At 32.0% G+C, this 60,948-nt stretch overlaps 3 protein-coding genes across 4 annotated transcripts; all 3 read right to left on the bottom strand.

The window, feature by feature from the left end:
* Positions 1-4,998: 4,998 nt before the first annotated feature.
* Positions 4,999-14,446, bottom strand: LOC129807453 (mitochondrial cardiolipin hydrolase). Its single transcript, XM_055856739.1, has 4 exons — positions 13,891-14,446; positions 13,599-13,819; positions 13,391-13,510; positions 4,999-6,901 (listed from the first exon to the last, which is right to left on the bottom strand). The coding sequence occupies exons 1-3, from the start codon at positions 14,300-14,302 to the stop codon at positions 13,397-13,399; spliced, it is 747 nt and encodes a 248-aa protein (XP_055712714.1). The 5' UTR covers positions 14,303-14,446; the 3' UTR covers positions 4,999-6,901; positions 13,391-13,396.
* Positions 14,447-14,812: 366 nt separating this feature from the next.
* On the bottom strand, positions 14,813-15,485 carry LOC129807456 (ragulator complex protein LAMTOR3 homolog). The gene is made up of 3 exons (XM_055856743.1): positions 15,333-15,485; positions 15,076-15,265; positions 14,813-15,003 (listed from the first exon to the last, which is right to left on the bottom strand). Exons 1-3 carry the CDS (start codon positions 15,374-15,376, stop codon positions 14,866-14,868), a joined length of 372 nt encoding a protein of 123 aa, XP_055712718.1. The 5' UTR covers positions 15,377-15,485; the 3' UTR covers positions 14,813-14,865.
* A 5,232-nt stretch (positions 15,486-20,717) lies between these two features.
* LOC129807451 (NF-kappa-B inhibitor cactus) lies at positions 20,718-56,417 on the bottom strand. Of its 2 annotated transcripts, XM_055856738.1 has the most exons (8): positions 55,938-56,417; positions 48,219-48,718; positions 47,020-47,197; positions 39,905-40,121; positions 25,377-25,465; positions 22,487-22,645; positions 22,312-22,404; positions 20,718-21,667 (listed from the first exon to the last, which is right to left on the bottom strand). In XM_055856738.1, the coding sequence occupies exons 2-8, from the start codon at positions 48,608-48,610 to the stop codon at positions 21,596-21,598; spliced, it is 1,200 nt and encodes a 399-aa protein (XP_055712713.1). In that variant the 5' UTR covers positions 48,611-48,718; positions 55,938-56,417; the 3' UTR covers positions 20,718-21,595. The 2 variants fall into 2 exon arrangements, with proteins under 2 accessions (XP_055712713.1, XP_055712712.1); XM_055856737.1 differs by lacking the exon at positions 55,938-56,417 and having other exon boundaries at positions 48,219-49,316.
* Positions 56,418-60,948: the final 4,531 nt, after the last annotated feature.

Genomic DNA, 60,948 nt, shown 5'->3' with positions numbered 1-60,948 from the left:
TAAAATAAAAAACTTAGAACAGTTTCTCTAAAGGCCTTTACACACTAGGAGCAATTTATTTACAAAAATGTTTTTTTTTTAAAGAAAATTCCCCTTCCCCTATCCTTGTCAGATTTTTTTTTAAAAAAAAGGTAATTTTTAACGAAAACTGCTTCTAGTGTGCAGACAGCATAAGGTAAGAAAAAGATAATCATGACGTCAGTTTTTCGACACTAAATTGACGTTCATTTTGATTACTATTAAACTATTAAAATTTTAGTCATTCTGCTTAGACGACTTTTGCATGACTTCATGTCCCAACACCAAGTCATGAAATGCTACTACGGCAGGTTTGACAATCGTTTTCGAAGATTCTAAAGCAGATTCTTTAACAGCAATTACTAAAACCATGAAACGTTCGCCGTGTGATATAACCCTTTAAGGACGATTGGAACACCGGTGTCCCATAAAGAAAATAATTTTTCCTGACTACCTAAAGTTATTTTTTTCTCATGTCTGTACATAATTGTAAAGTAGAAGGTTGAAGGAATCTAGAATATTTTTTGCAAGTCTTTAGCTATTTGCTTTGTAGTAAATATTTAAGCTCAAAAAATGGCGAATTTTTAAATTCTCAAATTCACAATTGATTTTATTTATTTTTTATACTTCCAATTTTATTTAACAAAACCCTTTTGGCAATAAAAACTACAATACTCATACGTATTATTTTTCATTAAAGCGAAAAATATTATTCATTGGTATTGTCAGAAAAATTACTTAAATTTTTGGGCTATTTTTATCCCTATCGTTCATAGAAGCTCAAAATACACCGAATCAGACTCTGTTGGACTTTCCAAGATTAGATGTATGACTTATCATTGATTATGTTTCTCAGTTTAATTTTAATTGTTGATTTTCAGTCCATAAAAAGTGTCTCATCGTTAAAGGGATAAGCATTTGAGATGTAAATCCTCTCTAAATCTTAATTGTCATAACGATTAATTTTGATATGATGCTTTTACTTCAGAATTTAGTAAATATTTAGTTAAAAACTTAGGGTGGTATTCTAATGAAAGATAAACATGCTTTTTTTTAGCTCTTTACTGTTCTCAAGTACTTTTACGTAGTTAACTTTTCTTTTTGTTGGATCCTGTCACGACTGTTTGGTGGTTTTAGAACACGGAGAAGACTGATAAAAAAAACAGTCGTGACAGGAAGCAACCAAAAGAAAAGTCAATAAAGCTGTAGCATTTGAGAACTGTCATGAGCTAAAAAAAATGTTTAATTTTCATTGGAATAGCACCATACTAGGGGGAAGTGGGGCCCTTTTGAAAGTGAGGCACTTTTGAAAGTGGGGCATCTTTGAAATTGGGATTTGTGACCTATTTTTTTTTAAATAAAATTGAGCGTAATCGTGATATAATTTGGCTGCACAAATAGATCGAGAAGCTAAATTACATTATGATATAGCTCATTTTCACTTAAACATATGTAGGTGAAAAATTCCAATTTGAAAGGTGCCCCACTTCCCCTTACTCCTGTTTGAGTCATCATTATTATTAGAATTTTAAAGAATGAAAAAAAAATATAGCTGACTCACTTGAAATTTTATCTACGAAATAATCAACTCTGATTTTCGGTAGGACACAACAGGAGGAGAAGATTTAGATTTTTTTTTACATTCAATTAGAGTGAATATAGAATTCATTTTAAGACTTTTCTATAGATTTTTTTTGTATTGTTCATCTGTGTCTCTGTCCTTTTCTTCGTGGACATTTGTGGGGTTGAAACGAAAGGACAATGAACAAGACAATTTTCTTTAAGACGCCATAGATGATTAGAATATATTGAAATGAATTTAATTTTATACGTTTAAAAAAAATAGGAGTAAAATGAATGCAAATAGTCTGAGGAAGAGTGTTTGTAAAATTCTTCCTTTTATCTTATTTTTTTTATGCTGTTTCCATATCTCCTTGGCTCGTCACTGTGTGTCCGTTTTCACAAAACCTCAAATACAAATTCCTCGAAATGTTTGAAGAGGATGCAAACTCTTGGGATTCATCATTTATGATTTCAACTTTGCAAATATTTGACGAATTAGATGTGCGGTGCAGAGAACATATTAAATGTATCTTAAACTTTTAGTGCAGCCCTTAATTGGAAATTAAAGGATATTCAAGTGATTAATCACTCTTGCATCCTGTGCTGCAATTTGTCATTAGAAATTGCTTGTGGACTATAACAACAAAATAAATCTGAGAAATTATCTGTGAAGAAAGGAAAGTTTAAGCGTTTAAGGGGTATTATAAGGGGTATTTTTTTTCTTTCCTCTTAAATTCCTCATTCCATCTTAAGCATTTACCAAAATATCCATGATCCATAAAACAAACACAATTTAGAAGGCACAACAAAGGCTGGAGATAAATGAAGTTTTGCCTTCTTTCCTCTATCTTTATCCCTCTGTCTAGGTGGAATGGAAAATTTGTCTTAGACTTTTCAGCATGCGAAATTCCATATAGATATCCTTGTAGAATATCCTACAAGTGGTTGTCTGTCTGCAACCTTCAAAATCCCATCCCTATTCGAGCAATATTCCTTCGAGGAATTTTTCATCCCTTTTCAATTACCATCATATGTTTCTTGTTTTTTTTTTCTTCTTCAGCCAAAAAAAAATCAACATAAAACTATCTAATCCTTTTTTCCGTCTCACGTTCAACCACAAAACAAACCCCCCGGAAGATGAGATGACGATTCCTTCCCCCTTTTTTTCCCTTTGAAAATCTCACAATGAATCAACCTTTAACGAAAATTTCTTATGTTGCCTGTGAAATCAATTTAATTTGGACCCAGGAAAAATGCTCACACCACATTTCAGAGCAAATTTAATGCAATTTATTAAATTGCATACACGGTGAAATTGATAAATTATCCTACATTTCTTTTCCTGTCTTCCGACATTATAGGGGCCAAGAATTTGTTGAGGATCATCTTTGACGGATTTTTATCCCTTCGGGAAATATGTGTCGCGTCCTCTACAAACTCTCCTGCTCACACATTTAAGAGGCATCTCTTCTCATTCCCAGAAGGTCCAACAACAACAACAACAACTAAATCCCGTAACGAAGATCTCCCGAGGAGAAGAGACAGAATACCCAGCAGGACCCTCTAAATCACACACAATTGAATTCTTCATCCATTGACAGTAAAAAAAAAAAAAAAGTGGAGAGAGAATTTCTTCCAGCACGTGCGATTTCTTTCCGCACAAGAAGATCATTTTCGTCTTTTGTCGATCGCCCCTTCTTTTGGTGAATGATCATCGAGATATAAGAAGGCAAAAAAAATATATACGAAAGATGATTTAAGGAGAGATTTCTGACCATGTAATTTGCCTCTCACGCTCCCTCTCCTAATATCTTTCCTTTCACTTTCACCCCAAATTGTCTGTGACACTCTCACCCAAAAATAAAATGTAGATCAAACTCAAGGAAATTTTGTCCTGCGTGAGAACTTCCCACGAAAAATCTATCGAACTGAGTCTCTTTTAAAAATCTAAATAGTATTTTTAAACCTAAATTGATCTTATTGTCTGAAAAATAAAAATATGAATTAGAGGAGTTTGGATAGATAACTATCGCAATATGGACTATATTCAAACTCGGCTAATCTAAAAAAAAGTTTTTGTCAAATTAACAAGAAAAGTTTGTCAAAAAATACAGAATATGGAAAAATTTTGTCAAATCGACGGCCAACTGAATCTTATTAAAAGTTTGTCAAAAGGATGCTTTTCCATATAAAATGTAAGAAAAAGTTTAGTCAAATTGATAAATAGGGGAAAGGCTCATAATTTTGAGCAGTTTCTTATTTTGGACACTTTGAGGATAAAATGGACACTAAAATTAAATTGATTAAAATTATGGATTTTTATGCCAATATTTGGTGAATAATGAATTCTATCTAAATATTTGTTCTTTTTGGAAGATTTTAACACTAAATACGTTAAATTTTGAATATGATTTGAGGTGAAATTGCTTTGTTGAAAATTCAGTGTGAGTAATTGCTTACGAGAAATATGACAGAAATTTGTGTTTACTTTAGTATTATTTACCTGTGGTGAAGTACTAACGATGTTTCTTCGCTTTTTTTGAGTGATATTATTGAATATTCATTGAATATTGTGTTGATTCACGTTACTGATGATTTGTACATTTGACCTGAAGTGAAATTGGCCTTGTGAATTAGACTTTTCGTGAAAAATAGGACATTTTTTAAGACATTTACCAGTGAAGTGATACTCCTTATTTTGGACAGGTGTTTTTCTCACGAAATTTCATGAAGTTTTAGCTTTTGTGATGACTAGGTTGGATAATGCCTGGAGAATCAAAGGAGCATCATCTCTACGAACGAGATGTAGCGAGAAATGCCTTGAAAGGCTCCCGGAAAGGCCAGGGAATGAGCGAATCCGCACGTACTTGAAAATACCGAAGTCAACTCACTTTAATGAATGATATGGAAAGTTTCCGGGCTTCTTGTGACATTCTACGTTTCCCTTACATGAACAGGAAGAGGACTTGGTAAGATTGGTTCATGAAATGAAGAACAATGGGCATCCTATTGAGGCGGATTAGCTGTCCAAATTTACAGCCAAGATGTCCAGAATAAGAGTCAAATTCACCTCTACATATCAATTCATTTTTAAACGTATTAAAACTAATTTTAGTAAAAATAAGACGATAAATTGCTTGCTAAGTTTCTAAACAACCCTTCTGAAAAGTGAGACTTCCACTTTAAACTTGGAGCATCGATGCTTGTAAGCAAACTGTCCTAAATTATGAACCTTTACCCTAATATCCTTTTGGCAAAATTTTAACAAGATCCATTTGTTCTCATAACAATTTTGTTTCAGAGTAGATTTTATTGGGTATTGAGTGTTTGTAAATACATATCGTACATACATATGAGGTCGGTTGTGAAGTCGGCGGTAGCCGCAGATGAAAAAGGAAAAAAATATTATTATTATTATTTTTCTTTTTTTTTTTTATTAGGGGTTCATCAATAAGATGATTGCCCCAATTATTATTTTTCCATTACATATTATCGCAATTTTTTTTTTTTCGAGTTATTATTTTCGAGAGAGCCAATAACAATGAAAATTCACTGACACTGGTGACATTTTCTTCCGCTTGAGGTCATTGTTTTATGCCGCGACTGGCGCTGACTACTGTTCTCAACTTTCAATTTTCAAGTTTTAAATCGAAAAGTTCAGGCAAATTGAATAAAAATTCTCGAAAATTTTCCTACATTTTGTAGAATAAATATCCTAAGTTTAATTAGGTAAGCATTTAAAAAATAAGATTCACTTTAAATATTGTTAACTCAACATATATGTGGCGCATGTCAAGACTATCATGATTAAATAGAGTCGAATATTTTACAGATGATAACAAACATTATTCCCTTTATCTGTGAAAATTGAAATTTCTCAAAAAATCTTTTCAAGAAATTAGTCAAAATGCTTAATTTAAATTCAATATTGTATATTGAAAAAAAAAAGGTGGCAAAGCTTTCCAGGCTCCTACAAGAGAGAAAGAGAGAAAGATCCTACAAAATAATTTTAAGAGTAATAAAATTGATTTTAGGACAAAAATTATTTATCGGTTCATAACCGGTTCACAACTAATTTGAACGGATTTATAAAACATTACTCAAAATAACTTAGGACTAATATAATTGAATTTCGAATAAAAATTACTTATCGGTTATAAACCGGTTCATTAGCGGTTCAAAACCAATTGGAACCGGTTCACTTTTGTCAGAAATTCCAAAACCATTCCAATGAGCCCAAAAGTCAAAATTCACATCCCTCTCTTTCTTGTCTATCCTACTTTTTTCTTCTTCTCTTGAACATCACATCAAATTTAATTTAATTCAGTTCAATTTTAAATCGGAAAGAATGAGATAAACTTATGCAAATAGTTTGAGAGAGAAAGGGACGCAAATTTTGATTTCATGAAATTATACCGAACTAAAAGGTGTGACAAAGTCATTACTTCTTAAAATGCATCTCTTGGGTCCCTTGTGGGAAAAATAGAGAATTTTAAACAATTTCTAGGTTAAAATTTTAGACTTCTTTTTCAGTGCAGGTGAAATATAAAAAGGGAAAAATGGCAGTGAAAGGGATGGAATGAAATTCAAGATATTATTTTATTTCATATATTAAACATATTTCAATTTTGTTTTGTCATATTGGTCAATCCAATAACTTTATGCTTTTCAAATATATTTACACAATTCAGAATTAAGAAGCCAATAAAGAATTAACAGAAAAGAAATTAATTAAGAGAATGATATGAATTTTATGATGTTGCAAAGTTGTATGTGAAAGCAGTTTCGCTAACCTTTTTTTTTGCAAACAGCATTCATTGCTTTATTGCGCTCAATATAAAGTAAATCATTAAAATTTTATATTCTTGACTTCTTTTTTTCTTTACAATTTTGGGAAAAAAATAGCACCAAAATTTTATATTTCAATTTACAGTACCATCCAATTTTTGATAAACATTTCATCTCTTTTTTTTGTCTCTCTATTAAATGTGTCCATTTGATGAGATGTAATATCCTATTGAGTTGACAATGATATACAAAAAAAATAAGCAATAAATTGTCAGGGTAGCTTAATTTTGTAATATAAAGAGCTTAATACTTTTTTAATCACTTGTCGACACACAATATATAAATTCTGTCTATTACAAGTTTGGAGAAAAAAACCCCAAAAAGGTTAAAACTTTGCGCAAACAATTCAATAATTTGTGTGAAATGGTGAGAATATTTTGTATACAATTCAATTACTCTTTGCATTAAATCTATGTGACAATAATCCATAAATCTGAAGAAGTCTGCACGATGCTTTCCCCATGGAAAAATCCTGTTGGAAAAAACTAAGTATAATATTTTGGTAATTGAAGTGTTTAACTCAATATAATGAGTAAGGAGTCTTATTGGGTCTTAAGATGCCTAGAAAATTCCTTAATGGGAAATAATAAGTAAGGTTATGTTGCAAAATAAGGTTTTTGCTTTCGGACCGATGGCTTCGGCACACTTTTTAGATCAGAAAAGCTCCATGATATAAAAATTTATATCTCTTTGATTTTGTTGAACTTGAATTTGTTGTGATGCTCAAAAGAAGAAGAATGAGAAAGACTGAGATAGACAATGTGGAAGTTTGAGAAAGAAAGGGATGTGAATTTTGATATTATCAAGTTTGCTGGATCTAAAATATCTGCGAAAACCATAAAATTTAAAATTTGTTATGGTTTTAGAAGTAATGATGACTTATTTACAAAATTCAAAATATCTTTGCATGTATCAGCTAACTGTTCTAACTGCACCATGTACACAACGTGTCCTAACTGCACAAATTTTTAATTATTATTCTTTCAATATTTGTAATTTAAAATATCGCATTATGGATTTATTTCACATTAAAAAAAACAATTTTTTTTCAAAAGTAGTCACTTGGCATAGTTGCTGATACAAAGTTTAGAAGCTTATCAAAATGATATTTCTGTTTTGAAGAAAATTGAGATATCAATAAAAAACTTCGTCACGCTATTAGGTTAGATTCTTAACAATCTCACCTACTATAATCCTAAGAAAATTTCATGTCGTCCGATCGACCTCAAATTTGGCCAAAATGTGTTTCGCCACTTCCTGATTCCGAATATATATGTGGCTATATAACGTTCCCGGCCGGCCGGCCGCTCTTTGGAGCTTAATAGCTCCTAAACTAAAAAAGATATCGACTTGCGGTTTTCGGCAAAGGTTATATATCGGGTGAAAATTGCAACTTGGTGCATAGACCCCCCACCCCCCACCGCTCCTTCCGCCATTTTGAAGACCACCCTTTTTTTGTTTTCTCAATAGCTCCGCCCCTATGGCATTCAGCGGACTCAAATTTTAGTATGTTATAGCTGGGCCTTAGAGCTTTCCATCAATACTAAACTTAAGGTCCCCCGACCCCCCTGACCCGAGCTATAAGGGTCCAAAAACAATTTCTTAAAATGGCCATAACTCCGGTTCTAATTGTCAGAATTTAAAAAGTGAGGGCTTTTTGGAAAGCTCTCGTGAAATGCCACTTCCCCTTCTAACATCGCAAGTTCATAAAACCACCGCTAGGGGCGCTATTATTAAAAAGAAAATTTTTAAATCTTAAAAGTTAAATAACTCAAAAATTCCTTATGCGATCGGGCTGAAATTTTAGTATGTTGTAGCCGTTGATTATACCTATCAAACAAAAAAAACCTTAAGTCGATCCATAACCCCTGACCCGAGCTATAAGGGGTCAAAGTTCGAACATTGACCGGCCTCTATCTCCGGTTCTAATTAACATAGCGACCTAAATTTTACCTTTTTGGTTTCGTCTCGATGAGCACTTTCAGATGGAAGTTCAAAAAGTCACCACAGGTGGCGCTGTGATAGCGTCAAAATTCATCGAAATTCAAAGTCACTTTTCTCAAAAACGGCATTGTGCAAGTTAATGAAATTTTAGTATGTTGTAGTCCAGTCTAGGACGTTTCCAAAATGGTGCGTAAGCGCGCTGTGCTTAAAACAGAACCGGAGATATGAGGGGTCAAAGTTCACAAAATTCAAAAAATCATATCTCCGGTTCTATGTGACCGATTTTGATGAGTGAGGGCTTAAACGAAAGATCTCACCAAATGCTACAACTTTCTAGAATATTTGAACTTCGTGGGACCAACACCAGGGGCGCCACAGTCGAAAAACCAATTCCAATATCACATAACCTCAATTATCTCGACTGTCGCTTAACCGATTTTGATGATTACTTTGAAATAATTGTAGAGCACATTTGTCTCTACATTTCGTCCATACATCATTTTCCACTCAGACTATGCTATCACTCCGATTTTTCCGTTTAAGTGTGAAAAAATTGATTTTTCCAATAATAACGCTTTGAAATCACTCAGATGCCAATTTGACTGCCTCTACTCCACAAAGACACTTAAAATAGGGGTTTAAATGGAAAGTCCCGCAAAATACAACAATTCTTTGATATAGTTGAAGTTCAACAAATGACTACTTGGGGCACTCTGGATGAAAAAACGAGTTAAGAAACAAAAAACCTCGCTTATCTTGGCTTCTGAGTAATCGATGAGTTCAAGTTCTACGGCAAAATTATAGAGAACATTCTGGTCTGCATTTCACCCATATATCACTTTTCTATCAGTTCATCCAAATCCTTGATATTTTGGTTTAAATACAAAATTTGTATAATTTCACGAATTTGATTCAAGATAACTGAATGGCGTCTCCCAACTTCAGCTCCAAATCGAATTTGCATGCACTCCGAGTTAGCTCACGTTAAGAATCTCACCTACATAAGCCGGTTAGGATTATCTGTCCCTTTTTAATTTTAAGGTTTTTCAAAATCATTTTGTGACAAAAAGTGAAGTTTTTTGCGAGGAGACCATAAGTAATGCCGCAATCCTAATAATTTATTTTACAGCTAACTTCACTCACAATATTCAAGGCAAAAAAAACTCTCAGAAGAAGCATATCTATTTACGAAAGGATAATTCGAAACAGCAATCTTTAATGGTTTGTTCCTGAAATAATATTTGCCTAATTGTCATAATCCTCCCAAGTGTGTCTTGGCTAAAATAAAACATTTCAACTCAAGAACTTTCTATTTTAATTTTAAATAATGTGAAGTTGATAGATGAAGACTTGGGCTTTTTGAATAGATAATTTTTTGAAAAGAAAAAAATTATAAACAATTTTTTTTTTGTAAAATGTTTATCTAACAAGGATGGTAATGTATTTTAAAAGGGAGAGAAAATGAGATACTGTTCGAAATCTGTCATACCTCAAAACACACATTTTCACTTATTTAAGCAACTCTTTCGTTTTTTTTTTTTAACATTCATTGGCAAGTTCATATTTCAACAAGTACAAACGGTGTTTGTCCTGGAGCACAAACGGTTAGAGATATTGACTTTCGGTCTTCGGTAACCCCCCAGCAGAGAATGTTTTAAAGACGTTTTCTTCCTTCTTCGCACATCCCCTTCTACCCCTTCAAAACAATGTTTTTTTTTTGGTTTATTTCGAAAACGTCTCCTATTATTTTTTTCATCTTAGAATATGTTTTGGACATAGTCAAGATAAATATTTCTTCCATAGACACCTATGATCGCAAAACATTTCGATATCGAACTTTCGAAGGTCAAATTGGCAGGCCTATTTCTCAAACGCAATTTTGGATTTTTTCTGAAATACATGGAAATTTCCAAATTGGCGGTATACGACTTAATCAATAAAGAATGTATCTTTTTCGAATATTTTTATTTGGCCGAAAGCTTACGGCACAGCTAGAGGCCAAACGGTGAGAGATATCGACTTACCCCTCTCAATAAGTCAAAATTATATAGAACAATCTTTATTCCTCTTTTTCCTCCCTTTCATGCAAAACCATATTTTTTTATTTATTTCGAAAACTTCCCCTGTTTGTTTTTTTTCTCTTTCAATATGTTTTATAGGTGATCAAGTGGTCAAGGTGAATATTTTGTCGTTAGGCACCTATGACCGAAAAACATATCGATATCAAATTTTAAAAGGTAAGAGTTCAGTCACTTTGGAGGGCGTATTTCCCAAACGATTTGCTTAAATCTGAAATTTTTTGAAAGATCTTGAAATTTCGAAACCGACTGCATCGGTCTGAGGGTAAGTGTGCCAAATTTCGACATAGTTGCGTGCAAGCGTCAAAGTCTCAAGTTTGAAATATAATATTTTAAATACAAATTGATTTTTTTTATTCTTTCTTCTGAAAGAGTGTTGCATGGAACCTTGTAAGGAGTTTACCGTCTTTATTTACTCTAAAATTATTCTTAATACATTTTAAAATGAATAAAAATATAGACATAGCTTTGGTACCCTATTTCGGCCACCTTCATTCTCATAGTTCCTTGCCCTTCGGGAATTTTTCCAATATCTTTTTCACGTCATCTCGTTTGTCGTAGCTACATTTTTTGTTATTCTTTTGCATTGTATAATCTCTAGAGTACGTAAAATCTAAAAGTTCATGGAAATTCTAGGAACAAAAAAGGTGGTCGAAATTACAAGCTGGCCGGAATTAGGCACACTTACCCTAATTGGCAATTCTTCGGCAAAGTACCCGTAAATAGTTTGCTTTTTCGAATTTACTTTTTATGTGTCTCTATGCTTGTTACTAATGCCGAAACATTTAAGAATGCATTGTTAAACGATTTTCTATTTCGAAATGGTTTTTTTTTTTAGGTGTGATTCCTTCATAATCACACGTGTTTTTAATTATTAATCAATTTAATTGGTAGCACACCGGTTAGGTACCTGAAAACCATGGAAAGAGATAATTCCCAGAGAGTTTTGCCATCTTTTTAATTAAATTCACTTATTTTGCAACACAAAACAGATATTTTTGAAAATCATAAATTACCAAAAGTTTTTCGAAAATTCGTGAGAAATTTGATGAGCCGAAAGATCAGGAGAAGCAAACAGAGGTAAAGCAATGTAGTTATGGATTGGCCATCTTAAGTGTGGTATTTCGAAAAGGAGATTTCGGTTCAAAATACCGAAAAAAATCCTTAAAATTCAAAAATATGTTTTTGTGAATGCCGATGTTGAATTTGAAAATAAACTGAAAAGGTAAGATGTGTTCTTAAATCAGTGATGTCATTACAAAATACTTTTATTCCTTCACTATCTTCAAAATTTTATCGAAAAATTCCACATCACTCTTTTTTTTTTTTAATTTAAATGACATAGAAAAAAGTTTTATTTTTATAGGCGATTGTAGAAGATGGCAGGGTGATTTTATTTCGGAAATGGAACGAACTAAATAAAAATTCTCGACTAGCTTCAATCCTGTTCATATCTACAAGTTCTTTTTTTTTTGCAAAATATAGCCTATTAAGAGTTCTACAACATAAATTATAAAGCAATTCAAAATATAAAGGAAATCATTTCAGACTTTTTATTTTAGCCAAGACACACTTGAGGGAATTTTAACTGATTTCAGGGAGATTTTAGCACAAAAACCAACCATTGAGTGAGATTTACCAATGCTCACTGATTGATAGCACAGTAGGGTACATCATTTCCAAATATCCTGATCTACATGAGCATTTATTGTTCTCAGAAATTTAAACAGAATTTAAATAGAAAAAAAAATCTATTTTTTCAATCTATCGTTTCAATTAATCCCAATTCTCTATGGATCAATTTTTAACGCGATTACCCCAAATGGATGAAAATTGCTTCTCTCCACTAAATCCCCAAATAAATTCTCTTCACACATTAATTCATTATATACTTTTATAGATGAATTTGAAATTATTAAGAAAATATTTTTCTTGTAGAATTTGTCCAAAAATTTGATGAATTTCTTGGAAAAGTTGTCAACAGTGAAAGGATCGTTCCTTTTTACTTTCTTCTTTCTCCATCCCAAAATTTTTGCAACAGAAATTCAATAATTTTTTTTCTGGTAAGAAATTGCATTGTTCAGTGTTGCATTTCTGTCTCTCCTTTTGTCCATCAGTCTTCCAGGATGGAGACATTTGGAAGGCGAAAGGTGACGCCAAAAGGAGGGTTAGAAAGAATCATCAAATGAGGGTTTATCTCATCGGGGAAGGGCGAGAAAATCATGAGAAAGAGAGAATATATTTCATGTAGAAATTGTACTTTTTGATCGATATTGCCAATATTTTATATAACCAAAAAATTTACAGACTTTATCCCTATTCCCGTTCATTTCCAAAGAAATAAATAATCACCACGATAAAGTATTATCCCATATACCGTATTAATTCCAATCCTATTGAAACTCTACTTTTATATTGTTGATTTGCTCATTTTTTTCACGCAATAAATTTAATTCTTTTCTGTGAAAAATATCACGTTTTTAATACCTTCCGTCTACAAATGCGAAGGAAAAGGGTTTACTACTTTCTTAATGGAAAAGTGGAGGAACGTGCATAGGGCTTACACAGTAACTCACATCCTCAATTGAGGATTAAAGTGATTTATGACTAAAAAATATGAATTAATAATGATCTTATTCCGTATAAATCTTTTTGAATATTCAAAATTAGCGCGAAAAACTGTTCTACATTGACATGTACAACCCCTAGTGGTAAACCCCAGAAACTCAGATGAAAAACCTACAATTGCAACTACAACACACCAGATGGCAGTTTGTGGGATATTTTTCCCATAAGCAGCGCCATCTGTATGCTCTGCTGAGTAAAATGCGAAAGTGAGGTTATAATGCAAAAATAGAAGAACAATGGAAAAAAATGGCCAATGGGAAAAACGTGTACGTTTGAAATTGGTCTCAAAATATGTTAAATTGCAGACTTACAGGTCTTCAAAGGCCATCAGCAGACAGATGGGTCCATATATTCTCGAATTCACTCTGAAATTCACGAATAAGAGCACTACTGGTTGTTATAATCACATTTTCAAAATTGGATGTCGATCCCTGCAATGAAACAGAAAATGGCACTAAAAATCAGGAAAATCCAAAAAATCCGGGGTAGTTTGGGGCTTTTGACATAGCAGACACTCACCCGCATGGTCCAGTTGAGAGATCCCGTGATGAGAATACCATTTTCTTCACATTCACGTGCACTTTCGCATTGGAACCACTTTGAAACACATTTCAATGCACTTCTAACACTTCCTCCAAACACTGTATCCATTTGCGGGGGATCCAATGGTGGTGCATCGATGAGGCAGAACTTGTGGTGCATTAAACCATCAGCACAGTTGAACAGGAGCACGGGAAAGTCTGCAATAATTCAGAGAAAAAAAAATGAATGATGCAACCACGTTTTGTACTCCCGGACAATGGGGACTTACATTTCATCATTACGCCAATCTGGGAACCTGTGGAATGGGCTAAGGAGTTGTCCGCAATTACACGCACCCGGACACCGCGATTACGGGCCCTTCCGAGAGCCTCCGCCACTTCCATGCACGTTATAACGTAAATGGCCAAATCAATGGAAAATTTCGCTGTATCGATCCGCTTGGAGATTTCGTGGAAAATCTCCCCGTGACTGAGCCTCTTCGACCGCCGGCAGTTCCTCTCGCGACACTGGGGCCCACACTCGATTGGATTTACAAAGAACACCTGATGAGAACCTCCAGGATCCCTGGATATTGCCCGGAATTTCAGCCACTTGTGCACGAGCACAAAGCCTACTTGAGAAACAGCACAAATTCCCACGATCCCAGCCAACTTACACGCAAAATTACTCTCACCCCCCATTTTACACTTAATCACCCACCAATTGCCACTCACGACGATTTTCCAGAGCCCCGGATATCCTGGGAAAGAGCTCCTGAACTTTCAGCACGTGTCCAGGACGAGAGAAATTGAGACGTTTTGAGAATCACTTTGACTGATATCGAACTGCTGGCGGTTGAAAGACTGATGCGCCACCTCTCGGATTTTCTTCCAAGTTTGAATATGAATTTGAATGTAACGCCTTATATATTTTGTCTTTCATTTCTCCATTATTTTTTTTTCATAAAATTTATACAAAATAAACTCCTGTGAGTCATATTTTATTTTACTTTTATATTGATACTAATTGTTTTTTATTATGCTCTCAAAAAAATAAATTTATTCACAATTTTGGCTGTTTTGGCACATTTTCATTCGACAGTCAAATTCACTGTGCGGTGTGTGTCTCAGCTAGCTCGACTATCTCATGAAATTATCATCAAGATTTTTTTTCAATTTCTTTTATTTATTAAAATGAATTAAAATGTGATAAACAGTTTTAAAAACTTTATTTTTAATTGTATTTATTTACACTTAATTCCCAATCAAGATTCCGTAACAGCTTGCTTTATCTCATCCAAGTAGGCATCAATTTGATTTTCAATGGCCAGAATGTGGCCAACATTGCAGTTTTGATTTCCAATAAAGGTTACAATTAGAGGAAGTTTGTTCATCTGGACAATCTGCAAAGTGTACAAGAGAATACAATTAGCCCTCTCATGTAGAATAATACCTTTTACTGGCTCAGAAATTACCTGATAATTGGAGTACATGCAGATAATATTTTTGTTCTTTCCCAGTCCCAATTTGCTCGCCTGATCTGTGGCATTTGTGAAAGTGGAGAGGAATGGGGCTTTCAGGGCTGGTTCAGGCACCCGATCACCAGTTACAGTGACTAGAACTCCATCTCTATCGGTAATCGCGATACAATGCAATCCGGAGACTCTGGGTAATGTAAACAAAGGCAAAGAATTTGTTTTTCCTCCACTGTAGAATTGATTTTCCGACTCACTTGTGCAGGAGGCCCGTGAAAAACTTCTTTACATCATCAGTCATGGTTTAGTGATGGAAAATTAACTGGGAAATTGTGAAAAAATCACTTTCTCTGTCAATATTTTGGTTGTTCCCTTTTCACCACACTGAACTTTTTGCGAAATAACTTTTTACCTGCCTAAAACAGATGTCTTGGATAAACTTGGATAAAACAGTTCGAATTGAGTTAGAATCTTAACGGTTTTGAAAAACATTTCTATTCGTGTTTTTATCTAATTGCCATCTGTGGTGGAAAATGGTTTTTATATTGCCTTTATTTGTTTTAGAAAAAAAAAGCAACAAAAAAGGATTAGTTTTCCTTTAAAATTTTCTTTGGATGTTTCCTAACAAGGTAAACATGTTTTCTAAAGTGCTTATGAGAGTGAGCGAGATGACTAGATCTAGATCTCATTCCCTCTCACAAGACGCTCCGAAAACATGTTTACAAACTTAAGTCATTGTGCGCTGGGCATAAGGTTCGATGTAAATGATATTTCCGAAAAAATTCGTCAAAAAAAAAAACATTTTCAATAAGTACACAGTAAAAAAAATTACAACCACTACGATTGGTAATTTTTGCACGAGCGCTATGGTTGTAAATTTTGTGTATTGGAAATGTTGTGTATTGACAAAGTTGTGTATTTTCAATTTTATAAAATGGCTTCCTGTCTATAATTTTGATTGTAGAGCAATTTTGTTCGGTTTATTTGTATTATCTGTGATATGTCTCGGTATTAAACTAAGAATAAAAAGAAAAAAAGAATAAAAAAAGGAAAAAAAATAAGAGAGAGTCTGAGACTTGAACCCATAATCTTTGCGTTGATGGTCTCGTGTTTTCTGCCTGCGCTACCGACTTGCTTACTTCTCTTCAGCAAATGGCCAAGAGTTGTATCGTCAATTTTTCTAATTTACATGATGCTTCCTCTGTTTTCTGTTATTACATAATTATTCCTAATTTTTCACGACTGAGGCACATTTTAAGAATCCAATGAATGATTCCAGAAGACAATTAGGCAGTTAAAAATGCAAAATCTATCTGAAATCTTAGAAAAATTGCAATAGTAAACAATGGAATTTTGACAGTTCTCACACAAATTTTCCAATACACAAATTTCCTTACACAATACATAATTTTACTAGCATTATGTTAGTATCGTACCACCAATATGATAGTAATTTTAGAATTTACAACCATATTGCTTGTGAATTTACACAACTTTTCAAATACACAACTTTATTTCTCACACAATTTTTTACTGTGTAGACTTTTCATGTCACTTATGTGTTCCGAAAATATAAATTAAAAACAATTTAATTTTAATGAGCCTGCTGAGATAGATTTTACAAGTAGAATGCTTGCTATAGACCAAGAAGTCTTTTCTTTGACTCTTTGACTCTTCATTGAAAGTTCAGTAAAAGTTGCTCAAATGAACAAAAATTATTTGGAGTATTCGGGAAAAGTTTCCATATCAATCTGCTAATTTTGATTTTTTAGTAGCCGTAGAAAGCTTTAAGAAATCCCTAAAACCTGCTATACGACGTTGTCATTATAGCTTATTTTATTAAACCTTCCTTGATGCCTCCGACACGCCTTTTACATCCGGAAAATTTCATGAAATTAAAAAAAAATATGCCTTTTTTTTCAAAAGTTTTGCGGCTATATACACTCAGTCCCGGCATTAAGTCTTTCGGGATTTATGCACCTGACGGAATTATGCACTTACAATTATGCAAGTTTGCCTACAATTGGGAGTCAATTTATGAACTCATTTTTGGAACACGCCTGAATGTATACTATTTTGTGGCGCGGGAAATTCGAAAACATTATGTTTTTTTTTCAAAATAAAACTTTAATTTCTTTTATTAAGGTAAATTTTTTAAATATTCTAACCATTTATTGAAGAACTCTAGCCAAAAAGCACTGTTTGTTTATGCATTTCTATTAAACAGTTGAATCTTTTTGTTTAACTTCTTTTACTCCGCGCGAAATTCGTTCTACGGTCGATTCATAAGAAATCGCCTGCGGCTATGCAAATTTTCTCGATGCGCAATGCCATTTCGCGCGTTTTTTCGGTCCTGAAAATGTGCATAATCCCGGGACTGAGTGTATTGCATTCTTTCTCAAACTAAATTGACTTAAATTGAATTGGTTATGATATTCAAAAGAAGAAGAAGAGTACTAAATAATGAAACAGGCATATGCAAAATATTTGAGAAAGAAAGGGATGAGAATTTCGATTTCATGATTTTTTTCCAAAAGCTGTGCTGGAGGTATAAGGGAAGAGCAACAGCGATCGGCAGTGTTCCTCGGATCGTCAAGTTATTGTCATATTATTTCACCAATTAAAACGAACATTTAAAAATTATTAGCTACTTTTTACCATTTAATTCTCACAAGAATACAGTGCATTAGTGGAAATTTAATTTATAAAACCAATTTTCCCTGAGACACTTGATTAAATTCCTCACGATCCGAGGTACAGAATACACAGTACCAATTACATCTATTTTTTAATATTTTATGGTAAAATTTTAAAGTTCAAACGCACAGATATAGTTAAATGGATCACTAATATACCGATTAGCATACACAAAAATACCAAATAGTATTTTGAGGCTCATATTTTCAACTAAATATCGAGTAATGTCTCTTAACATTCCGATCCGGGGTACTCTTCCAAAATTTTTTTCAAAAACCCGTTTTAAATATTTAAATACCATAAATATAGGGTAAATATCTTAAATTTCGGCCAGCTTGCAATTTCGACCACTTCTTTTTTTCCTCAAATTCCATGAATTTTTAGTTCTTGCATACTCTAGCTCTAGAATGCAAAAAAATAAAAAAAGGAACTGACAATGTCACTTCGACGAACGAGATAATGTCAACAAGATTTTCGAAGAATTCCGAAAGGGCAAGGAACTATGAGAATCAAGGTGGTCGAAATATTACCCAAAGCTATGTCTTTATTTTTATTAGCTGATATTCTTTACAATCTCAGCTTTTGTAGTCACAGGTTAAATTCGACCTCGTCATATCGGGCCTAAATTTTGGATTTAAACGTTTTTACACTCATAGATCACGAATATCATACGCGCCAAAAATCGATTTTCATGGACGCCCGTCCCCGTCCGTCCCGCCCAGAATACAAACGCTGGAGAGCTTCTAGAGCAGAAGCGTGCAAGAATCTCGTTGAAACCGATTAAACAAGGGGGAGATATTAGTCGAAAAATCGTGTACACCACTTCCAACACTTCCTAATTTTGTATGGAAAACGTCAAAGACTCCCACACTCCCGGAAGTACCATAGGTGATTTCCAGCACTTCCTGCACTTCTAAGCACTTCCAAGCACTTCTAGCGTGTGAATTTAAAAAAAAACGGCTAAAATCTAATTTGAATATCCTTCAACGGTTGAATTATTATTTTTCGCTTTTTTGGATATTGTATTTGCATTTTAATGAAACTGAAAATAAAATCTATATTTTAATAATTTCTCTTAGAAGGCTGGTTTTTTATATTAATCTGCAAAACTTATACACGAGGAATTGCTGTGCAAGCGTCAGTGTTATAATAAATTTTTTTTCAAGAAGAACATTTTTATAACTTGGCAATGGAAAAATTAAAGACTTTTAAAGGTGCACTTAACTAATACCTTGTAAAAGTCCTTCAAGTAATATCGACTTATTTGAAGGATACTTGGAATTACAGATAATATACAGTAGACTCTCACTTATCCGTGAACTCTTTTTCCGGGTGACATAAAAAAATCCGTGAGACAGTTGCATTTTAAAAATTTTGCTGACATATTGTTTCCGTTTTGGGGTTTTTTGTTAATTGATTCAAAGTCAACTGCAATAGCTAAATTGTAACGAAAAAGATGCATTTTTCATAAATAATGAATATTGTAAATAAATTTATAACCATCAACTGAATATTTCCTCGGAGAAATTACAACACAAAATTAAGTTATAATAAATTTTAGTATTATTTACTCTATTTTATTATCATAACCGAACTTGCTAAATCTCAACAAACTTTTTCGATCAAAAAGACTTTATTTTCGAGCACTCCCACTTAAAATAAGACTTCCAAGCACTTAATTTCGAGCTGTACATCACTTCCGATCCTAATATTTCCCCCTTGATCAACATTTTTCACGTTAATTTTACACCTTTTCAGGGGTAAAATTAACATGAAAAAGGTAACTTTAACCTTTAATAACCTAAAAAGGGTAATACTTACACCGATTTCGGATCAATGCCCTAGGGTAAAATTAACATTTCTGGGATGTTGTTTAACTTTTTTGGATTTCTCTCAGTGATGTGTGTGTGTGTTATAGCAGCCCAATAGCATCTATAGGGTGGAATCACCAGTTCTCGCCAGTGCCCCACTTCTCGCCACTTACATTGAAATTGCTATTTTTCGCAATTTATGAAATAAATGAGTCGCAATTTTTTTGTATTGTTTCTGCTTCTACGCATAGAATCGAAAAATAATAATTATTCGTTTTGGATTCACGATTTTGATCACTTTTTAGAGCAATATTTTAAGCAAGTGCATCGAATCCAACATCTCTTACCAAATGTACTAAGTGTCGTCAAATTTTCATCAGGCCAAAAATACCTATTTGGGTAAATAATTTGTGTATTGAATATTTAATTGCACTTGTGCAATAAATAAAATTTGTATTTAGTCAATTAATATTTCATTTTATATTATTTTTGTATAAAAATGAGGCATGGCGAGAAGTGGTAATATTCTGGAATTGATTTTACCACCTGTCGCCATATCTTTTCAATAGGCGACGCTAACTTCACTTCGTACATTCTCAGTTGTCAAATCTGCATTGTTTACTTTCTGCAAAAGCCCCATAATTTGATTTCTCAAATAAAAGTGAAGAAAAATCATTTAAAGAGAGTAATAATAAAGTGATCACAAGGAAAGAGAAATGGTGAATGTATTCTTTTCATAGCATTGCCTAAAATAACCGAGTGTGGTTCTTTTCAAGTGGGTGGCGAGAAGTGGTTACAAATTTTACAAAACTGGCGAAAAGTGGTAAAAAGTGGCGACGAAATGGTTATTTTTGCATTATTAATAAAAATCAGTTTTTAAGTAGTCCAGCGTTATGTTCTAGGATTATTGTTTTCACGTATCTAGAGCCAATACATCTAAGTAACTTTGTGTCAAATTTGACTTATCTTGTAACAAGGATTCAAAAGTTATGATTAAGTGAATTTCATTTTTTCCTAAACGTGGCGATAGCCGGTTATTCCACCCTAAGGCATGTACAAAACCTGAGAAGTAAAGTTTGACCTCCCTGAAGGATAGCAATAGCTGTGCATTCAAAAGGTTGATTAAAACACTAATTTCAATAAGACAATTTTATTTATTTTCTTTAAACATCAACTAGCTTAGCATAAATAAATAATAATAATAAACATGTATATTCTGTTATCATTTTTTTTTCATTCTTTTGCTTTTCACTGTCTCATCATACCTCACAGAGAGGCATTTTGTTTCACACTTAATCCTAAAATGAAGGTTCTACAATCTTTTTTTTCTTCTTTTAATATTTCATTTCTAATTTTTATTTCATGATAAAACACCATCGTGTATGGCAAAATTGTACTTTATCCTTAAAATTTTCTTTTTACATTTTTTTTTTAAGTATTAACAGAGATGACATGAAATATGTTAAAATTCCTTTAATAATACTTTTCTTTCCAATTAGTTAGATTTCTATTTTCTTTTTTTTTTCTTAGAGGCTTGAAGACTTTTCCACATGTTGTTTTTTTTGAAAAGAAAGAGAGAAATTAACTAATTGAAATCAATTTTTTCTACATCATAGAAACATCTAAATAATTTGTGATCTTAAGGCACTTTCTTGGGATTCATGTAACATTGATTAACAATTATACTTCTCACTTGTATAGCAATTCCTATATTTTTTTTAGAGTCTAAGTCAAAGATTAAAACACAAATTACACGATTTTTTCACATTTATCAACAATTTTTCTTTATCTTCCTACATTCACAAATATTAATTAGACGATTTTTGAAAGAATTCTACGAAAATTCATTTTTTTCTGTGATTTTCTTTCCATTTTGGATGAAAAATTATATTTTGTGTTTTTTTCTTTCTCATTTATTGAGCCTTACTTGAGCAATATTTTCTTACTTCAGTTGTAATTATAAAGTTAAAGAACGAATGCTTTCTAAATGTGTTCTTCTCTCATGTGTTTCTCTATGCAACATTTATCGCTTTGGCCCCATTAAATTTCTGAAAGTATCCAGGTGATCCAAAAAGATCCACCATCTAGAAATAGTAGAAATACATGTTATCAGACAACATTCTCAAGACCACACCAAAGAAAAGAAAAAAAATAAGAAGCGCTGAAGAAAAAAAGAATATTGTGTCTTGTTTTTGTTTCTTATTTTGATTTCCGAAGAAGATAAAATTGTGTTCTAAAAATGCCCTTAAATGTGAGATTCAAGTAAAATTTTCTAAATAAAAAACATTTGATTTTTTTCTCTTTAATTGTTTTCCTACAAATTTCACAAAACTCATTTTCACAAACAATTTATAAGTAGAAATTTTATTTAATAACAGGTTAAAAATAGCATTTTTTTTCACAAGAATATTTCCACTTCTTATGCCTTTATTTATTTTTTTTTATCACGAAAATTAATAAATGTGGAAAAGCGATATTTTCCTCTTAATTTTGTTTTTTTTTTCTTTCTTTCAAATGAACAAAAAATATTCTTTCAATTCTATTAAAACATAGAAAATGTATGAATATTCATGTGAATGTGTAATTTTTTCCTCTGATTTTCAGAGAAAATAAAATATTATTTTTATAACATTTCTACTTAACTGACTTATTAAAAGATTAAAATGATTGTGTAATGTGTGATAGGGATAGAGCATGAGAAATTTAAATGTTGTGCTCAATCGCTAACCTGACTGTCATCGGAATCAGATTCTGTGTCATAATCACTCTCTGGCGGTGTCAATGGTTCAGCTCCTCCATGCGCTAAGTATCTCATTAAAATCTGTTTGGATAAAGTTGAAGATTAGATTTTGGATATCCCTTCCATATAAAAATCATCAATAAAATGTCAATTTGACATTTACCTGATTGCGATTTATGGCGGCAAATTGATATGCTGTCATTCCACCAAATGTGCACTTCTCCAGATTTATTTTAGGACACTCTGTCACCAAAAAGTTAACAAGCTGCTCATCTTCTTGACTCACGGCAATGTGAAGTGGAGTTTCACCACTCTTTCCCTCCTGCAAAAAAATACAGAAAAATCATCCTTGGTTAGACATTTTTGTCTCAATTGCCCAAAATTTTGCAAATCTTGGATAAACTTCTCCAATTTTGAGATAAAAATTTAACCCTTTAAGGACGATTGGAACACCGGTGTCCCATAAAGAAAATAATTTTTCCTGACTACCTAAAGTTATTTTTTTCTTATGTCTGTACATAATTTTAAAGTAGAAGGTTGAAGAAATCTAAAATATTATTTGCAAGTCTCTAGCTATTTGCTATGTAGTAAATATTTAAGCTTAAAAATGGCGAATTTTTAAATTCTCAAATTCACTTTACAGTTCTCAAATGCTTCTATATAAATAACTTTGCTTTGTATTGGTTCCAGTTATGCACAGCGCACAATAACTTTTGTTTGTAAACATGTTTTCAAAGTTTCCTATGCGAGTGAGTGAGATAACTAGATCTAGATATCTCACTCGCTCTTATTAAAATGTCAAAAACATGTTTACAAAACAAAAGTTATTGTGCGATGGGCATTACAACGATGATTAGGGTAAACAGTCGAGACAGGAATCAACACAAAGTAGATAAAGTAGAAGCACTTGAAAAGAGCAGTGCTAAAAAAATGTTTTTTAGCACTTTACTGTTCTCGAGTGTTTCTACATTATCTATTTTTCTTTGGATTCGTTTTAGTTCGAAAGGTTTAGTCAAGATAGGAACCCACAAAGAAAAGACGATAATGCAGAAGTACTTGGGAACAGTAAAGTGCCAAAAAACACGATAAGTTCTAATTGGAATAGAACTAAGATTTCTTATTCTCGGATAAAGATCGTTCAGCTTTAAAATGCCAATTCTTGTAAGCTCTTAAGTTAACACGCAACAAACTTCACAGTACTTCAATTTCAATTAAGAAAAATTTTTTATTATGGCTCCGTCACACCTTTTCGATCAGGAAAATTTCATAAAATCGAATTCGAATCCCTTTCTGTCCCACACGTTTTGTGTATGTCTATGTTATTTTTACGCACTCTTCTTCTTCTTTTAATCATCACTCCAAATTCAATGTAGTTCAATCGAATTTAGGGAGCGAAAAAATGAGTAAAGAATGTTAGAAAGAAAGAGATTCAAATTTCGACTTTATAAAATTTTCCTCATCTAAAAGGTGTGCCGGAGCCATTAAGCACAAAAAAGAAAATCTGAAATTCAATTTTGTTTGACGAGACATTTCTTGTTTTATGAACTGTAACAGTTCTAGAGAATGGTTGGTAATTTGCAGATCTTCATCGTATGGCCTCTTAAGAGAAATTTATGTCCTTATTGAAGAGTTTTTCCTATACAACTGTAGGGAATTTTCTTCAATATGGACATAAATTTCTCTAGTGTGCAGAGGCCATTACTGAATAGACTAAAAAGTTATTTGGACTCAACAAATAAAAAAACTAGCATGAAAACCAGAAAAAACAAAATCACTGATAGCATAGTGTTATCATAGTTAGGTTTAAGGTTAGGACAGTAGAATATTAAATTGATTTGTAATAGCATTTGAACACCATTTATATCAGGAAAATGACATGAAATCAACTTTTCTGTCTCTTTCTTTCTCGATTTTGATTTGAGTGCGAGTATCTATCTTACTCTTTCGTACTCGAATCAATATCGAATTTGTTGTAATGCTTACAAAAAGAAGAGTGCTTCTCTTTATATTTTGCAGGGGTGGATGACCCTTGACATCCACACAGCCTAAAAGGAGTGCGAAAGAGTGATATAGACATCTACAATACGTTTAAGGAAGAAAGAGAGGGAAATATCGATTTATGAAATTTCCCTAATCTAAAAGGTGTGCCGAAGACATAAACAAATCAAATAATTATTAAAATTAAGTAAAGAAAATTCCATTGATAATTCTTTTTTGAATTGTGGTTTTATTTTTTTTTTGTTTTATATTTTTTAAATGCTTTTAATAGACCATTGAATAATTTGAGGTTAGGGTAAGTGTGCCAAATTTCGGCATAGTTGCATGCAAGCGACAATGTCTAAAGTTGAAATGTAATATTTTTAATAAAAATTGAATATTTGTATTACTCTTTTATAAGGAGTGTTGCTTGGAACCTTGCAGACAGTTTATCATCTTTATTTTCTCTAAAATCATTCTTAATACATTTTCAAATGAATAAAAATGTAGACATAGCATTTGTGGCCTATTTCGGCCACCTTCATTCTCATAGTTCCTTACCCTTCTGGAATTCTTTCAATGTCTTTTTCAAATTATCTTGCTCGTCGAAGCGACATTTTTTGATATTTTTTGCATTGTACAATCTCAAGAGTATGCAAAAATTAAAAATTCATGGAAATTCTAGGAACAAAAAATATGGCCGAAATTGCAAGCTGTCCGGAATTTGGCACACTTACCCTATGCATGGCCTAACTTTAAGAAAATTAAACTACAAAAAAGCATTCCTGAATTAAATGCGATGTCATTTTTTTTTTAAATTCGAAAATGTGATTTTTACAGAATCCACAAATATTTTAACAAGTTAAAACTTTTTAAGTTTTGTTGAATAAAATTTGATTCGTTTTTAATCGATTTTATTATAAGGAAATCTTAGAAATTTTTTTTTGTGAATTAAAAAGTCTTTTACACCGCTCAAAAAAAATGTTTTTGATTTTCAATATTTGACTAAATATGAAAAGTAAGCCCATAGATTAAAATTTCAATTGATGACTTTAAAAAGAAAAAAAAGAACTTACCCCAGCATTTACATCAGCACCGCACCATACTAGATGCCGAAGAATGTCAACGTGCTTTCCTCGAGCGGCTAAATGAACACAATTTTCGCCTGAAAAGATAAAAGAATACCCAATGATGTTTAGTATACGAGAAAGACAAGATATCGCATTTACAAGTGCAGGAAGAATGATTATCAAACATTTCAAGTCCAGTAAATTTTTGCTACTTCCTCAAAACACGCATAATCTGCGACAATTCCAGATTATTATGAAAATTTCACCTTCAATTTGCAACACGTAAAATATATTTTATTGCAGAAGGTCCATCAAAAGTGACTAATGGACAGCCCATTAAATTCATTAAAGAATTATTCAGTCAAAGATAACAGAGGTAAATACCATGAGATTGAGCATTTGAGATACTAAGAATAACATCGCTGTGTGTAATCACTGAGAGAAATCCGATAAAGTTAAAATAACTTTCCGGAAATGTTTATTTTACCCTGCAGTGTTGATCCGAAATCGGTGTAAATATTATGCTTTTTAGGTGTATTAGGGGTTAAAGTTACCCTTTTCATATTAATTTTACCTTTAAAAGGGTGTAAAATTAACATTAAACAATGTTGATATATTTTTACACCTTAGAAGTGTTAAAGTTATGAGGAAAAAATGTTAATCGCACTCCCGTTTTTCTCTCAGTGATCAAATTTGAGTGACAGTTTGAGCGGCTTGATCATAAACATGCAACATATTAACATATTCTTTATCAATATTTTCACACCTTTACATTGTGTTTCAATATAAATATCGCAATGTTGGAAGAATCTCACCCTGAATATTTTCCACATCCATACACACTTTAACTTAATACTAGATGGGAATTTACGCTGTGATGTCAATCACGAAAAATTTATCTCAACACAATAGAATTTTATAGTGAATCTACATCTTTAGTTTGATCATCATATTGTGTCTACCTTTGGTGGGAACAGTAAAACAAAAAAATTAACAAAATAAAAAAAAATATTAACACGAGGAGACAAAGAGAGAATAATTTTGGCAATAAAAAAAGATGTCTCTCCAAGTTTCTCAAAGACAGAAAATCCCAAGAAAATCTAGCATCTTCCGAATTTAATTAACACCTGAATTATTTGATGGTGGGTGTGGAGATCACACACAAAAAAAGCCTCTTTTATGCGTCTTAACATTATATCGTTTTCCATTCATATATGTAAAATTCATTATCATACGGCAGAATGTTTAACATTTAAGTTAAAAACTATTGACGTGCAAACATGTTTTTCACTCGTCTTTCGTCCAATTCAGAAATTTCCAATTGCCATATACAAATTTTTGAACTTTTAAAAATATTAGTATAATGAGTATAATAATACAGTAGACTCTCTCTCAATCGGGAATATGGGGCAAAATGTCATCCGGTTTAGCGATAGAATTAAGCATCAAAGCCTTTGTAAATTCCACAAAAAGCGCTCAATTATAAAGAATCACGATAAAATAGGAAGAACTACAGCGAATTTGAGCGAATTAGCTTCATAATTAAACGTGAAAATTGTCAACAAAATTTGTTGCCCGATTGAAAAAGAGCCGATTGAGTGAGAGTCTACTGTTAAATACAATTTCTCATGGAGCAATTAGTAAAGGGGGGAGTTAACTGTCATATTCCTTGAATTACGCAGAACTCTCCGACAGCTGTCAAGTGTAAAAAGGATTTGAACTCAAGACACTCGGATCAGTCCAATTTTGAGTCTGACCAAGTGAAATTTTATTTATTAAACTGTTTTAATCAGATCTTCCATTTTTCTACGTAAAGCCCAAAATAGACACAGGGATCGACTTAGGGATCAGCCCGAAAAATGAGGATTGGTGTCGATACACTCACAGATCAGCCCATAGTTGTGAGGATCAGGCTGATCTTCTAAATCCGCGAGGTCTAGTGAAATTACGGGGATTGGGCGACATCAGCGCCCGTGTTGAAAATAAAAAGCTTCACTTTGGGTGTTTTTGGGTGCTTTTCGAAATATCAATTGGGTGAAAAAACATGTAGAGTAATGGTACGCAATGTAGCAAAATCTTAAAATGCATTAAGATTGGAGTAAAGAGAAGATCAGAGTGCTCCTTTCTGTACGAAAAGTCCATTGAGAATGTACTTAAGAAGCTTTTCAGCAATCAAAGTGTGGAGATTTAATAGAAATTTACGCTGTAAACACTAATCCTTGATCCAAAATCCTCAGTGTATGATAGTTTGGGCTGATCCTTTACCGCCAAATTTTACGAGCTGAGTATTCTCTAGGATCAGCCTGTGTCTATTTTCGGCATAAGGGTCTTGACAGACCTGAGGATTAGCCGAGAGACGGCTTAGCGTAATTATATTCGAAATAATGATTAAACTACATTTCCATAATTTTCCACTAAGTCGTCCCTCGGTTTAAGTCCTTAAGTGTGTCTAGGGCATAAGGATCTCGACCTCAACAGGAACAGACCTGAGGATTAGCTGAGAGACGGCTTAGCGTAATTATATTAGAAATAATGATTAAACTACATTTCCATAATTTTCCACTAAGTCGTCCCTCGGCTTATGTCTTAAGTGTGTCTAGGGCATAAGTGACCTACGTACATATGTACGGTCCGAAATAACCAATGAAGGGATTTTCCATCGTTTTCATCCCGGGGGTTGGAATTGATGCTAATTAAGACGGCGACGACCGCATAAAGGGTGGAATCACAAAACACAGATGACAATAAAATTTAATTCAAATGAAAAGTAAAAACGTGTAGGGTAAGTGTACCAAATTTCGGCATAGTTGCATGAAAGTGCCAAAATCTTATGTTTGAAATGTAATATTTTTAATACAAATTGAATTTATTTGTTACTTTTTTTTTATAAGGAGTGTTCCTTGGAACCTTGTAGGTAGCCTATCGTCTTTGTTTTCTCTAAATTCACTCTTAATACATTCTAAAATGCATAAAAATGTAGACATTACATTTGTGGCCTATTTTGGCCACCTTCATTTTCACAGTTCCTTGCCCTTATGGAATTCTTCTAATGTCTTTTTTAGATCATCTGCTTCATCAAAGCGAAATTTTTTGTTATTTTTTTCTTTGTATTATTTCTAGAGTATGCAAAAACTAAAAATTCAATGAAATTCGAGGAACAAAAAATGTGGCCGAAATTACAAGCTGGGAGGAGTTTGGCACACTTACCCTATAGGAAGGACTAAATAATAATAAATTGAATGTCTTTTCTCAATTAAACATCAACCCAATTAAAAACCACAGATTCTTTTATTCAGTTCCGCAAACATCGTACCGAGACACACTTCAGACGATGAGTGATCAGGTGAAAAAAATGCATATAATCGCTAAATCTGAGATCATGATTGAGACTTTGGTCTTGTGTTTACTCATCATATCATGTGTAATAAAATACCACACTCATCTTTTGCATTATTCCTAGAAATTGATAAAGAATTCTGTGATCATACTCTCCTTGAATACGATCGTGATCTTCTTTCTCGGTTTGTTAGATTACAAATCGTCACCCATCGAGTGAAATTTGATATAAATATAATGCAAAAATTAAATAAACTCTCCCCAAACAAATATTTATGTATTTTAATAAATCCTAAACTGTGAAAACCACAGATCACGCAAGTTGTTTTTTTTTCAGAGTTATACGTCAGTGGAATGCCCTTCTACGTATCTTATTGAGTTTCAAATTGTGAACACAAACTATATAATATAAACACTGGAAATTTCTTCTGCTAAAATTGAAAGTTTATGGAAAATAATCCATAGTATAAAGATCACTTATTTTTTTCCATGTGATCATACCGTAGATGAAAAGTGATATATAATCAATTTGCTGATAATAGCAATTGATTTTTTATTTGCCTTGAATTGTATTTTATTGTCAATAGAGAATATTCTAATTGCATAATGATAGTTTTTTTTCCAGACATGGAATCTACAAGGAAGTCTTATCTTAATATCTTTCTATGTTTCTCAAATAATTTATTCAACTTCCCACAACTCGAGAAAAAAAGGGAATTATTAATATTGAAAATAAATGTTTTTTTTTTAAATGTGTGTATTTTTTTTATTTAATTATGTAAGAAAAGTCATTGCAACCTTATCCGCACACGAGATGAAAAAAACACAACAGGAGACTTTTTGCGTTATCAGTGTAGACAGAATTTTTTAATTGTTTTCTCAAGTGTGTGACAAAAGAGAAAAAAAAAAGTGAAACGATCTTTTAATAACCAATGACTTCATGCAAGGTCGTGACATTTTGGGAAATTTTGATTGGTGATAAAAAGAAGTTGATTATTTTTAGCAACATTCCGATAATTGAATAAAATTTATATTGAGAATGTGAGACATGAGTTGGATATTTTGGAGAATATAGCTTTTCGATTAGAGAATGAAATATTGATGAAATTCATCAATGATTCCTCTTATCAGCCAATCATACAATTGTAAATTGATTTCAGAGCATGAACATCATAAATTTTCCACACATTCTTTTTGTCACATACTTATAAGTCTGATATGGGGCGAAGTCACCCCTTTTGGCCACTTTTAGTACCACTTACTGCCATATGAACTATGGTGCTATTCTAATGAAAAATGAACATTTTTTTTAAATGCCTTTCTTCTCTAAACTGCTTCTGCATTATCGACTTTTTAGTGTTGGCTCCTGCCTTAACTGTTTTCCACAGTTTTGGCTGTGTCCTAAAGCCACCAAACAGTCGTGACAAAAACCAATAAAAGTCGATTATGTAGAAACAATTGAGAACAATTCCATTCTAAAAAAACATGTCTATATTTTATTGAAATAGCACCACTATTCCTTATTTCATTTAAGGATCGCATTAAAATTGAGACAATAATTTTGTAAAATTAATTATTTAGGCTATAATACCGTTATATTGAATGACCCAAAGACCAAATCACCCATGGAAACATATATTTTGTTTGAATGAATGAAAAAAATTCTATATCAATCTAATCATATCACTCTTCAAAATTTTTAAGAAGAGATTAATTTGTCGGAATTTTTTATACCTCCATCAAGTTTCAACTGGATATCAATTTGTCGTGATCATACAGTAACAATTCCCATTATCTCTTATCATTGTGCTAAATTGACATATGTTGGCGTGTGTGTGTGAAAAGAGAGAAAATCCGCTTTTGGAATTAACAATAAAAATTATGGATTTTCCAATTGCGTTTCATGCACCTAAAGCTCAATATTACTTGTGTTTTTCACCTCATTCTTCTCCCTAACAGACATTTCTCATTGACAATGATTTGTTAATTATTAGGTAAAACAATGTAATTGATCATCAATCATATGTAGAAGTGGAAGAAAAACAATTATATCTTTGAATTTTAGAGCATCTTACAACATCCTGTCTGGCGGAAAATTCTTCTTTATCCGTAGTTTAACAAAAAAATAAGAAAAGAGCGAAGAATCAGTTGTGTGAGGAATCAATTTAAATTGCAAAATAGCTTTAAAATAGAAAATTCCCGGGATTTTTGCAAAGTTGCTGGTGTATATAGTAACTCAAGTGATCCCCCCAAGAGATTTTTACCATTGACTCGGTCGAGAGATCACTCACCGCAACATCTTTCCGTTCCATGTTAAAAGAGGGCATCGAACAAGGCCATTTGGAGACCCCCTCTCTAATCATTATGTACAAATATCAAAAACAACATCCTCATGGGTGTCACAAAACATCCAAAATTCCCCATACACTCACAAAATATCAACGTCCCATTGAGAATCATAGTCTTAGAAATACTCAAAAAAAAAAGATAATCCAAATCAATTCTATTTTTGTTAAATATTTCTCAGGTGTTTTTTTTTTCTCTCTAGATTAATACATAATATAAAAAAAATCCTTATTTAAACTGGAAATGTTTATTATTTCACTGATAAATCACCCAATATTGAGCATTTTGATACGAAAAGATCGCCACGTTTTCCAATTCGTTTTTGCCACTCATTCTCCCATGTAGGGACAAGTGTATACTTTACACATCAACAAAATAGGAATTTCCCAATTATAATTAAAATTTACTATCGACAACGCATCAACCATACATTTTTTTTTCAGTGATATAAAACGATAAGTGTACCTTTGAAACCTGAAAAATATGATAAGATTCGACTCTAAATGTCCCCATTTCGTAATGGGAAAAGAAAGCAGAGAAGCACATAGAAATTCCAAATAACTTTTATCACTGAAGAGGGGTAACTCATAAATTGCCCTAATGAACATTTATCATTAATAAGGATTAAGCTTGTTTACGGTGGTTAATCTTTTTATTTCTTTTTTTTACTGCAAATATTATTCATTCACTACTCGTGAGTTTTACGCAAAAAGAGATTTTAGTTGTTAGGGACAACAAAATACGAAATAGAGATAAGAATTATCGAATAAACCCTCAAGAGATAAAATAAGTCATACTGAGAAATAGAGAAACTTAGGGTAAGTTTGCCAAATTTCGGCATAGTTGCATGCATGCGCCAAAGTCTCAAGTTTGAAATGTAATATTTTTAATACAAATTGATTTTTTTATTCTTTCTTCTGAAAGAGTGTTGCTTGGAACCTTGTAAAGAGTTTACCGTCTTTATTTGCTCTAAAATCATTCTTAATACATTTTAAAATGAATAAAAATATAGACAGAGCTTTGGTGCCCTATTTCGGCCACCTTCATTCTCATAGTTTCTTGCCCTCTGAGAATTCTTCCAATATCTTTTTCAGGTCATCTCGTTTGTCGAAGCTACATTTTTTGTTATTCTTTTGCATTGTATAATCTCTAGAGTACGTAAAATCTAAAAGTTCATGGAAATTCGAGGAACAAAAAAGGTGGTCGAAATTGCAAGCTGGCCGGAATTTGACACACTTACCCTAGTAAAAATTTGTGGTGAACAAAAACTCTTATGAAGGATGTTTATGCCAATAGTAGTTCAAAAGTTAGTTAGGAAACTTTTCAATTAAATGTTTTAGATGCATATATTGTAAGTTTTCTGAGGATTATAAAAAATAAATAAGAAATACAAAGATTATAAAGTTTTTAATAAGAAAAAATAGAACGACTGTAAGAAATTAAAAAAAAATTGCTTGCAATCAAACGAATTTTTCGAAAGAGAAGACTTGTAGAGATTTATAGAGCAACATTATCTAATATTCTTTTTCTTAAAGGCAAAATTAATTAATAAACATCAGTTTAAATCTTTTACATCTTACACAGAAAAAATACTTCGCCATATTGTTTGTAACGTTTGTAAATAGTTGTAAATTCCTACTGAGCACTTATGAAATGCTCGTACGTAAATCGTATAACTCACTAAAAAGGTCGTAAAAGTTTGTATTCTTTTTCACAAATATTGCTCGTAACATGATGACTTAACGAGCATTTTACAAACATATTTTCGAACATTTTTGTTTTTCTAACAAAACTTTAGGAACAAATGTCAAAATTTTACGAACATTTTTTGTGTGTTTACGAACATTTACGAACAAATGTTTGTAAAAGTACAAAAAATGTTCGTCAAATGATCATGTTACGAAAAATGTTTGTGAAAAAAGTACAAACTTTTACGAACATGTTTGTGGATTATACGATTCACGAGCATTTCGTAACTCCACCATAGGAATTCACAAACATTTACGAACATTTTTACAAAATATTTTTGTCTGTGATAGACAATCCCATTCTTATAAAAAAAATTATAATTTATGTCTGGAAATCTCATTTGGAAGAAAACTGAGTTCCTGTATAGAATGCTGTTCCTTGTGCCCGCATGTTAATAAAAATAATAATAATTTAAATAGCTCTGAACTTAATGATAGGTTTTCGATAGTGAATTTTTTTTTATAGAAGATATAAAACTTTACTATCTCACTTCTTCAATCTCTGTATTTTAATTAAGAAAACTACATAGAAATATTACATGTAAATCAGATTCATGACTTAATATTAATGGGTTAACGAGGGCGTTAAACGATACTTCAGAGCACACATTTTTTCTTCGTATTTCTCTCTATCTTCACAATTGATGAGATAAAGCTGTAAAGATTGAACCGTGATGGAAAAATCATAAATCGATTAATAATTCTCTGTTTTACAACCTCACGCTCAGAGATCAAAGAACTTTTTGTGCATGTGTTGTTCCCTTCTTTTCTTTTTTGCCTAAAATTTGCCCTCTCCAAGAAAATATGGGGAAATTTTACTTTAAAAAATATATATTAGTCACTTGAATTTTTCATCATAGAAATTTCCTGTACCGCCAAAAGTATATATTCTAATCCATCTCATCACGGCATTCTTTTGCGGTGATTTACTGTGAAATTCGCAGAATTAGTCCAAATTAGTGATCTATACAAAAAAAAAAAACCACAATTCCTTACCAATGTGTCGTTTATTCTATTAAGAATGAAAAAAAACTAATACACAATAAACAGATGGAATTTCCATTGGGTTTTTCTTGTCCCTCCATCTGCGTGTGACTCTTTTAGCATGAAAAACATTCAGTTTTCTTCTACATTTTCCCCCCATCACCACCAGTAATTTTCCTTTTTCCATAGAAAAATTAATTAAATCTAGAATTACGGGATTCAGAAGGAGATTTCAAAGATAATTGTATGATTTAATTAAAAGAATCATCTCAATGATCAAACAATTAGTTACTAAGGGGAATTAAAAGAAAAAAAAAACAACTTGTCGAGAAAATATTTAAAAAAATCCCATCTTGTTCATATATTTGACGAATTGTATAGCGTATTTTCCCTTATTACTTAAAACATTATAAAAACAAAAAGTTTGAAAAAAAGTAACAATTTGTATGTTTAATCAGTGGGTATGACTTTCTGGAAAAATTTTGAGACATCAAAAGACAGATATAAAAGTACACACAATTAATCTACATTTGGTAATTCCAAAATTAAATACGATAAAATCCAAAAGACCGGGATTTACCACATTTTTGCGGTACCATTACAACATTTTTATAACTCAACAAATTTAAACTCTCAATTGTTAAAAAAAAAGAAATTACAGTATATAACATATTTTCTATTACAGAGATTCTAAATTATTAGTTGAAAGATCTTTTATTAAATTTTATTCCTCAGTTAACACACCGATTTAGACACACAGACGTCTCAAAAAGACAAACATAAGTCACATCCAAAGAATTTCTATGTCATCAGCCCCAGTCACATGCTTTTGCCTTTCTCTTTTACATTTTTCTCTCACTCCTGTCTGTGTGAATTTTCTTCATTGTAATTTTGCTTTTGGTGAATTTCCATACACTCAGAAAAATTGTGGGTTAAAAGCAATTCGTTAGTCTAGTCACAAATCTTTATAATCTAAAAATATTTACCAGCATTCTCGTCAAGAAAGTCTGAGTTAATGACATATATAAATATTTTTAATCATTTCTATGAAAGTTAAAATATTTGCACTAATATTTTAGAGTAATTTCGAGCACTCACAGCCGATGTTTCCCCAAGAGAAAAACATTCGAAGATCAGTTTCGAAGTTATTTTACTTCAAATTTCGAAGTATGAATTTTTAGTATCGAAATTCGAATTTGTGTTTGAATTTACCGAATATCAACGATGTTTTGTGCAAATGGAAAACTATTTACTTTTAGCCGAGACACTTTTGAAGAATCAAATTGCAGCAGTGAGCATACCGATTTTTGTCATTCTATTGTTGAATAAATTTCGTTTACTAAACAACAAAATATATGGGTCACTCATTTTCACTCAATAAAAAACAGACATTAATCATAAAAAAGATATTATTTAACTGTTTCAGATATTTGTGGTTCGTGGATTTGCTAAGTCTTCAAAAACTTTCAATCTAGTTGAAATTTAACAAATATTGGCTTTAGTTGAAAATGCTTCTGAAACTTACAAGTACATTTTAATTAAAATAGCGTCAAAATATTTTTTTAACGGTACCTCATATTTGGGATAATAGTATATGGAACATTATTAGCTAAGGCACATATCAGCCAGCCGTAAAAATTGTCAAATTAACCTTCACTTTTCAGAAATGTTTGGGGTAAATTTTATCAAATTTAAATTGAAAAAAAAAAACTAATATAGGTTTTCATCAAGAATTTCTTGAGAACCCTTTATGGTACAGTCAAGAAAATTAGCTTTAATGGTGTGTGTCTTTGCTCACCATGTAAATTTTACTATACTGTTTATTCATTTTAACAAATTGGAATTTTTCTAGTCATTGATTTCAGTGTCACAGTGGATATGATTTATCGAAAATTTAAAAAATTTTGTCATGCTCAGCGGAAGATTTTCTTTAAGACAGAGGTTGGTAGATTTTCAGTTGTGTGAAATCTAATTATAATTCAGGAAATCAGAGAGGAATCACGAGACAAAGTACTTGGGAAAATTCTCACACATTTCTCTCAATGGAAAGTCTCTTTTCTAGCAGAAGATTCACCCAGACGACTCAAAGTCTCAAAATGTAGAAAATTGAGAGATTATTAATAGAATGCAGTGGCATTAAAAATAGAAAATTGCTCTTTTAGCATTTCCCTTCTGACTTCTTCGCACTAATTGGAAAATTCTTTATAAGGAATTCTTCATTGTTCCCTTTAATTCAATATTGCTTTGTGCTTTTATTAGCAAACTCAAGTAATATAAGTAAGACAATTAATCAATAAATTGTCGTCACTTTCGTTGAATATTAATCAATGACGTATAGAAAAAAAATGTTATCTTTGTGCTAAAAAACTTTGATGAATGTCAATTTCTTATTTTTTTCTTGTACAATTATTTTGATAATTTGCCAATTGACTCTCAATTGCAAATTGGAGAGACACTTTCTTTTTTATTTCACCTCAAATTTATAGTCTTTCTCTTTCATTTTATTTATTGCATCGCCACATAATTACTAAAGGAGACTCTTTTTATTTCATTCCGCAGCCACATAACATTTTCATGCTATTTTCAGACCATCATTGTGTTGTAAATTCCAACAGTTTTTACATGTTTCAGTGTGAGTATCCCACCGTCTCTTCTTACACATGCTTTTTCTTCAAAAGCTCTCTGCTGTTGCCATATACTCGTTAATATAAATGCCAGGCAAAATGCTGGGAAAACCCAAAAATTTTCTGTTTCGCCTCCAAACACTCACACTCAGATAAATGCAATTAAAAACATGCTCAAGAAAGAGAATGAATGACTTCTTTCATCTTTTTCCATCGCATTTAATATTAAAGTCTGTAAAATAGCAATTTAAATAGTGACTCCCTGCATCAACTTAATATAACCAATTCAGTATAGAATTTCCATATTTTCTAGGATGCTCATTATTATTATTTGCCCTCTTTCTGCGTGCTCTTGAATGATTTTTTGCATAGAGAACATAACATATTACAACTAACAATATCCACAAACATTTACAAGAAAATCTGAGATAAACAAAAAAAAAAAAACAAAAAGAACTAAGCATCAATGACACACTATTGCTATTTAAATTGTATTTTAAATGATGGGAAAATTCCAAAAATCAATCACCAACAGAGGCACCAATTTTTTTTTGGGAGGAATGACAGATGTTAAAAAAAATTCGCGAATCATACAGAGAATTACCGGAAGGACCTTGATAATTCATTTTATTATACAGACACGCACAGATAATTTACATAAAAATTTCGCCTCAAGCTCTGGATGCATGAAGAAATGGTTAAATTTGCTGTTTCATTTAAACAAAAAAAATTATCAAAAACTTTTTTTTTCTTTGCAATTTTCCCCAGTTCTTCAGCCTCGACATAGATTTCCCAAGAACAATGTGGCCCATTTTGTTGAAATTGTTTCACATTGACAAATAACTTTGGCCTTTAATGGTTGGTTACAAAAGAAAAAATCTCTTTATTTACTAAACTTGCAATTGGAGATTTTGTTTGAGATTAACCCTTAATTGCCTATCTTGTTCTTTTTTTTTTTAATTTTATTTTTCATGTTTGTCTCTCTTTTTTAGTATTTCTCAAATTATTTTGCTTATTTTTAGCAAAAAAATAAAATATTAACATGATGCTTTCTAATTTCAACCTATTTATAGTTTTTATTGTTGCCGATGGTGTCGCCACTAGCATTTAATTCTCGTAATTAACGTACAGAAAAACAGTAAACTTTTTCTTCATAATTTGGAATTTTTATGTAGCTTAAACAAATTAGGATACGATTATTTTCAAATTGAGCTAAGAGGTTTAATTAACAAAGCCCCAAAAAGAATATCAATTCTAGTCCTAATCTCTAAAAAAACTGTTTTTTTTAATGTTAAATTTCCAGTGATTAATTTAATTCTTTGCAATTTTACAAATGCTTCAATAAAGGAACGGTGCGGGTTTTAACCTCCTAAATATAAAGAATATAAAGGTAATTTATTCAATAAAAGAGAAAATAAAACAAATTGATTTATTTGTAGGGACTTCGACCTTTCGAAAATTCAATTAACATTTAAATTGCACAAAGTTGATGGATTAATCATATCTTGTTATTTAAAATAAATATTCTTAAGGGGTTATGTGGGTCACGAAAAGTAAAAAACAACATATTTTCTTTAAATTTCTTTTTCAATATAATAAAAAATATATTTAATTCTAACTCTTTTGCATATAAAATTACAACAAATAAATTATATTTTCTGATATTTTCATTATTTGTTTTTTTTTTAAGGTTCAGTTGTGACTTGATTTTCGGAGATCTTTTAGAAGAAGACAAAATTTATTGTTTCATGATTTTTGAGTTTTTTTTTTTTTTTCAAAAAGTCTCCGAAAATCACGTCGAAAGGCTGGTATTTTTAAATATAAATTATTTTTAAATTAAATTAAATTATTTTTTTTTGTTATGTTGCAAAATCATTTATAGAGAATATACTGTTATTTTTTAGTCGTCGTAATCCACGTAACCCCTTAAAAGTAAAATGAATTAATAAAAAATTAAATGACGACTTCAGATTAGGAAAAAATTACCGGTATTTCTTCTTTTTGCATAAATTGTTATTTTGTAAAAAAAATAAATAAATAATAAAACTGAGAATGCAAGGTATCTAAAAAATGTTTTTTTTAAGTGTGCAAACTATTAATTTCGGCACTGTGAGAGAAATCCGAAAAAGTTAAAATAATATTCCGGAAATGTTTATTTTACCCTTCAGTATTTATCCGAAATCGGTGTAAATATTATTCTTTTTAGGTGCATTAGGGGTTGAAGTTACCCTTTTTCGTGTTAATTTTACCCTTAAAAAAGTGTAAAATTAACATTAAAAAATGTTGATATATTTTTACACCTAAAATGTGTTAAAGTTACGAGGAAAAAAAGTTAATCGCACCCCCTTTTTTCTCTCAGTGGGGAACTGTATAAATGAGCAGTAAAAATTTAAAATTGAGCAGTAACAAAAAAAATTGAAACAATGATATTATCGTCCAAATTTTGGCAAAGAGAAAATAAAGGGCTTTTCATTCTAGCCAGACTAGTCCCTTCTAGACTCATTTTTGTAAAGATTTAAATTTTTTACTGATCATAAATCGATATTTTACTGCTGATTTTTATTTTTTTTACTGCCCATTTTGAATTTTTTATTGCTCGTTTGTTTTTTGCCTTAATTCAGTAAATTAATCCCAATTTGGAAAAATTGGAAAAAAAGTGCTTAAATTTACCACCAAATAAAATTGACGTGTTTTTATCTGAGTGTAGGTACATAGAGTCAAAATGTAACAGGTTTTTCTTCAACTAATTTAAAACCGAAATTTCCCCAAAAGACGACCAAACAAAAACTTTTATTTAACAACCTGTGAGTATTCTTTTCGTGCGTCTTCTTTCGATGTATTTCCCCACTGTTAATTTTGCAGATAAAAAGAAACAGTGGGAGACGAAAAAGAAAACAGAGTCAATTGAAAAGGAAGAAGACATAAACCAAAAAAAATTTACCATAAACTTAAAGAGAAAAAAAATAGAAAATAAAATTCTTTTCATAACACTTTCCGGTCACAAAAATAATTCTCTCTTGAGAGAGCTTGCATTATACCATCCATTAGGTTTATGGATGGGAAAATTCGTGTGAAAATCATGGAAATACCAAAAATAGACAGGAGGAAAAATCGATATCTCTTGTTGAATTTTCCACTTTCTCACAAAAGCTTACACCCAATACAGCGGTATACGCCTCAATCTGGGACAATTTGTGTGGGAAAGTACAGAAATACTCAAAGTGGATGAACATGAAAAAATAAAAAGCCGTGAAAGTTGTCCGAGGGTGGGAAATATTATATGGCTGTAAATTTCCTGTGAGTTGCGCAGGACAAAGAAGAGCCAAAAATAGAAAGAAATCTAATTGTGAATTATTTCACATGGTCAGACAAATCGATAGACTTGCGTGTTTCCATTTTTAATAATATATGAACCAAAAATGGGAAACAAAAAATAATAGTTGGTTGTATTTGATTAAATTACAATCAGAATAATAAAGAAAGAAAAAGAACTTACCATCGTAATTTCTCATATCCAAATCCCCGGGAAGTTGAAGACATGGTGAATTTCTTTTCTTCTTACTGCTACTTTCTGTGAATGTGCTATTTGTCCGGAACACATCTTGGATTTCAGTCATTGCAATTGGCACTGTAAGGGCACGAACACACGCTAAATCGCCCTTTTCGCACGCCAGGTGCAGCGGAGTATTTCCCTTGTAATCCCGAATTGTAGGCTGCAAAAGTAAAAACCAAAAGTCCGTTTGTAACATCATAAATTTTGAATTTCAAATATGTCTCGCCGTAATCTTTTTTTTCTTTTCTTCTTTTTTTAAATATAGAACTTTGCGAAAAAAAAATCTTTAATCTCTCTGTCTCTTCCTATAAATATTTACAAAGGAATTATTTGTGCAAAAATATCTCATACCAAAAATTCTCAAGATGAAAAGAAAAAAGAACACATTAGCCTATTCTCTCTCCCCAATTATAGAAACACTAAAAATATCACCCATGGTAACGCATATGGTGAAAAATTGTTTGTGTTGTAACTTTTCCCATCGTACTTTACTGTGAAAATTCACACAAACACTTCATGTTATTCCATTTGAATTTTTTTTTTGGCTAATTTTGAAACACACTCACACAAAAGTCCCATCGAATATTCCACTCTTTAGTTGAGGAACTATAAATAAAATTTTCTCAACCGTGGAATTTGTACAGTTTCCCAGAAGAAGGGGCTTATGGGGGGGCTTTGAAAAGGGGGAAATGTGGCTGCTCTCCGTCATGTGAAAATTCATTCTACGTCAATTCTACGTCATCCACTCCCCCATTTTCACACACATAAAATTTCCCCACCATACAAGTCCTCTATTCACATAGTTTTAATCAGTTTTTCTTTATACTAATTTCCGCCTCATGCTACAAAACAGAAAACCAACTTAAAGATTTATGCATTAAGTGGAATGAAATTTATTTAAAAAAAAAATGAAGGATCTATGATTGGATTTGGATCGCTTTAAACTTCAAAATCCCCAAAATCGATAACTCAACCATTTGACCTTATAATAGACAAATGGGCGATAACAGAAAAATGGATTCACGAACAAACGATTAAGATATAATTCTCTGTTAAGTTCGTAATTCGCCAAATTGTGATGTGTTTATTATATAAAATTGAAGAGTTTTGTGTAAATTACCTATCAAGGAATTTAACATTTCTCTGCTTCGTGGAAATAATTTTTTTTGTGGTATCAGGCCACAAAAACTTTGAGTAAGTTATTTAAAAAAAAAACTTGGTTCTATATACAGTAGAGCCTCGCTATTGTCCATATTTGGTTCCAGATTTGACACTTGGGTCGCACTATAGTCCATGTCATTTTTTAAAATTATCAACGACTTTTATGGCGCTGGTACACCTTTTCAATTTAATGAAATTCAATCGATTGAAATTTTACCTCTTACTCTTTCAAACTGAAATCAGATATAGCTGTCTCTTTTCTTTCAAATGGAAATTGAAATTTCAATTTCAATTTGAAATTTCATTTGGCAGAAAGAGACAACTATATCTGATTTCAGTTTGAAAGAGTAAGAGGTAAAATTTCAATCGATTGAATTTCACTCATTTGAAAAGGTGTGCCAGCGCCATTAGTATTGAAATTGCTCGACGGTTTCCACTTTCTTTGCGATTGTGGTACTTGTCCTCGCTCTCTTCATTATGGATCGAAATTATCACAACTACTCAATAAGTTTGGCAAAAATATTAAAATAATTATGACAACATTTCATGTCGCGTACTAAACAACATAACCTAACTTAAAATCAGTGTTTTGAAATCAACGGTCGATAAATTGTGGACTATTATAGAGCGATGGCCTATAGCGAGGTTCTACTGTATTTCTTATTTGTACACAAACTAAAATCCCTTAATTAAATGAAAAACAAAAAAATATAGTATTAAATAAATAAATATTAAATTAACTCAAAATTAAATTTTAATAGCTCTGGCACACCTTTTCATTCGAGTGAAATTCAATGGATTGAAATTTGATCTCTTACTCTTTCAAACTGAAATTATATATAGTTGTCTCTTTCTGTCTCAAATGAAAAACAAAATTGAAATTGAAAATGAAACTGAAATTTCGTTTTTCATTTGATAGAAAGAGATAAAAATATCTTATTTCAGTTTGAAAAAGTAAGAGGTAAAATTTCAATCGATTGAATTTCACTTATTTGAAAAGGTGTGCCAGCGCCATAAAAATGTATTGGATGCACTAAGATTTGATCTAGAATATTTCAAGCACAACTTTTTCATTTTAATGTTCCTAAAATTATTTAATTTCAGCAGGAAGATATGTCACAAGTTTTCTTGCAATTTTAAAATTACATAATGCCCCTGGCACACGTGTTATATAAAAAAAAAGTTTACGAAAGCAATATTTCAATTCACTCTTTCAAGATCAAATCCAAATTCAATTAGTTGTGATGCTCACAAGAAGAAGAGGAAAAAGAAGAAGAAGAAGAATATGAAAGAGTAGGATAGACATATACAATTAACTTGAGAAAGATAGGGATGGGAATTTAGATCTTATGAACTTTTCCTAATGGCTCCGCTACACCTTTTAGATCAGGAAAATTTCATAAAGTCGAAATTCGAATCCCTGTCTTTCTCACACACTTTGTATATGTCCGTCCCAGTCTTTTGCACTCCAAATTTGATTGAGCTAATTGAATTTGTTGTGACGTTTAAAAGAAGAAGTAAAGTACGAAAAAAAAGGAGATAGACATATACAAAGCATGTGAGAAAGACAGAAGTTCGAATTTCGACTTCATGAAATTTTCCTGATCTAAAAGGTGTGGCGCAGAGCCATAATAATTGAATTTGGATTTGTTTTAAAATCTCTTTTGCAACCATATTTTCCCCTTATGTTCATTCCCGTCTTAGTATTAAGTCTAATCTTCAGGACAAAACGGTACAAGTCTTTTTGAACCGTAGAAAACACTGCATAGAAAATATATTTTGTAAAATTGTTTGTAAATATTTGTGAATTCCCACTATGGGGACTGTCAAAATGCTCCTACATTGTGTACCTCACTAAAAAGTTTGCAAAAGTTTGTGATTTATTTATAAACAGTGTTCGTAATATGATAAACCATAATATGATAATTTTTGTTCTTTTACAAACATGTACTCGTACATTTTTCTTTGTAATTATTTGGCAAAGCTTTACGAACAAATGACAAAATTTTACGAATATTTATGTTACTAACATGGTCATTTGATGAGATCTTTTTGTTCTTTTACAAATCATTGTTCGTTCACTTTTTTATGTAATTTGGCAAAACTTTACAAATATTTTTTCTGTGTGTTTACAAACATTTACGAACAAATGTTTGTAATTACGAACAATGTTTTTGAATGAAGTACAAGCTCTTTCGAACTTGTTTGTGATTTATACGATTTACGAGCATTTTTTAAATCTCTGCTGGGACTTTACAAACATTTACGAAAGTTTACACAAAATATTGTTTTCTGTGTGATCGTATATGATATTTTGTACCCCTGCATTAGTTTTGCAGTGTTAATAATATGAACTATATTTATCTCTATTTCTTCTGGTGTCTTTCATCATTTTACAAAAAAAAAACTGTGAATGATACACTTTATATATTTTTATATGGTAGTAATTGTAATTACAGAGAATTTTATGTACAGTCGTTTGTAAAATAATCCCTGTAAAAAAAGCAGAGTTATCAAAATTCTGAGAAACACCACTACAATTCTCAGTAGAGGAAATCAAGGTTTGTTGGTGAACTTTTGCGATAAAGTGAAAGATCTCTGAGTGTATCACTTTGCAAAAATTTCAATATCAGACATCACGCCATGAAAGAAAGGAAGAAGAGCTTCAACTTTCTGGGTATTTCCCAGACTTGTCAACAGGTTGATCTGGTTTTAATATAAAACAATCCACCACAAACACACCTCTGCATTTTTCTGATTCTATACAATTTTTGCAAAAATATCTTGCCAAGATATACTCAAATGTGCCCACATTTAACCCATTAAATATGCCTCCAGGCATGTTTCTTGTATAGATCTCATCTAATAGATCCATTATAATGTTACAATCTCCAGCTAAAGATCCACTCTCAAGCTTTACATTTCCTCCATGTTAAAAAGTTTGGTATTTTCCCAAGCAGACTTTAAAAAAAAAATCTTGATGGCTAATATATAGAAATGTTGTTCGAAGCTAAATTAAATAGGAGATCAAACATCATTTTAAATTGGATTTCTTGAGAATTCATCTGTCACTTCTCGATAATAACGATAATAACTGTTAAATCTATTAAAGCTTCAGTTATGAAGACAACAAAAACAGAAACATTTTTTTCCTTTAATCACTTAGTTATTAGAAAAAAAAAACAATACAATTAAACATCTATTTTATGATTTAAAAATCTAGAAAGAACTAGAAATTAGATTGAAAATTCTATTTGTGGAACTTTAAAGTTTACGTTAATTTTACGTTAAATTTAAATTTGACATTTTAAAGTTACACATACGAACATTTACGACATTTCACGAGTTCTCGCTCTCGTATTGATCAATTTTTCTTATTCCAAAAAATCAAATATTTTGTTTGAAAATACCTGTCAATTTCATCATCTTCATTTAAATTTGCGTTAAATTGAATTCGTTTCGCCAGAAAGTAATTTCCGCAGAGCATATGGGTTAATTTGCACTCTGAAGAAGAAATTCAGTTAAGTGCAAAAAAGCGTTACGGAACATTCTTTTTTTCTCTTTTCATTGTACTTAACCACCTACACAGATATTTTACGAAATTCCCCAATTCCTATCAAAAAGAAATTACACGTCACTACCTTGAAGGTGCGTGGAGAGATTTTTGAAGGTGAAGCCTCGGGAAAAAAATACAAGAAGCCTCACTTGAAGAAATGGAGGTAAAAGAGATGGGTAAATGTATCCAAACCAAAAATTAAAGAAAAAAAAATCGCATTCGTCACCAATATTGCTATACAGGTGGACTGCTGTACATGTCTCTATAAAAGTTTATATTGAAGAATATTGTGGGAATATCCCAGACGCGGAGTTTCGCACAATAATAGCCGTTGTGTAAAAATTGCTGATATCATTCATAATCACCTCAAATGGTGTTTCGTACAAATACCTCTGCTGTCTCTCTCACCTTGCGGACTTTCCACAATTTAATATATTATGATAGGGGAAACGAGAAAACACAGGCACAATGGATAAATGAAAAATGCTTCAGGTGTGTGTAGTGGAGCTTTTTGCGCTTCTAAACCACATTCTCTTCCCTGTATAAGATAAACCTCTTGAAATAAACTCAAGTCTTGTGTTTCAGTCCGCAAACTCGCTTTGCTTTTGCCAAAAGAGCAGCACTATTGTAAAGTGCCTTTTACATTGATATTGATCTTCAAAATCCGTTAGATTTTGAATTTGAATAGAAAACCTGTATGCGTAGCTAACTTCACTGTATAGTCAAATTCAACTTAAATAAATGGTGAATATAAGTGTTAAAATTTTTGACAATCTACATATTTTCTCTTTGCAATGTCTTGCAATCTGTGGTGGAAATGGCTTGTTGCCGAATCATATCTCTATTTTCTCTACATTTTATCTTTTTTTATTCGAAAATCTTAACCACAAATTACAAATTATAGTTTAACAAAGTGCCTTTCTATGTGTGTTGATGAAACTACGTAACGGGTTGAGACATAGATAACTCTCCTATGGATAGTAGGTAGAAATTTTCATGTCCCATACTGTGAAAATTTTGGTCAAATTCCTGAGCCGGTTTATTAATTTTTATAGGATATATCTGAGAGAGCAAGGAAAACAAAAATGGCGTCATAAAGTAAGGTAGGATCACATTTTGTTGTCTAATGGTGTCTACACACTAGAAGGCATTTTTTAAAGAAATTTCTACTAGTGTGTAGAAGCCATTAGGTTTCGCTACACTCAGAGCTTCATTTAGATTCGCTCTCATTTTATAATGAATCGAATCCTTTTCTTCTCCGTATACTGCCATAAAGTTCAGGTACACGGTGGAACCAACTGTATAAATGTATAAACAGTGCATATCCCAGCGAGCACAGTTAGCTGAAAAGGACAGTGTTTTCAGCATTTTTTGCTGAACCAAACGGCGAAAGTATGCTAACCCGTCAGTAGTTCTCGAACAAAAAGTGCCAATCAAATATATAGAAATGGCACTGTCTCGCGACTATCGTTTTAAGGCTAGCTACATGTTATCAGCTGAATTGAAATTCGTTAGCATTTGATGCTCGCTGGGTACGTGATACATATACTTAGTATCATCATGTAATGTTTTGTACGTTTAGTACGCCTTGCACCAAATGAGACCCGAAGGGTGCTTTTGTGTAAGCGTGCCTACACTGAGAAAAAAAACGGGGGTGCAATTAACTTTTTTTCCTCATAACTTTAACACTTTTTAGGTGTAAAAATATATCAACATTTTTTAGTGTTAATTTTACACCTTTTTAAGGGTTAAATTAACATAAAAAGGGTAATTTTAACCCCTAATACACCTAAAAAGCATAATATTTACACCGATTTCGGATTTCTCTCAGTGTATATGAAGTTCCTCCTTACGTACAATTTCAAGCCGACCCCAGTCCCCTCCCCAGTCATCCGAAGGACTGTATATTTCCTAATAATATTAAAACTAAAGATGGTTGATCTTCTAGCTTTAACTTCAAGTCATTTTTCTGACACTAAAAAACACACTATCATCAAAGTTGGTAAATTAATTGTATATTTAGTATAATTTTTCAACATCTCGCAAAGTCTCTTCTGTTTGGATTATCGTACGTGTTGTCTATGTTTGCAGACTTTTACCTTTAAATTGCCACCTATTTTGTGGTTAAAAAATTAGGCGAAAAAAATTGTGCGAGTGTAATAAAAACAATTTGAGTGTTTCACAATGTTCGGATTTTCCAAAGCGTCGTATTCATACTTCATTATCGCAATTTTGCCAAATGGTGGGAGAAAATACTGAGAGGGCAAATATTTTATCCACCCACACACCCCCACAATTTCCACCCACAAGTATTTTCACTGTAAAATCTTCAATTTCTTACCTCAGCACCCGCCAAAATCAGGTGCCTTACTGTTGTATATTGACCCACGATCACGGCCAGATGCAGTGGTGTCTGGAAAAAATCATTCTGGATGTCAAGGAGACATGGGTAGGGGTTCATTCTGATGAGGGCTCTCGCCACCTCCTCATATCCATCCAATATCGCCAAATGCAGGTGCCTGCGAAAAAAAAAGACGTTAACATTTTTACATACCTCCATCAGCCAATTGGTTATCTATTTTTAGGATCAAGTTCAAAAGCAATTATCCTCAGAGCAAAGGGATTGATCCTTTTTGAGTACTTTACCCACTTTACCCTATTAACCATGTAAATGTGTCATAAATTGTCTTTGAAAGACCATGTAAACTGCGAGAGAAAAATTTTTGGTTTTCTAACTTTAGGTAAATCCACCTGTTAGAAATGTCAAGCATTGATCATTTGGAAAATCCTGCGTGAAGGACTTGAGACACTACAGAAAATTATTTAAAAAAAAATTCCAATTCACACTTGGAAACTCCAGCGTGATTCAACATCTCTCGATTATTCTCATGATCTGTAAGCTGTAGTTTGACATTGTGGGTCTTTACGTCTTTTTATCGTGCTTAGACAAAAGCACAGGCAACGTCGCTGTGACTCAGAAATCACCAAGAGATATAGTTCCTATGCCACGTGGCATTAAGTGTGTTCAAAATATGACTGTTCTCAATCTTAAAACGTATGTGTAATATGATGTTGCTCATTTAGAAACAATTAAGAAATAATTTAAAATGGTTAAAGAAATTGATCTTTCTAATAAGAATTATTAAAAAAAAATGTATTCCGGAATTTTAATATATATATATGTTATAAGCTATACAACACATTCCTTACAAATAGTATCTGGAGAATGGGAAAAAGCTTATCCGGGATCAATTCTCCAGATGATCAGCATATCCGTCAGAATGTGAATATCATCAAAATTCAAAAGACTGTAAATGAATCATGAGAATTTCACATTAAGTCCACATGGTTGTAAAAGACTAAAGTCTCAAAAAAAATTATGACTTGAGTAAACTGTTGCTTTTTATCAGCAAGTCAATCTCAATTGGGATCATTGGCTTTGGTAGACCTTCAGTTCGAACTACCCTGTAGGAGGGACCCTTAACGGACTAATGATCAAGTAAATGAGTTTTATAGTTTTTTTTTTTTGGGAAAACTTACGTGTCACCATCTGAATTTTGGAGATAATACATTTCCCAGGGCTCCTGAACAGCAGGTACAACATCGCATGTCTGTGACTTTGTGACCTCAAGTGGTCGTTCCCTTTTTGAACTTTTCTGGCCACTTAGGTTGTTGATGGGCTGGCTGTTGAGGTTCAGATTGCAGAACCACTCCGACACATTGTCATTCACTTCCCGGTCCAGCAACATTTGCCCAGATGATATTACCCCACTGTCAGAAATAACACCCGAATCTAGGGCACTTGACGTATTGGTGATCTTGGACTTGTGGTCCTGTGTGCTCCGGGATGTGGTGTCTGGTGCGCTGATATTGGACCCCTTGCCCTCGTCACTCTGTATCTCACTCAGAGACATGCACTGTTCGGATGACATAAAGCCAGAATCGCCACCCTGAGACACTTCAAATTCGCAATGTTTGCCACCTAGATCTGTTCCAGAGGCTTCCCGATTTTTCCTCTCCTTTGCTTCAGACGACGTCTCCTTCGGATCCCACATATTGGATACAAAAATGCGCCAATTTATCTCTTTAGTTCACACACAAAAAATACTCTACAGTCTCTCTCTTGAACACTCTTCAAAACTATTTCCCCGCCAGAGGAATTTTCACTTCCCTAGTCCAGGAAGAAATTGAAGAACACGGGAAATTTGTTTTTTAAAAAAAAATAACACTTGTTTGCTTAGCGAGATTAACTCGCCAGAAAAGCCCACACTACTTGGGAAAATGTTAATTTTTCTATTTTAAAATCCCAAGTAAATATTCACAAGATGGCGAATCCGATGTGAAACTTTCCGCACTAGAGACTTTAATAAGTAACAGTAGGGAATATCTCTATTTCTTAACACAATCGTACTGAAATATATTGATAACACACGATGTTCTGTTGTGATTCAATAACATAATTATGGTGATATGTCGCGTTTGGGAATTATCTCATGGATAAGAATTACACAGCGAATTTTCATAAAAAAAAATACTGCGCTTGAGCACAAAATACCTTCTGCACTCTGAAACGTTACCTCGAGTACTAACTAACAAATGAAAGTTTCGTGAGGCGAGTTGCTCCGTTCATTGAGCGATGAGAAACGTGTTTTGTATGTTGGATTTGAGCATTTTTTGCGTGTGTGTATATGTGCATGTGGTGAATAAACGATTGTGGTGGGGAATTTCTGGAGAAGGGAAAAAGTTCACCGCCCGAGGGCATGAGCATCGGAAATTTCCCGCCAAAAGGAACTAGTCCTTTGAGCACGTGCTTGCACAAAAATTCCAATAAAACCGCATTTGGCGATCATTCGCAAAAAATTCATTGGCACACTAATTTCCAAGAAGTCGCAGTAAAATTTTTGCTGAATCAATATTCGTGGTGAAAAATGTGTAACCGCAGATATCTAACCGCAAAGTTATGTCAAAATTTCATGCCATGAGAAAAATCATTAAATTGTCATCTAAACATTCCACAAATCACGATGGATGGGTACTTCATCTAGAGAGAGAGCATATAAAAAAAAACATTTTTTTAATTGCTTTTCGAGAGGATAGTGGCCGCCTCTTTAGTCTCTTAACCCGCCAGAGTGATAAAGTTTAATTGCTTCGTACAAGCATACAAAAGAAGTCAATGGATGAGTAGTGGAGAAATAAAATTGAAGAATGATGCGCCAGGGGAATTTCACTGGTAATATAAGTTTAGCTTGTATGGCGGCTGTTTGGAAAGTCCCAGAGAGTAGAGGCCTCAAAAAGGCAAGAATTTCCGTGCATTGACTAAATATAATCCCACTTTCGAGCTGGAACCCGCGTCTTCTCGCAGATGCACACACAACTTTGGAGGCCAGCCTGACAATGGATACAGTGTTTCAGACGAGGTTTCAGATCATCGTGGACATCAAGGGGTTATTATATCAGTTGCTATGTGCATAAAACAGTCTATCGCAGGGGGACCTTTGAAATGGGGCAGCTTAAAAATAGAGCTTTTTTTCTCCTAATTTAAATTGAAAATGATAATACACTGATGATATAATTTACACTCAGTCGCAGGATTATGCACATTTTCGGGACTGAAAAAAACGCGCGAAATGACATTACGCATCGAGAAAAATTGCATACTCGCAGGGGCTTTCTTTTGAATAAATCGACCGTAGAAACGAATTTCGCGCGGAGTAAAAGTAGTTCAAACAAAAAGATTCAATTGTTTAATAGAAATGCTTTAACAAACAGTACTCTTTAGCCAGAGATCTTCAATAAATGGTTGGAATATTTAAAAAATAATTACCTTAATAAAAGAAATTAAAGTTTTATTCTGAAAAAGTAGCAAAATGTTTTCAAATTTCCAGCGTCGCAACATAGTATACATTTAGGCGTATTTCAAAAATGATTTAATAAATGACTCCCAAGGGTAGGCAAAATTGCATAATTGTATGTGCATAATTTCGTCAGGTGCATAATCCCGAAAGACTTAATGCCGGGACTGAGTGTAGCTCCAAAAATCATTTCTGAAGTTAAAATATATCATGTAAAGGCTCTATATTATTTAAAAATAGTAAGAAAAAGCCCAATTTCAAAGCTTCCCCATTTCAAAAATGCCCCATTTCGCCCAATATGAATTTAGTTCGTAGATCTACATTGGGTGTTCTCATGTTAAAGAAGTTTGTCAAAAAACTTAATGTCAATTTACCACGAAGCTTTGGCTAGGATGGTTTTAAGTACAAAATCCCCAAGAACTGGGTTTTACTAAATTTCTCTTGTGACAAATTAAAATCCAAGTCTAAAATAAATTCGACATAGTAATCTCATAACTATTCTTAATTAATTAATTAATTAATAAAATATAAGACAATAAGAGCTCTAGAAAAAAAGTAAAAAAAGTTTTCCTTATTTGTTAGATTTTTAAACAAAGAAAAAATAACAGTATTATCCTGGTATCACAATAACATACTAAAATTTTAAGATGATTCTCATTTAATGTTGCAAATATTATAGCGATTATAGATATATTTTAATTTATATTATATTATATTTGTATTATAAAAAAATAAACAATACAAGATTTTGATGTACACTTTTGTTATAAAATGACACGCTTGGCCCAATAAATTAATTGATTTTAATAAACTCGATAAGCAACAATACGATTTGTTATAAAAATTAATGATATTAATAAGTGAGTAAATAAATAAAAAAATAAATTATCAATTTAATAAATTTAATTAAATATTAATAAGAAACGAATTAATTTAAATGAGAAACCATATTTATGTAATTTTATGTCTTTTTTTAACCAATTAATGTGGATCTAGTCGGTTTTTAATATAAAGTAGACAGTTTTTTATTTAAATTCAAAGTTAAAGATATTATTCTATTCATCACCCCAACTTATATTAAAATATTTTATTAAAATAAAAAGAGAAAAATATTTTTTTAAATTTAAAACTGTTTAAAACGTAGGCGAATGTAATGAAAGGAATCTTAAAAGAATAATCAGTTCTAATTAAAAAAAATTGACGGTTCTTTAGAATTCAATTAAATTGGTTAGCTTAGGTATTTCGTAAATTTGCAAAATATTATTATTTCCAATGTATTTCCAATGTTGGTCAAAAAACTCATAACACTGGCCTTAGTAGATCAGTGGATAGTGAACATTTTTTAGTACATTATTTCTCATATGCTTTTGCATAATAGACTTTTCTTTGTGTTGGGTCCTGTCACGACTGTTTGGTTTGGAACATGGCAAGGACAAGAAAACAGTCATGACAGGATTCTATACAAAAGAAAAATCTATTACGCATAAGCATATAAGAACATCCATGTACTAAAAAACTGTTCAAGAGGAAGGTTTCCTTTTTTTAAATTTTTCATTGGAATAGAACAAATGTCCCATCGGTTTTTGAATTAAATGGATGCATAATGGTGCTATTTCAATGCAAAATCAACATGTCTTTTTTAGCACTTCACTGTTCTCTACTATTCGTTGTATCGGTCTCTGTAACGACTGTTTAGTGGCTTTAGTCTATGGCGCAGACTGCGCAAAACAGTCAAGACAGAAACCAACACTAAAAAAAAGTTGATAAGGCAGAAGCTCTTGAGAACAGTAAAGTGCTAAAAAAAACATGCACATTTTTTTATTGGAATAGCAACATAAATATAATTTCAATGCATTAACAAAATAAATGAACTATTTAAATTAAAGAAGGTCCAAAAACTCTGAAATTTTGATTTTTTTATTTCTTCACATTAAAAGATAAGTACCCCTTATTTTAAGTTCGTTAGAGGCCGCGAAGTATACAGATGGGCTAAATGCGATAATATACCAGCAGCAGCATATTTAATGTGTATGGAGAAAAGTCGCACAATGGGAATTTTGGGAGAAAAAAAAGATGCGAAATTCAAATCATTCATAGCCGTTGGAAAGTTTCGGAATTTCCACAATTGATACCATCGATATATATATTTTTCGCACTTTTTATTCAATGAATCCTCCTACTTTTGTGCATGAGAAAGCTCTGAAATTCCCTCACACGATCATTTTGAATTATCAATTGAGCAAACAAACAAAATGTATGGTGAATTGAGTCGGGGAAAGACTAAATATTCCCATTACTAATTAGCAAATACTTGTGAATAATTCACTGTGTATATAGCTCTATAAATGAACACTTTGAGATCTTAGCCATGCTTTAAGGTTTCCTTTTAAACATCTGCCTTTCCGCTGCATTATTTTAATCAATTTTAAAATAATTTCACAAGGAAAGTAGATATGAAACATGATAATTTAGCATTAATTTACTTTTCAGTTAGAAGTGATAATTATGCATGTTACTTCTTAGCATGTCTCTCAGCTGTTGGAAATTCCCAAAATAAAGTTTCCCTTTTTTTTAAAGAAATACCCAAGAAAAAGTTATCGGCTAAATTAAAGGAATCCTATTCATCAAATAAAATTATTCTCTATGCTTTATTATTGCATTAAGATTTCTGGAAATACCCAAATAATTTTCAGTAATCTCCAAATGTCTCAAATGCATTTTAATTAAATTTAAACCTTTTGAATTAATTTTAAAGCTTAAAAATATACAACTTCTACTAATTTTATAAGTGATATAATTTTCATTGAATGAATTGTTAATAGAAATGAACGAAATTTAATTATAAAAACTTTATGTTAAGTATTGAAATATTGCGTAAGAAATATTATGATTAAATGGATTCTGCTATTGATTCGGACGCTTTACAAATTTTTAATTTAAGATAATTAAGACTTTCCAGTTTTTAATTAGTAAAATTTATTTATTTTTAATTATTTTTAAAATAAAAAATTGGAAAAATTTAATCATTGTTAGTCGAGACCTAGACGTAGAGAGAATGGTAAAAATAAGTGAAAATGATTTTTGAGAAGATTTTTAGAATAGTTTTTTTTACGACATTTGCAGAAGTCAATTATATTATGTGATATTCTCACAACATTTTATTTACTCCATTGATCCTTAAATTATGTCAATTGTGGTTGTTTTAAGATTTATTAATTGTATCTCACTTGTAGGTGAGGATTTGTTCAAGTAATGGAAATATTTCTGGCTCCGCACATATATTCTGGCTTTATGCTCTTCATATTTTTTTTCATATTCTTTTAATTAATCTGACCTATCTGTGGCTATATATTTTAATAGCACGTCTTAAGTCACACATTTCTGAAAAAATGAGGTCAGGTTTATTAAAAGAATATGGGAAAAATATAAAATGCTCGAAGTTAGATTATCTGCGAAGCATGAAAGACTTCTTGAAAGAAGTCTAACTACTTTGCTAAAATGAAATATTTGGTTTTTCGATTTTAGCAGAACCAAGTCTGAGTAATTTTGTTCACAGCTAAGCAAGTTTTTTTAAGTCTCCGAAGATCGTGTACCAAATGCTGAATTCTTTTTACATTTTTTTAATGAAAATTTTAGAAAATATACTGTAAATTAAATGTTGTACTTTTATAACTATATATAAGAGTTTGAATTAAATAAATTTTTAATAGAGAAAATATGCAGGAGAAACATTTCCCAGAAAAGTTACACAGGCCATTGTGAGGAGGCGTCGCCCTTGGGGCAGACCTATGACAAGATGGCTGAATCAAATTCAGAATCTTGCGTTGGAGCACCTTGATATCAAACTCGAACATCTTCCTGAAGTAGCGGAGGATCGACAGACGTGGACTGCTAAACTGAATGTCATAGGCCCCCCCCACCTCAATAGGGATAAACGGTTGTAAATGAAGATGATGAAAATGTACAGTTTTTTTTAAATTCTTAATGACCTGTTTTAATGCCCTTGCCATCTTGTATAAAGTGATAAAGTTTTCTTAAAAATTGCGGAAATTAAACCCAAGTAATGTGATCAGTATGAGATGAAGTTCTTAACAATTGTAGGGAAAGCGCCCTATCTTCGGACCAATCAAGCTTCGAACATTTTATTCTTTTCAGGAATAAAAAGATCAGGAAAATTAAAAAGAAATTGAGTTTTTAGAAGCTTGGGTCGTCCGAAGGTAGCGCGCTTTTTCCTATACCTAATTATTATGTAATTGACTTTCCTTTCACCCATGTAACCCCTTTGATGAGATTGTGCTATCACTACCCTGCTCAGTGTAAGTAAATAAAATAATCGAGATGGAAAAAAGAATCAAAGATTACTGTGCACATATTTTATTTCTTAGTGTTAAAAATTGGTTGTTTATTATTAGGGATTTCCTAGAGGTTTCTTCTTTCAGGCTGTTGGATGCAAGGGTACAAGGAATTCCCAAATTTTGAAAGTTATTAAAGCCTAACATCTGTATCTTTTCAGGTAAAAGTGTAAGAAGTGTGACTGTCTTAGATAAAATACAGCTTTTAGATTTAGAATATCTGATTGCTCAAAAACATAGTATTTTTATTATTGTTAATTACGAAAGTTAATATCGTGAATCTGCAATATGAGAATTTTATGCTTGTATAAATGTTAAAATATATCCATTTTTAAACTCTATTTCCTTAAGGAGGATGTGGGCTCAGATCATTTAGAATAAACTTGGTCTCTCAGTCCTGCGTTATTTCAGAAAGGTTGTTCCTCTTAAAGTCGTAGATATTTTTAACCGGTTCTTTAAACAATTAATTCAAATCATTCTAAGTAACATGATTCTAAGAAATCTAATATGTTACTTTATAAGTTATTTAGCTAATTATATGAACCTCATCGTAATTTCCCAAATATCTCACACTGATTAATCATGATGCAAAATTTCACCGGAATCCAGACATGACGTAAATTTTTCCACGCATGACTACAACCTTTGTTTACATTTTGGCGAAAAAGGTATTAGCCAAATCGTAATCTGTAAATTGTACTTCCAATTTTCCCATTGCGAAAATTGGTCATAGTAAAACGGAATAAGTTCTTTTTCTAACTCCTCGTGTAACTAATTATGGAGAAATGTGGGGATCCCACTTTGTCAAACTGTTACTTTTTTTGCCGGTACGATAATTTTTTTTTGTACAAAAAAAAATGTATATGAAATTCTCTTATCTTTTTTCACACTTGTGTATACACACAAACATGCGCATAATTAGCAAGTCAATTCGATAGAGTGAAAGAAGAAATTTTATGCGTTGTTTACATTAGCAATTCCATATATTGTTCGGTAAATGGCGGGGAAATAACAAGGTATACAAACGAGAGAGTATTTGAATGTAATTGACTTACCGGTAAATTAATTGATGGCAAAAAGTGTCTCGCTAGACAGTGTAGATAATTCAGTCTTTTTGGTAGTCTCTCGTCTTGTATGCTTTATTCACCAAAACTAATTAATTGGTTGAACACTGATTCACTATAGACTCAAGTTAAATTAGAAAAATTAACAAATAAAATAATTATTAATACTGAGATTTTGGAAGTGGTTAATTAGGAACTTTTAAAGCTGATTTAAATGCTGAACATATATAATTAAGTAATTTGGCACGATAGTAATCTCTTGGACATGTTGAAGTTCTTATTATCACTTGCGACACATATTCATGATGGGGAAATTTGTTTAGTTTCACCGAAGACTGAACTATTTTGACGGACTTTATAGTGTTTTCGCGGTTTGAGAATAACCCGAGTGTGTTCAGGTTTTTCTTGTGACTCTCGGAGTCGTTTTTTCGTGTATTACCGTGTACGCTTGACGGCAGTCGATCTTGTACTGAAAACACTGTTCAACATGTTTCGCCTCGGCAGTTGAACGCCCCTTTTCTGAGTCTAGAAGGTATATACGAGAAAAAACACATGTGCCAAGAAATGCAGAGTATTTTCCCAGAGGTGTGCTTTCCTTGCAGCATCTGCAAGACATTTTGAGCAAAATTACTGGTCCCATATTGACTAAAATTGCCCGGCGCTTAGGCTATTTTGTAGGTCATAAAAGATAGGACCATACGTAAAAACCCAGGAGAAATGGGGTGTCTACAATAAATAAAAATGCAAAATGGTAAAGTCCTGGCAGGAATAACACATTGGACAGATTAGCCGTAATTAGAATGCGAAGAAGGGATGGTGAGAAAATTATGGGAATTTCCTTCCCAACACACAAAAATTTAGTGCAACAATTCTCACGTGCAAATGGGATGGTCTTCTTAAGCGCCTTGTGCTCACCAGATGATGACGCCAGGCAATATTTCATATTTTGCTAGCCAAAGGAAGTCATCCCAATTCCTTCTACAGCCCATTTACTATCGACATAAATCCCGAATTTAGTTTTTTTTCTTTTTGGGAAGCGCATGGGCGCCAGAAAAAGGATAAATTCAAAATATAACAGTCAAACATGCATAAATTTTGACCATGAAATGTGTGCAAAATTCCCACACATTCTCAGCTCATTTCGGAGCAGATGTGGACGGTCAATGACGGGAAAAACACAGAGCAAAAAGGAAAGATAAAAAAAAAATAAATAGTAATGGGAAAAATCCAAACAAGTAACTAAAAGTACAATTAACATTGGAACTTTTTTTTAGCATTTCCCCACTGCTGGATATGAGCACGAGAAATGCCATCGAAATGCTTTTTTTTCGCCGAAAAGCTCTCTAGCTTTGTCTGGGCATAAAGCTTTTATTTTTTTGCTGTGGTAAAAGAGTTCGAAGAAGACGAAGAAGATATTGCGTGATAATTTGCGAATATTTTTATAATTTCCATTTCACTCATGAGGTGTGAGTCGACCTGGCTTCATGAGTTTTTGATACTTTATCAAGCAGTTATATAGGATAAGATTATTAGGATTCTCGCCAATTGTTATCGTTGCAAAATGTTCTACCTTCTGATGCATCTTTTACTTTGCCAAAGTGTCAATTGAGTTCCAAGTTGCAACCACTTTAAGTTGAGATTACCTATGAAAACCTTGAAAAGAATTTTAGTTTTCATTTGAGCTTATCATCGTTAATTGAACTTTAAGTACATTTCATTTATTGTGGAAGTGGGAAGCAATATGCCAAAAAAACATATTGATAGTTACAATAATATGTAAATATGTAAAGAAAGACTACACTGAGAAAAAAAGAGGCTACGATAAACTTTTTTTCATCATAACTTTAACACTTTTCGGGTGTAAAAATATATCAACATTTTTTAATGTTAATTTTACATCTTTTGAGGGTAAAATCAACATGAAAAAGGCTAACTTTAACCCATAATACACCTAAAAAGGGTAATATTTACACCAATTTCGGATCAATATTGCAGGGTAAAATTAACATTTCCAGAATGTTATTTTAACTTTTTCGGATTTCTCTCAGTGTAAGGGGTAGATGCCGGTCACGGTAACTGATACCGATCTGCCAATTTTTAGTTCCAGTTTGGCACTATTTTACCGATCAACTCAGGATCAGCAACTTATTCATCCCTTAAGAGAGGTAGAATAAAGAGTACTCACCACGGGAACACAGGCTTTTCTTATAAATGTTTTTTTTCTCCCTAGGTCATCTGCCTTCACATAGCAATCCTGCCAGGAATGATCATATCGCGAAAAATTACAAGCATCAGGACGAAATTGATGCAGAAATGTGAAATGATGGGATGTGATAAGAAGAATATTTTACAAGAGTCAATTTTAAATCAAGAATAGGGGGAAGTGGGGCCACATTATGTTGGGGCTGCATTGAAAACGCTATTTTTCGCATATTTCTAAAGAAAGCTGGATCTAGACATAACGTCAGTTAAATCAGCATTTATCGTAACTTCATTTTTGCGATTTTGGGATATATATTATTTGGAATCAACGTAATTTTGTTTATTAAACGCACTCGAGAAAAAGAAACTTTTATAAGCCCAATAAAAATTATTTTAAACAAAAATTATCGTAAGTGCCCTTAATTAAGAAAAATTTATCAGAATTTGTGGTAACTTCCATTTTTGGGGAAGTTACGACAAATTTCCATACAACATTTTTAGTAATCAGCATTTGTCGTAACTTGTTTTTGCTTTTTGCGTGGCTTGTAATTTGCAGAAAAAATAAAACGTTCACAAACTCTTCCAAATATCCAAAGACACTGCGAATAATGCAACATTAAATCATTTTAATTGAATATTTGTGAGAAAAAAGTAAGAATAAATCCCTGTTCATCTGTCATTAATTCAAAACAAGCGACGCGGCCGACGCAGTACACAAAATTTATTCAATAAAATTTATGAAATAAAAGCTTTTTGGGGATAGGCATAACAGTTTAATTGACAAATTTAGTCAAATCAAGGCGCTTATTATCACTAGAATAATTCAAATTGATATAAATGCATTTTAGAAAATTGTCGTAACTTCCAAGATTTCCATACATTGGAAGTTACGGCTTTATAAACGATGGAACTTACTATAAAATATTATTGTGTTTCTCCTAACATATATCTCAATATCTTAGCTTTTAAATCATTTAATAAAGATTTTTTCAAATTAACTTACAGTTAATTAGTGCCACTTTTATTATTTTGACTCAAAAGTATCGCATTCGGGCCTCATTTTTAAGAAAAATAAAGCTGAACTGAAAATTTCGTCTCCTGAAAAGTTGTCAAAAGGAAGTTACGACAAATGCTGATTTAACTAACGATAAATTAATTTAGATCTACAATCGTTTTGTTACGTTAAAGTTCAGTTTCCATTAGATATATGGGAAAATTAGATAGCTATAGTTAGATACATGAGGAAAGTTAGATATATGAGCCAATTTTATCCATTTCGACCGACAAGAACAGTTCACTTGACGCGAATCTTTACCCCTAAAATTCAATTCACAGTCGAATTTTCACACTGAGAAAAATTCGGATGTGAAAAATGGACAAATCGGGGGTTATTTTTCACACCAAATTCTAACCCCGAATCAACCAAACCTCTCCGGTAGTAAATTTGGTAGGCGGGGGTTAAAAAGATTGAACAGAAAAATCAAACCCCATCTAGTGTGAATTTTACACCGACGCTATAAAACGAAATGGAAACCCCCACGAAGGGTTATTTTTACACCATCTATGGTAGAAATATTCATACCCTCGTCGAGTGTTCAAATTACCCTTCCTCTTATAATTTATTGTTTCCTTTTCATAATTAAAAAAACGAGAAATATGGTTTTAATGATTCTTTTTTATTATCAAACCTTTTTTGTAAAATACATTTCCTTACATTGGTATTTAATTTTTACAAAATCATCGTTAAATCATTACTTTTATCCTTACTTTATTATTTTATTCTAAAATAGAATTTTAAAATTTAAAATAAAATGAGTAATAAATAAAAAACTTAGATAAATATCTTTCAAATAAATTGCTTGAATTAAAATCTACACTTATTTACAACCAAAATAAAAGAACATAAATTTTGTAGACAATTCTTATTTATCAATGAACGAAAAAAAACATTTTTATATTGACTAAGTGGCCGTAGAATTTAATTCAAAGTATTCCAGTTTTTGGTTTTGCGAAAATAATTTTGAATAGTCTATTTTATCACTTTGAACAAATTGGAATGGACAATTGTTTTAAGTTTCCCGTTATGTCTTAAATTTTGAATGATTTAATATTTACAATTGATTAAAAAAAATCTTACTAATTTCGGTAAAGATTTTGAAAAACATGTTCAAAATAAAGTAAAAAATAATAAGAAAAATAAGGATCCTGATTTAAAAATAAATTGTGAGTATCAAGTAAAACCTGTACCTTTTGTAAAAGTTGATCTTTTGAAGCAAAACACTCGTCGTTAGTATTCATTTTAATGACACAAATGTGACACTCCTATGCACATAACTTTGTCCAAAAGTTGAGTTTTTCCTGTCCCTTTACTGCAGTGAATACGATGCTTTGTCCTGATACCAGGATGAAGATCATGATGCCAATTACAAGATCTCTTCAGCATTTCCTGGACAGAAATATACCACGAGGCCAAATTACTTCTTAAACGGTGACTCCAGCCGTTTTCCCTGCCATATGTTACATCCATAATATCTGTTTATATCTACTATATTCTTTAATCTGTGACAGATAGTTAAAATTGCGAGAAAAAAATTGTAACATACACTGAGAGAAATCCTAAAAAGTCAAAATAACATTCCGGAAATGTTAATTTTACCCTGCATTATTGATCCGAAATCGGTGTAAATATTACCCTTTTTAGGTGTATTGGGTTTAAAGTTACATTTTTTCATGTTAATTTTACCCTTAAAAAGGTGTAAAATTAACACGAAAAAATGTTGATATATTTTTACACCCAAAA

This window comes from Phlebotomus papatasi, chromosome 3 (assembly GCF_024763615.1).
Source record: "Phlebotomus papatasi isolate M1 chromosome 3, Ppap_2.1, whole genome shotgun sequence".
NCBI lineage: Eukaryota > Metazoa > Arthropoda > Insecta > Diptera > Psychodidae > Phlebotomus > Phlebotomus papatasi.
Note: the sequence above shows the minus strand (reverse complement) of the source record. Positions and strands in the feature narration are given on the sequence as shown.

Bases quoted from the DNA above. Each gene is read 5' to 3' on its own strand.
- LOC129807451 (XM_055856737.1), bottom strand. From the start codon at position 48,733: ATGTGGGATCCGAAGGAGACGTCGTCTGAAGCAAAGGAGAGGAAAAAT. The intron at 47,198-48,218 runs GTAAGTTTTCCC...TTTTTTTCGCAG, and splicing joins CAAAATTCAGATGGTGACAC to GCACCTGCATTTGGCGATAT. The intron at 22,646-25,376 runs GTAAGTTCTTTT...ATTTTTTTGCAG, and splicing joins GTGCTGATGTAAATGCTGGG to GAGGGAAAGAGTGGTGAAAC.
- LOC129807456 (XM_055856743.1), bottom strand. From the start codon at position 15,376: ATGACTGATGATGTAAAGAAGTTTTTCACGGGCCTCCTGCACAA. The intron at 15,266-15,332 runs GTGAGTCGGAAA...TACATTACCCAG, and splicing joins TTCACGGGCCTCCTGCACAA to AGTCTCCGGATTGCATTGTA. The intron at 15,004-15,075 runs GTAATTTCTGAG...TACACTTTGCAG, and splicing joins GCATGTACTCCAATTATCAG to ATTGTCCAGATGAACAAACT.
- LOC129807453 (XM_055856739.1), bottom strand. From the start codon at position 14,302: ATGGGGGGTGAGAGTAATTTTGCGTGTAAGTTGGCTGGGATCGTGGGA. The intron at 13,820-13,890 runs GTAAGTCCCCAT...GAATTATTGCAG, and splicing joins GATTGGCGTAATGATGAAAT to ACTTTCCCGTGCTCCTGTTC. The intron at 13,511-13,598 runs GTGAGTGTCTGC...GTTTCATTGCAG, and splicing joins CTCTCAACTGGACCATGCGG to GGATCGACATCCAATTTTGA.